This window comes from Gossypium arboreum, chromosome 3 (genome assembly GCF_025698485.1).
Source record: "Gossypium arboreum isolate Shixiya-1 chromosome 3, ASM2569848v2, whole genome shotgun sequence".
NCBI classification, from domain to species: Eukaryota; Viridiplantae; Streptophyta; class Magnoliopsida; order Malvales; family Malvaceae; genus Gossypium; species Gossypium arboreum.
In genome coordinates this window covers 109,651,015-109,723,103 of record NC_069072.1, presented here as the reverse complement: position 1 = coordinate 109,723,103, position 72,089 = coordinate 109,651,015, and positions in this window count along the sequence as shown.

Sequence of the window (72,089 nt, the reverse complement as noted above, 5' to 3'; positions counted from 1 at the left end):
CCTCGTGTCCGACACCGGCGATGGTCTCGGGTTCGGGGTGTTACAGAAAGTGTTGCAATTTACTTTACTGAATGAATTAATGTCAGCAATTGAAATTCTTGAGTTTGCAAAATTTGCAGTGTAAAAACTATTGTCGATAATGTCAGGCAAAAAGAAACAATAATAAGAACACAGATTTTACATGGAAACCCTGTTGAGAAAAAACCACAAGTAGAGGAGAAGAAAATTCACTAATGTCGAATTCAAATGATACAAGATGAGTTTAGACTACATCTATTTATAGGTTGAAAAAACTTTATTCTGATCAATGTCAAATAGATGAAGTATAGTAAGGTTGAAAAACCTTATTCTAATCAATTTAAAATAAAAGGAACATAGTTTTATATGGATTTTACTTTTATTTTATCTTACCACTGTATTTTATTTAAATAAGGATTCAAGTCACTCAACTCTAACAATCTCCACCTTGACACGAATTATCAACGAACAAGTTCTTCACCATGAACTCTCAATGAACAAGTCTCCACCTCTTCCATGAAACCCCTTAAGAGGTGTTCTTCAACAATGAACACCAACCAAGTCCAAGCAATGCTCAAACTTGGTTATAGGAAGTGATTTAGTCATCATATTTGCAAGATTATTATGAGTACTAACTTTGCTCACAAGAATATCCCCACGAGCAATAATATCACGCATAAAATGACACCGAACATCAATGTGCTTTGTTCTCTCATGAAATATTGATCTTTCGTAAGAATATGACACTCTAACTATCACAAAACACAGTACTGATCTAAAGGTCTTTACTTAGTTCACCGAAGAGTCCCTTTAACCAAATAGTTTCTTTACAAGCCTTAGTAATCGCCATGTACTCAACTTCAGTAATAGAGAAAGCAACTGTAGTTTGCAAAGTGGCTTTCCAACTGATTTTGCAACCCCCAATTGTAAAGACATACCCCTGTGAGAAATCTTCTTTTATCAAGGTCTCCAGCAAAATCAGAATCAACATACCTAATGAATAGATCTCTAATTCTTCAAAACTGTAAGTGTAAACTGAAAAATATATAGGGTTTTTTCTATGTAATTTATCACCTTTTTACTTAAATTCATTGTTAAAACTAAGTAATTGTTTAATAAATTAATTAAATATTTGAAAATATGAAATTAGGACATAGAAATTATTAAAATGTGATTTTATGCTTTATTATATAGTTTTCATGCATGAAATGGCTTATTTTATATTTATTTGTACATATTATATTTTTAAGACATAAAATGGGCCATTCATGATTACATTAAATAATAAAATACAAAATTATATTTAATAAATCATTTTAAATATTTCATTTATAATTTGAGTTGTAATTAATTATTTAAATTGAATAAATTTTATTCTTTGGTCCTTTAACTTATTGAATTATTTTGGTCAAGTCTGATAGCTTTGTTGGATTACAAAAACTGTCCAAATTGAACACCAAGTCAACCCAAATTCGGCTACACATGGCTATCCATTTAAACCATTTTTTGGTTTAATTACACAAGGTCCTTGCATTGTTGAAGAAATTAGAGATTTGCCCGAAGATTTACATTTGACTGAGTCTCAGTCCTGAGTTATTATGGCATTTAAACTGCTTAAAAATCAAGCAAAAATTAGCTCAAATTCACTAATTGTGGCCGGCCACTCATGGAAGAAGTTTGAAGAGACTAAATCCATCTATTTTTAGCAAACTACCCACCTCTCTTCACTTATAATTAAGGCCCCTTCATTCCCTTATTCAGCATCCCTTATTCATCATCATTCTCTCTTCTCTCTCAAATCTCTTAGCATTTTCCATTTCTAACACCTAACATCATCTCTTCATAGAGATTTTAGCAATCAAATCCTCTTAAAGAGCCCTTGGTTGGCCACCTTGGATAGCCATCAGCAAAGAAGCAAAGTAAAGAATTGAAAGAGCCTTGTCAGTTAGAGTCTTGGGTGACAACCACTTTGATTTGGGTTTAATTTTTCTTTTCTTTAATTTAATTTGAAAATATTTGCTATGTGTTCTTTGTTCTTGTCTACAACAATGTTAGCTTAATTTTATTTAAGCTAGGATGATTGCTTTGATTAAATAATATTTATTTGATTCATGCTTATAATGTTTGTGCCTCAATCGATCATGTTTTCAATTAAAATCAAGTATGTATTTCATTCATACGTGATTGAAATGCACCTGAATTAGCTGAGTGATCCTAACTAGATGATGGCTAATGGGTGTATAATTGAAATGTGCATGCTCAATTTAGATCCTAACCTGATTAAATTGCAGGTTGCATAACAACTCTAACCAAGCTCTGTTATCTGCATAGTTTTTAGATTTGTGTGATTAAACAGTTTCAAACCTATCAAGTCGTTGTTACCTCACACGAATGCCAAGAAACCCTTAGTAAATAAGGATCAGCAAAATGCGTATTTACTAAGTAAAGAATTTCGAAAGGACCTAATGTGGTTTCCATACTCATGAAAGATCGAGTTGCCATGAAATATTTTTCCTAATGTTATTAAGCATGTTGATAATAAATTGAGTTTAATTAAAGTAATTGTCCTGATTTATTTATGTTATAATTGTTGCAAATTGTGTTTAATTTTGCTAAAATCTATTTCATTCATATAGTTTCCATACCTAGGGTAATTTACATTAGGGATCATTGCATTTAGTTTAATATATTTTAATCATCACTTCTCAACCATGTTATGTTTTTATTTACCAAGTTGTTAGTCTAATTTTACAATTAAGTGATTTAACACATACAATCCCTGTGGAGATGATAACTCGATACTTACTTATTACTTGATAACGACTGTGTACACTTGCACAAACCTACACATTACAATAAGCAAGCATCAGTAGTACCTTGTAAGTATCTGAAATCCACTAAATTGCTTTCCAGTGTTCTTTACCAGGATTTGTCATGTATATACTAACTGCATTAATTGCATATGATAAATTTGGATGTGAGAAAACCATAAAATACATGAGAAATCCCACTGCATTAGAATATGGGACACATGACATGTATTCAATCTCATCATTTGATTGTGGAGACAAAGCCGATAAAAGTCTAAAGTGGGCTGCTAATACAATACTAATAGGCTTGGCATTTTGTATATTAAACCTGTAAAGAACTTTCTCAATGTACCCTTTCTGACTTAGGTGCAATTTAACATGTTTTTCTATCTCTGAGAATCTCATCCTAAGTATCTTCTTTGTTGCTCTCAAATTTTTCATCACAAATTCTTTACTAAGTTGGGGTTGACTTTTCTTATCTATCATTTATCATTGGTTGCTATCAACATGTCATCAACATAGAGGAGTAGAGACACAAAAGAGCCATCACTATTTTTTTAATAAACACAACTATCAAAGATGTTTCTTTTGAAATCATGAGTAGTCATAAAAGAATCAAACTCTTGTACAACTGCCTTGGTGACTATTTCAAACCATAAGAGGGACTTTTTCAATAAGCAAAGATAGTCTTCATTTTTTGAGACTGTAAAACCATCTGGTTGTTGCATGTAGATATCTTCCTTAAGTTCTTGATGCAAGAACGCTATTTTTACATCTAACTACTCAAGATCCAAACCATACATGGCCAGAATACCAAGCTAGGCTCAAATCAAACTATGCTTCACAATTGGAGATAACGCATCTGTGAAGTCTACACTTGGAATCTAACTATAACCTTTTGCAACCAGCCTTGCTTTATATTTGGGTTATTCAACTCCTGGAGTTCCTTTTTTCTTTTTGAACACCCAATTACAATGAACAACCTTTTTACCTTTAGGTAGCTTCACTAGACCCCATGTTCTGTTCTTATAGAGCAATTCCATCTCTTCTTGCATGACAGTCGTCTAATTTCCTAAATCTTCACAGCTAACTACCTCGAAATTAGTAGACGACTCTTGATTTGTGTCTATATCTTTAGCCACATTTAAAGCATAAGCATCTAGATTAGCCCCGGCATACCTATTTGGAGGCTTATTCCTCTTCTAGGTCTGATCTTAGCCATAGAATATTGTGGTGAAGAAGCAACTCTACTCTGATTTTCTGTATGAACTTGAGGAGTAGACTCTATTGTAGATCTTAGATCAATCTGAAGCTCCACCTACTTTTTATTGTCTTTATTGGAAGAGTCTTTAAGAGATAAGTTAGGTAGCATAGCGGTTTTATAAAAAATAACATCTCTGCTAATCACAACTTTTCTATTTTTAGGATACTATAACTTATACCCTTTAACACCAACCTTATAATCAAGAAAAACAAATTTAATGTATCTAGGTTACAATTTCCAATTATTAACATGAGCATATGCAGGATACCCAAAAATCTTTAAATCAGAATAATCAGCAGGATTATTAGAACATACCTCTTGTGGAGTCATTTTCTCAATGGCTATGGACGGAGATCGGTTAATAAAAAAAATGTAGTGGAGGCCGCTTTAGCCCAAAACGACTTCGGTAAACAAGCATTCAAGAACAAACTTTGAACCTTTTCCATGATTGTTCTAGTCATCCGTTCTGCAATGTTGTTTTGCTGTAGAGTATAATGAACTGTCAAGTGTCTCACGAGTCCTTTTGATTTTCACTATTCATTAAATTCATCATAACAAAATTCCAAGTCATTATAGGTACGGATGTGTTTTATCTATTTTCCTGTCTGCTTCTCGATCATATTTTTTCAAGCCTTAAACACGGTAAACACATCACTTTTTTACTTTAAGAAGAATGCCCAAATTTCTCTAGAAAAATTGTCAATGATTGTCAACATATAATTAGCTCCACCCCTCAAAACCACTCTAGATGGTCCCCAAATATTAGAATGAATATAATCCAACGTTCCCTTCGTGTTATGGATTCCTCTGGTGAACTGGATTCTCTTATGCTTCCCAAAAATGCAATGCTCATAGAACTTTAGTTTACAAATGCCTTGTCTAGTAACATCATCATCTGATAAGGAAGAGGAATCGACAACTGCATCACCAGTAACAGTTGAACCTTGCAACACTTATAACTTGATATTCTTTCTCTACCCTTTACCCTTTCATCACAACAAGGGAACCCTTGCTAATCTTCAGAACCCCACTTTCAGCTGTGTACTTATGCCCTTTTAAATCAAGAGTACTCAACAAAATCAAATTCCTCTACACTTCTGGTACATGTCATACACCAGTAAGTGTTCTAATGACTCTATTGAACATATTAATTTTGATCGTGCCAACACTTGTGATTTTACATGAAGAATTATTTCCCATCAAAATAACACCTTTAGACACAATTTCATATCTTGTAAACCAACATATGAAAGGTGCAACCAGGATCAAGGATCCACTCCTTGTTCACTTTAGAGTTGACGGCAGAAATAACTAGGAGTTCATTATCGCTGTAGTATTCTACAACTTTAGCTTCACTATATTATTCTTGTTGTTTTCCCTTTTGATTTGCAACCTCCCTTTTGATCTTTTTCTACAACTTATAACAGTCAGATTTAATGTTCCCTTTCTTCTTACAGAAGTTACAGGTTTTACCTCTGTTTGAATATCTCGATGTACCCTTAGATTTACTATGAGGATTTCATTCCTATGTCCTCCCACGATTATCATCAGTATTTCGTTCTTGTCTCCCGTGAACAATGAGACCCTCTCCCTAAGAGTTAGATCCAACCATAAGATGTTTCATCTTGTCATATAAGGTTAAGGAAGCATAGACTTCATCAATTGTGAAAGATTCACGATGTAACACCCTAACCCGTATCCGTCACCGGAATGGAGTTGTAAGGCATTACTGAACAAAAACACAGTTCCGAACATAATCATAATAACTCAAATTACAATCATATAAATATAAAGCATATATCTAATTAATATTAATCACACTCTAAAAAAATAAATCATATTACATGTGCAAATCGTATGTACGACATTCCACTAATAATTGAATACCAAATTAAAAGAAATCACAGACTTAACATCTTAATTCTTTTACATGTGCAATCTTAGATCAATTAGAACAATTCTCACAGCGATTTGATCATTAATTTAAATATCATAAACAATTCCATCGAATGACTATATATATAAATATGTTTATAATTCACAAACCAACAAACATGCTATACAAATTAAACTAAATCAAATTTGGACCATTGCTAACCATCATTGCTTAATAGATATATTACAAATAAATAAACCCGAATCATCTACATGCAAATCGTTACCCATTCAAGTCATAAATGACAATTTATAGTACTTTCAAAACATATATTAATTATCATGTCGAAAATGCACAAACACAACCAAACTAAGTAATTTATAAATGGACATCAAATTGATCTTCCAAATAATATTTAAAATACAAATGCATATTTATATTAGACAGAGATATCATTCATACCTAGGTATACAAGCGTAAAGGCCAAATCACCATTCAGCATATTCATTACTTAAATTCAACATTTCCTTAAATCTATTTTCCAACCTAAATAAACTATTACCACATTTTTAAGTCTTAATCGAATTATAGTGACATGTACCACTTGAATATACACATATTTATATAGCAAAATTCGCATACACTAACTAGAGCATTATTCGAACCAATTTATTTAGCTAAGCACACCACACACATATAAATACAATGTATATGATGTTCAAGTTGTGCTAATCACTAAACTGATACACTTTATAACTATCATCACATCAAGCCGAATCCAATTCATATAACTCATTGACTAAATACAACAACGTATTGCACATACACATTTAATCATACATATCATAGCCGAACTAGCCACACAATCAACCAAAACATTAACCATTTCCAAAACATATAATACTTGTCCGAAACACCATTTGTTCATAACTCAAAACATTATAAACCAAAACGATTTCAAATACAATCAAACATAATCGAATTATTAATACCAAGCTCATTAAACATTATAACTAAGCACACATAAAACCAAGACTAAGCATAATTACCAAGCCATTTTCGCATGGCTTTAAATACATAATCAAATTCAACATTTTAAAAGTATATTCCAACCTATACATGCCATAGTTCAAGTTCAACTATTTGAATACCGACTTAGTGGATAGTGTGATGAACTTTGCTGACGATCCCCAAGCTCATAACTTGATCCAAAATCTATAAAACAAACACACACATATACACATAATAAGCTTTTATAGCTTAGTAAGTCATAAACAAATAATCAATCCAATAATATATTCAACTCAATTAAACTTAATCAAGTTATAAAATCATTTTCACATTTAATTACAAACTTAACATCTCATAAATAATGTATAAACTCTCATACATAAATGTTACCTTGGCCGAATACTTATCTAGTTAAAATGGTAAAATATCATTCAAGTTCCAAAGCCATGAAGTCATTATATATTCAAATATACCTACACTCACATACACAAGCTTATAAATCAATAGACAACATCTTATTCATGCATATATGATTTGGCCAAATATACATGATCACATATACCCTTATTCAAAACTCATTCCAATAATATTCCTCTTATTTATTCACAAGGCCGAATACTTTACCTTAATCACATACATTCTTCCTTTACTTCATACATGGTGTATAACCAATATCAAACAAGCTTTCTTACCTCATTTCAATTATATAATAAGATAATTCGTACTTGTTCATTCAACTTGTTTTTACGTTTGATCACAACTTATCGTTGCCTGATGAACCGTTCGGAATTGGATAGGACACTCGGATAATCACACACATTGTTCAATGCCAATGTCCCAGACGTGGTCTTACATGTAATCACATATCGATGCCACTGTCCCAGACAGGGTCTTACTCGCACACATATATCAGAATCACATATCGATGCCAAGGTCTTACTTGCACACATAAGTCAAAATCCTATGTCATGACATATGTATCCTCACTATTCCTATGGTTCATACGGGGCTTTCAGACATTGTAACTCGGTCAAAACGAATTCGAAATTGTGGTAGCCAATCCTTTTCATATTCAGCCATAGTATATATAAATTTATACATTTCATAACAACATATATATCTAGCATTTAATTATAATTAAACAAGTCTATTTGCTTATAAACTTACCTCGGACGATACAAAACGAAATAGGGCAACTAGTCGACAATTTTCGCTTTCCCCTGATCTACATCTGATTTCTTTAGTTCTTGATATAAACATATTGAAATTAAGCTCATTCAAACATATTTTCATTAAATTTAGTCCAAAAATAGTAAATGGGAAAATTACCATTTTAACCCTGACATTTACACTTTTTACAATTTAGTCCCTATTGCATAAAACACAAAATATACAAAATTTCAACATACCCATGTTGGGTCAAATTTTACCCACTCTCATTCAAATCCATATATTTAATTTATTTTCACATTTTATTCCCTCAATTTATTATTTTTGCAATTTAGTCCTAATTACTCAAAATCATCAAAAACTCCAATAGAACATGTTAATCTAAAACATATCTTTCAGATTTCATCATCAAACAACAAAAATCACAAGCTCTCAACAATGGCACAACTCAAAATATTCATCAAAATGAAAAATTCAAGCATGGGTTTTCTAGTACTCGAAGCAACAATCTCAAAAACGTAGTAATTATCAAAAACCAAACTAAAACGAACCTTGATTGAGCTTGAATAAGTGTCGAACCCTAGCTTTGTTTCTTTCTTTTCTTTATTTTATTTTTGGCAAGAAGAACATATGAAAATAAAATGAATTTGATAACTTATGTTTTAACTAATATATGTTTATTACTAAATTACTTTTATAACCTTAATGAAATAATAATAAAATCATATAATATATGTCTATTACCGTCCAAACAATATGCTAATGGAATATTTACAAATACATACTCCAATTTAGAAAGCCATTAGCAATTAAGTCCCTTTTTAGAAATAACCACCTAATTTCCCTTTTGCGCGATTAAGTCCTTTTATTTAATCGGATACCTAAATGACAAAATTAAATCACAAAAATTTTACACATATAAATTCACACAAAATAAACACATAATATAATTTTAAAATATTTTTTTGACTCAAATTCGTGGTCCTGAAACCACCGTTCCAATTAGGTCCTAAATCGGGTTGTTACACGCGACTATACAAAATTGTATCTCTAAAGTTTGAATAAGACGGGGGCAACAAACAAAGTAGATTTAATCCTAAATTTTCTTTATCATACTAAACCTCCATGGCGTCTAGGTCTGAGAGAATTTCTTTAAACATAGTTAAGTGTTAGTGCACAGACGTACTTTCCTCCAAACGATGAGCATAAAGAAAATTTCCCTTCAATTTTTCATTTATTTCACATAGTTAAATGCTTGCCCTTGTTAAAGCCTTTCGATCTTTACGCTTCTTCCCTTCCTCTGTCAATGTCGAAAGTATCTTATCTTTCCCTAGTAGGGCATCCTCTATATCCATTTACGCAATAATTGTCTGCATCTTTATTTGCCACAATGTGAATCTAGTGTTGCAATCCAATAGCAAAATATCATACTTCAATGTCACCATTACCGTGATCGAGACAAGCAACCTAAAAAGCTCTTGATACCAGTTTGTAGAAACTAACGTCGATAATGGAAATATGGAATGATTACAAAACAAAAGGAAATAAAAATAATAACACACAAATTTTACGTGGAAACCCTTTCGGGAAAAGAACCACGGGTAGAGGAGAAGAAAATTCACTACTATCGTATTCGAATGATATAAGAGGAGTTTAGACTACATCTACTTATAGGTTGAAAGAACCTTATTCTAATCAGTGTCAAATAGATGAAGTATAGTAAGGTTGAAAAACCTTATTCTAATCAATGTAAAATAAAAGAATTATATTTCTATATGGATTTTACTTTTATTTTATTTTACCTCTATATTTCATTTTAATAATGATTCAAGTCACTCAACTCTAACATGCAGATTGCTATCCGAATGTTTCAATTGCTTATGGAATTTTTTTAGCAGTCCTTTTCACTACGGAATCAACTGCAAAAAGTTTTTCAAAGCTAAAGTTAATCAAAACCTACTTGAGGTCATCAATGTCATAAGAACAGTTCAATGGTCTAGCAATTTTATCAATCAAAAAGGATTTTCTTGGAAAGCATTGATGTTGATGTATCATTAATGATTTTTCATCTTGGAATGCTTGTAGAACCCATTTTTTATGTGTTTTTGTAGTTGATGACATAGGAGTAGTATTGAATGAAAATATATTTTTAAAATTCTGTTAGAATATTTCTTATTCGCTTAATGTCATAAAACATATTATTTTAAAGAGATTACTAGTATATATTATTATTTTATTGTATTATATTTTATAATTATTTTAAAAGGGGCTCAATTTATTATTTCGCCTAAGGTCCAACAAATGTCAAGAATGGGCCTAACTTTAGGCACGGTACTGCAATATCCACAATAGTCTTGAGATTGGGAGTCTTAGGGAGTCTCGATATCACGATACCCATTACTTAGAATCTATAGTTGGCTTCAATTTTCTTCACTTCAACAATATTAGGGATATCACGACCTTCAGGCCTCGATATTGTAATACCCCCTTATAAGTGATGTTTTCTTCCAATTTGGGACATTATGAACTCCTTAAACCTCAATCTCATTGTTAGGTTCCCAATGGCACGACTAGTCAATTCGGGTCTAAAAATGGCATAAAACTAACAAAAAGAATTTATTAGCAACAAAATTAAAAATCAACAAAAAGTAAAGAAAAGACACCTAATTTGCTTGAGAATAAGATTTTTAAGTGTAATGAAGAGTTTAATCTGATGTGTTAAATTACGACAGACCATTGATGTTCGAGAAGCTCACACTATCCCAATACCGGTTCGATAGTCTTTTATTCACTTTATTTAGTTATGTGGCATGTACATAGAAGTTAATGGTTGTGTTTACTTTTGAATGATAATATTGGTTTAAAATATGCTAAATGTTTGATTTTGGACAATTATAAGATTCTATATAAGTTTGTGTATGCTTAGTAACACTTTAAGCTACATATACATCATATGATTATCAATTTAGAAGTTAAATTGCATGGTTAAAGTGATGGAAATGAATGATTGTACAAATGTGAATGTTTGGGAACTTACAAGTTGGAAAAGATATGATTATGTAGATAATTGGATGAATGAATGTTTAAATGATAGAGAAATGGTTGAATAGAAAATCTAGGCATGATTTGAACTATTTATATATAGGTTTAAGTGTGTGTATTGGAACCAATTGATTGTGTTTTGGTTTAGGCATGAAAAGGGACCAAAATGGAATGATTTTTTTTTGACATATTTGGTACTGGGGTATTAATACCATGGATGAAGTTATCAGTGCTTTATATTTTTAGTTAATGTTTTTTAAAATTATGAACCATAAATGGTATAGATACTGGACTAAAGTATCGATACTCTGTATCAGAGTATAGATATTATTGAACTTTGTTTTAAACTTTTACAAAACAAAATGTAAAAATGATACGGGAACTAGAGTTTGGTATTGATACCTATAGAAAAATATCAATACCTTGTGTCTAGTATTGATACCTTTTGATTTAAATTGATTTTTTGAAACTTCAAGGTTAGAAATGGTATCAATATCTAATAAGGATATCGATACTTGGTTTGAAACTTTGAAAACTCTGCAATTTGGTCCTATTTCATGCTTAGGTCTACAAAAGAGCTTTCGTAAGCTTAAATTTAATTGTGTATCATAATGTGAATGTGATTATGACATGAATTTTCACACCCTAATCTAGGGGTTAAAATTTTTTAGGATAAATTTTTGTGTTGAAAATTTATTTATTTTTGTTTGGGCCTCTATCTGTAGTCTGGCCTACTTAGTGCTTTTGGAAACTCAAGGGTTGATGAAAAGCTTGAAGTGGAGTAGTTGATTAAGAAACTGTTAATGCTTCAAGAGGTCGTGAGTTCAATTTCTATTGGTGCTACATATCTTATTAATACATTCTTTTTGCTCCTTTCCAACTTGTACACGCCCCGAAGTTAAGCAATTGGAAATAAGTTTATATGTAAATAAGTTATTGACCTAGTGGCTAAGTTTTAGTGAAATCATCTTTGTGACTCGAGATTGATTCCCTTCGCTTGTAAATTCCTTTTTTAAAGCCTGTGTCGTTCACCCCTAGCAAATCTTTAGATTTCAGTCTGACTCAAACACTAGAAAATCTAATTAACATGAATATTCAAAGACTTTATTTGAATTATCAAAAGTGTAACAGCCCTGTTTAGACCCTAGTCGGAACAATGGTTTCGGGACCACAAATCTAAGGTTGAAAAATTATTTTAAAATTATTTCTAGTGTTTATAATATGTGAATTGATATGTGTGAAAGTTTCGTGTGGAAATTTTATTGTTTGTGTGCTTAATTTGCAAAAAGGACCTAATTGCGTAAAATGTAAAAGTGGCTTCTATTTGTTAAAGTGCCAAATTGCCATGTCTTTATATATGTGGGGTCCTTATGATTGAATTATGCTAATGAATTAATGTATGGACAAAATTAGACATGAGTTGGTGGATTTTAAATGAAATGAAAAAGGTTAATTTAGTAATTAAAATATTATGTTATTAAAATTAAGACAAATCATTAAATTGCTTCATTATTTATTAATTCTTGCCGAAAATATAAAAGAAAAATAAAGGTTGAAGCTCAACTAGGTTTCGGCTATATTTAAGCTCAACTAGATCAGGAAAAGAGCAATTCAGATACAAATTGAGGGAAGTCGAAGATTATTTAGTAAACGATCCGAATCGCAAATTTTGAGTACAAGGCAAGTTCGTACGTGATAAATGATGTTATAGTTATGTTTTAATGCTTTGATAATGCATAAATTGTATAGATATTTGATTATGGTTTGAGCATGATGATAATCGATTATGTTCGACACTAAGTGCGCGATAGGAAATAGCTTTGGCTACAAATGGCACTAAGTGTGCGTATTGGAATAGCTTCAGCTATATGAGACACTAAGTTTGCAATACCGAGATAGCTTCGGTTTATTGAAATGGCGCTAAATGTGTGAGTTTGTTATGGTTTCTGCAAATCACTGATGCACTAAGTGTGCAAATTCTTAAAGCATGAAAAGACTTCCGAATGAACTAATGTATTTGAATGAGAGGTAAGAATGAAATGAAATTATACGGGAAAGTTCAGATATGTTTGGTACCTATAAGGTAGATGATATTATGTGTATGAAGCTTGATGAATTCGTATGAACATGTTATATGAGATAAAATAGAATTGATTGATGAACTGTGAACTATTAAGTGTTTATTAGTTAATGTTTCGTATATTATAAACTATTGTTTATTTATGGTACGAACTTGCTAAGCTTTAAAGCTTACTGTGTGAAATGTTCTCTATTTTATAGTGTTATAAACCTAGCTCGGATCTGGGGATCATTAGCGACACCAATTACACTATCAGACATCTCTTTTGGTACCATTTTGAGAGTGGTATATATGGTATATGGCGTGTATAGGCTAGTGCCATTTTGGTATCTTTTGTGTTGTGATTAGGCATGAGATTTGGCTTGTAAATATTGATATGTATGGCCTCTTAAGTTGGCCTAAATGGTGTTTGATAGGTAAGTCATATGATATATATAATGTTCATGTGATGGTTTGATTTTGGAATGTTGAATTGGCAAGTTTTGTGGTATGAAGTATGCGATAAAATGATGAGTTTATGTATTTGAAACTTATGTAAGTTATGATGACTTTGGTACATTGATTTGGTATGTTTTGGTTGTGAAATTGAGTCGTGATTTGGATGGTATTTGAATGGTATGATATATATACAAAATGCTTGAATTAGTTGCCTATGAATGTATGCAAATAATGCTAAAATGTTGTGGGTTTTGAGTGCTTGAGATAGATGGGAAATGTGGCTTAAACCAAGCATAATTTCATCCCACACGGTTGAGCACACGGGCGTGTGTCTCGACCGTGTGTCTGTTGTAATTTAGCTATTCAAGTCAGTATCGAGCACGGCCTAGACACATGGGCGTGTCTGGTGGTCATGTGAGGCACACAGCCTTGGTACATGGTCGTGTGTGGCCATTTCGAAGGGTACACGGGGTAGACACACGGGCGAGTGGTCGGCCGTGTGACCTAAGTCAGTTTCGACCATGGCCAAGGCACACGGGCATGTCTTGTGGCCGTGTTGTTAAGTTAGTATGCATGCCCTGTTTTGCCACAGTTTAGGCATACGAGCGTGTCAAAAGCTGTGTAAGACATACGGCCTATTCACACTGGCATGTGACCTGTGAAACTTTGAAAATTTTGTTAAGTTTCTGAGAAAATTTGTATGTGCTCCGTTTAGTCCCAACCCCTTTCTTAAGCATGTTTAAGGTCTCGTTGACTTATGTAGGGACTTTGTAATGTGTGTGACTTTGATGCTATGATGATTAAGAAATGAATGTGAGATGGGTAGATTTGTCTGGTAATACCTTTAATCCTAGTCCGGCGATGGATACGGATTAGGGGTGTTCATTTTATAGGTATCAGAGCTACAGTTTAGTCAATTTTAGGACTAACATAGCGTGTGAGAGTCTAGCTATACTTTCCATATATATGAATTGTGATAGTGTGATGATTCCTGACATTTAAAATGTGTTTTTCATATAGATAATGGATCCCGAACGAGTGATAGCTGATGATGTTGAGAGCAATGCGCCCGTTCTCTCTTAAGGGGCAGCACCGGGTGAATCTAGGCCGATATCTAGTAGTCAAGGAGGAGAGGCTAAGAAAGCCTTTTTCCAAATGATGACTAAGTGGTTCACAAAATTTGTACAAACGAATCCGGCTGCTCAACAACCTCCACCCCTACCTGTTCCTCAAAAAGTCCCGTTGTGCCACAAGTAATTGATCCAATTCGATTGAGTAAGCCACCTGTTGATAAGATTCATAAACACGGGGCTGAAGAGTTTTGGGCTACGGTTGATGATGATATCGAGAGGGCTGAGTTCTGGCTTGAGAATTGTGACAACCCTAAATTGACCCTAGTCAGAAAGTGGTTTCGGGACCACGAAATCGAGTCTTATAAGTAATTAAAAGTTATATTCTGTGTTTATGATGTGAGTAAATGCATGTGTGAAAGTTTCATGCATTAATTTGATCATTTTTATGTGAATTTATTAAAATGGACTTATATGAAACATTGTTGGAAAGTGATAGGTTAATCTTACAATGGTCTATTAGTACATGCATTGAAAAGAGTGGTTTTGCATGTCAATTTACCCATAAAAAACATAGTGGCCGGCCAAGAAATGATAATGCTTCACTAATTCAAATTTAAAATAATTTTATATTAACAAATGATTTAATAATTGTAATAAAATGAATTAAATAAAAGAGAAGAAAGAGGATGGTGTTTATCTTCTTCTCCTACCTCTCTCAAAGCCGAAACAAAGATGAAAAATAAGGGAAAATTTACCTAGAGCAATTCGACATTCATCTTTAGCTATTAGGAGGTAAGCTTTGAATTTGTTGATTTGGTTTTATAATATGCTAAGTTAAATTGTGGATGCACTCTTGGTAATGTCAAGAAAGTTGAGATTTCTTATGGTGATTTGGGCAACATGCCGAATGATTAAGTGTTAGAATTAGGGGTTATTTTCATATTGTATGGAACAATAGGGGAATGACTAGAATGGGGTAAAGATTTTTGGATGAGTAGTTTAGAGGCACCTTGTACATTCGGTCAAAAAAAAATTGAGTTTATTTAGAATGTTAATTTCTTCCTCTATGATTATTTTCCTTGCATGTTAAATGGTTCTTGATAGGGGCGAATGAGTTATGAAAGTTTTTATAAATGTATGAAGTTCAAGGTGCAAAATTTTAGTCTTGATGTTATGAATAATTCGGTTGACATATGGAGAATGGGAGTTGTCATTTAGGTTAAGATCAAAGGAATGATAAATAGGCTCTAAAAGGTTAAATGGGTGAAATTTAAGGTATAAGAACCTATAGGTAATTACATAGGTAATGTTAAAAAAATTAATGTGGTATATTCGGCCATGTAGAGTATATCCTAGAGATATTATATTTAATTCCCTATAATCGGCTAAATGGGTGATAATGGTTTATAATGTTGAATTGAATTATGATTATGTACATTAGAATTAGATATAACAGAAACTATGTGAATTTGGATGTAATATTACATTCGACCTAGAGGCATTAGATGAACATTTGTGGAAATTTCAAAGTCTTGAATAATGGTGATTGTAAGATGATGTAAGAATCATTGAATTATATGTATAAGTATTTAGCAAAGTGATTAACTACCGAATTTTATTATCCTAGATCAAGAACCCAAAGGAGGGGAGTCAAGCAAAGGCAAAAACAAAGAATATTGAGTAGACGGTTGGAAATCATTTCGAACTATATAAGGTAAGTCCATAAGCTTTCATGAGATTGATTATACATATATATATATATGCATTTATAATTGTGGCCGTATGTGCCAATTGAGTTAATTAAATTGCCTTACTATAAGGAATCGATACTAGCACTACGTGTGAGTAGTTGAAAGGCACTATGTGTGCTGATTTGAATGTTAAATTCGTGATTGAATTTTCGGGGCACTAAGTGTGCGGTGTATCTTGGAACTATGTGTGCGAAAATCCTTGTGCACTATGTGTGCGAATTCAGTTGATGGTTTAAGTAGCATATGGAAAGCATATAGTGTTTGTGCTATTAATCAAAATATCAAAATGAGGCCTGAAACGAATATGCATGAGTGTATATAATTTGACATTGTTTTATACATTGAGAGAAGGTTTTAAAGCATTTGGTTGGTTGATAGTTGATTTGATAGTAAGCCTTGGCCTGTGGTTGGATCAGTAAAATATGTGAATGTAACATAATTCGGCATGACTGAAATTGATTGATTTTATATTATTTTTCTCGTAATCTCATATCAACAGTATGTATATTATTGCTTATGACTTACTGGGTTGAATACTCATTTTTTTTTTGTTTGTTTGTTTTCTATTTAGATTTCCTTGACCCATTTTGCGTGTTTGGATCATCGTCAAAGTCATCACACCAGCTTACAACGTTTTGGTATCTTTTCTTAGTTATATAGGTGAACATTACGGCATGTATAGGCTATTATGTTTTGTTTGAACCTCAATATGTAAACTTATAGCCATGCGAATATGGCTTAAATGCTAAGTTTGAATTTAGCCTTATGGGTGCTTAGTTATAAAGTTCAGTATATTTGGCCTTGATAATTCGATTTTGATGGAGTAATAGTCTAAGTCTATTTGATTATTATGCCGTATGCCATGGCTGATCATATTTGGTGTTATGTATGTCAAATTACTAGCTAATCCATGGAAACCATGAAATAGGTAAATTTTACCATAAAATAGATTCAGACAGCGATAGTGGTGTGAATTTGAAAAATCACTAAAGATAGTAGAAATGGAATTAAATAATGAATAAATTATGGAATCGAAGCTTGATGAGTCTATTTTCATATGGAAGAAGTAAAACAGATATATGAGCTATATTGTATGAGATATTTAAAATTTTGTGAAACAGGGCGAACGATTTCTGGATCCCTGTTCGACTTTGAAATTCACCATAAATTTTACAAAGATAATTAGAAGTCATTCTTTATATGTACAGATTCTTTATTGAGTCTAGTTTTATTTGAGACAAACGACATAGTCATTGAATCTCTGTACGGGAGATATCTAATTTGTAATACAGAGGTCGAGTAGTCGAACCTCAAAGCAGAGGAGACTTTAACTAATAAACTGTACTAATTGGACCGACCAAAAATTCTGGAAAATTTTAGTAGATAGATAGATGAGTCTAGTTTCAGGAAAAAATTACAGAATTGGATTTCGAGTTTCAGAACTCGAGATATGATTTTTAAAGTAACTGGGATGCAGTTAGCCAGCTTGTCTAGAAAATTTTAAAATGAATTGCATGAGCTGTTTAAGTAATAAATTAAACCCGTTTACACCTTGTGTTCGACTCCGGCAACAGTCTCGGGTACGGGGTGTTACATTTTAGTGGTATCAGAGCTATGGTTTAGTCGGTTCTAGGACTACCATAGCGCGTATGAGTCTAGCTATACATGTCTTAATGTTAGTATTTGATAGTGTGATGACTTCTGACGGTTGAAATTATTGTTTTGATTAGTAAATGGAACCCAATCTAGAGAGAACCTTAGCGGATGACGTTGAAAGTGTAGCGGCTGCTCCTACGCAAGGGACACCGCCTGTTGAACCTCAATCATCCACGAATAATCAAGATGATGGGGCAAAACAAGCCTTCTTTACCATGATGAATGAGTGGGTCGCACAATATGTCCGAACTAACCTGGCTGCTCAACAATTTTCGAATTTAAATAATTCGCCTCAGGTGCCTATAATACCATCAGATGCTGATCTTGTAAGGTCGAGTAAACCTCCTGTGGATTTGATTAGGAAGCGCGGGGCTGAGGAATTCCGAGCCATAACTACTGATGATGCTGAAAGGGCCGAGTTTTGGCTTGATAACACCATTCGGGTTTTTGATGAGCTGTCTTGCATACTTGATGAGTGTTTAAAGTGTGCCATATCTTTGTTATGAGACTCAGCCTACTATTGGTGGAGAACCTTGATTGCTATAGTCCCGAAGGAACTAGTTACTTGGGATTTCTTCTAGACTGAATTTCGAAAAAAGTATATTAGTCAGCGGTTCGTCGATCAAAAGCGTAAAAAATTTTTGGAACTTAAGCAAGGCCGTATGACAGTATCTGAATATGAACGTGAGTTTGTAAGACTCAGTCGATATGCTCGGGAGTGTGTAGCTGATGAAATTGCTATGTGTAAAAGATTTGAAGAAGGATTGAATGAAGATTTAAAGCTACTAATGGGTATTTTAGAGATAAAGGAATTTGTAACACTAGTTGAACGAGCTTGCAAGGTAGAAGAACTTGGAAAGGAGAAAAGGAAGGCTGAAGTTGAAGCCAGAGACTTTCGTAAAATATTGGCGGGCAAAACCTCATTCTCGGCTGTAAAGAAGTTCAGGGAAGATACTAATAAATCGAAGATGACTGCAGGGATTTCTATTAGAGAGCGACCCTCAGCGGACTCTCGAGCTACTTCGGTTGCTAGTGTGGGTAACAATCGCCAAGAAAAACCTGAATGTCCACAATGTGGAAGACGACACGTAGGTGAATGTTGGGGTAAGTCTACTAACAGGGCCTATTACAAATGCGGTTCGAAGGATCACTTCATTAGAGATTGCACAGAACTCGATGAGAAAAATAAGATGCAAGGTGCAAGACCTAGTGGAACAATGACTAGAGGTAGACCACCGAGAATTTCAAGAGGTAGAGGTGGTAGTCAGAGAGGGACTTCTGATATGGCTATTCGATCTGAGACTCGTGCTCCTGCTAGAGCTTATGCCATCCGCGCACGAGAGGAGGCATCCTCCCCTGATGTTATCACTGGTACTTTCACTCTCTTTAATACTGATGTGATTGCATTGATTGACCCTGGTTCTACTCATTCATATGTATGTGAGACTTTAGCATCCAGTAAGACTCTACCAGTTGAGTCTACTGAGGTCGTAATTCGAGTGTCAAATCCCTTGGGTCGATACATACTTGTTGACAAAATGTGTAAGAAATGTCCTCTGATAATCCGAGATTCCTGTTTTCTTGCTGATTTGATGCTCTTACCGTTTGATGTTATTCTCGGTATGGAATGGTTGATCGTGCATGATGCAGTGGTGAATTGCAAAAGAAAGACCATTGATTTGAGGTGTGCAAATAATGAGATAGTCCGAATTGAGTCTACTGACTTGAACGGAGTGCCAGAAATAATATCCTCGATGATCGCTCAGAGATATTGTAACACCCCAAACCCGGCCTAGACGTTATGACTGGATCCGGTGTGCCACATCGATGCGTTCAAATCGTTCCGTTTTACTTAGTTTGGAAAACTTAGTTGGGGTTGTAAAAGATACTTTTTAAAGTAGGTTAAGGTGAATAGAAGCTGTGCACCAGGTACGAAACCAAGACGAAGAGGAGGTGAGTCTGTCAGACTGCTTAAGTACCAAGCTCCATTCGGATCCAATCCTAGACATGCACACCACCATTGCCACACCTTAACGACTCGTATAATTTTGAGAAAACCATTTGGTTAAGTCCATCTTAATAAAGTGATTAAGTTTGAAAACTTTTGCTTGGCGGAAATCTTACTTGTAATCGTGTTATTTTGAAATCACTTAATGTTTTTGGAAATGCGTCCTAAAGCTAACCCATTTTCCTTAGTTATCATAGTTTTTTTTCATCACAATAAAATAAAATAATAAAAGTAAAACAAAACCATAAAAATAGTTAAGCGGCTTTATTACACTTAAAACCCAAAACCATAAATGAAATTAAAAGGGTGTCCAGTTCACCAGAAAGAAACCAGGTTCGTAGAAACATGTGGCCAGTCCGAATCCCTCACAGCTCCAAGCCCACTATGGTTGAGGATTACCTGCGAGGATGAAAATAAGGGGTGAGTTTTGGGAAACTCAGTGTGTAATTCAACCCAACCTTAGCCTAAATCAGTTCTAACCACAGAGACAGAATAAGTTGGCCTCAGCCCAGAACAGATATCAGAATAAAGCCCGTAGGCCCGAGCAGCACTGAAATGGATATATCATGCTTATGCAGAAACCCAACCATATCCAACCACATACACCCCCATACCATCCTTTCACCATGTGGGCGACTACTCGACCCACCCAACCGCTACATGCCACGAAAAATGCAGCATGGTCGCCAGATACGTGAAAATGTGACAGAGTCACGAGATCTGATATTTTGTGGCGGTGCCACCGTATCAGATATATACGGCGGGGCCACCAGAATAGATAATTTGTGGCATAGCCACCAGGACACTTCCTCCATAATATAACCCATGTCCCTATGCAACAAATATTCATTCATGGCATACATCATACAGATTTAATTCATCATGCTTTTCAGACAAAATTAACCCTAGGGGTATAAAGGTCATTTTGCATACATAGGGGTATAATGGTAATTTTGCATACATAGGGATATTCTAGTAGATCTAACTATTTTTAAGGTTTTCATGCATATCGTAGCCATTACGTTTAGCCAGAAACACTTACCGAACGTTCTTACCGAATTGGGCCCGTTGGCCATTAACCTAGTTTTGGCCCATTAAGCCCAAAATATCAAAACGCACGAAATCGCGCGTACCATAGTTTTATCACTTCCGATTACCAGTAATAATTACCCATACATCTTACGAGCATTCGCACACTCGCAAGTGCCCAAAATACCGATTTTTCGACATTTCGGCATTTTGGCTTTTGCCGATCTAGCCTATGAAAGGGTGTCAGTTACACACCTGTTTTGGGATTTCCTCGACGAGATCCACACGAACTGCCTACAATTGAATCACTTAATATTACTCCAAATATCGAAATAAGATTGAGTATATAGTCCCCTACCACATTCGGCCAAACATGCCTAAAACCCTTATTGCTCTTACCTTACTGCCGAAAGATGGTTAACTCCAAAGATCCGATCGTTCCACCTGTCCAAGCCCTTGATCAACCACCTCTAAATCACGCTATTACCAAAACAAAATAGTTATTACGACCCCTCAGGGTTACAAGTCCAAATCGACAACCTCCTTAACTTTTAGGGATTTCGACTTTTCCTAAAATATGTAAGAAGACTAAGTTTTGGAGAAGACTTACCACCGATTCCTTAGTGAATGATTCCAATGAGTTTCCCACTCGATCCTGATGTAGATCTAAGCCCTCATATGATAAAAAAAGTCGAGCTTTCAGTGACTCCAGTATTCGGCCAAGTCCCTTTTAATGTGGGGCTTTCGGCTTTTTGCAACTTGTGTTTAGAAAGGTAAAACGAGAGGGATTTGCTATGGTCTTGTCGTCAAAACTTGAGGTTTTAAAGGGCTGGTGAATCGGCCACAAATGATGAAGAGAAGAGATGTGGTTTTGGTTATAAGAAATCGGCACAAAAATAATCAAGCTTTCGGGATTTCGGCTTTTTATGGCCAAAGGCTATGAAGGTTTTGAAACGGTTGAAGGGAAAAATGGAGATGAACAAGATGGTAGGAAGGTTCGGCAATGGAGGAAAGGAGATGAAGAAAAAAGGTTGATGAGGAGAGGAGAAAAGAAAAGATGAGGAGAAAAGTCAGGAAACGGCACCAACTACCCTAAGTGCCGAATTTATACTAGCTCCTTAACCTAGCCGAATTTTGCCCCTTAAAGAATCCCTTGGCACCACCTCTTGCTGTTTAAGAGTCCAACATTCAGCCAACACATCTCTCCTAATCAGCTCCTAATTTCTCTCCTTATCCCTCCTTGCTCCATCTCTGAGCAACTCAAACTCTTGTTAACAGCTTTCACTTCATTTCCATTACCTACCTTTTCTGTTCATAAAATTAATCCCTTGTTTCGCTATCAATGTGACTTGAACCAGGTCCTCCCTAGCTTCCACACGCCACTTATAGCCTTCCTGTGGCGTCACATGCCACTTCACCACTTGCTTCCTTGTGATCTATTTTACACAATTAATTCCTCAAAGCCCAATTTACTGAACCCTTTCTCTTATGGAATTAAAATTAATTAAAACTATCGGGTTATCCTAAGCTTGGGCCTTCTAGAGGCCCACTATCACAATTAAACCTACACTTAACAAGTAGAACACAAAATTTTTAATTTTACAAAAAAAATTTTTCAGAATTCCCAAAAATTTGGGGCGTTACAACTCTACCCTCCTTAAAGAAATTTCGTCCTCGAAATTTACCTGATCCGAACAGATGAGGGTATTGTTATTGCATTGCCTCCTCTGGCTCGCAAGTAGCTTCTTCTCTGCCATGGTTACGCCAAAGCACTTTCACTAATGGTACAGATTTCCTCCTCAGAACCTTAACGTCTCGATCCAATATTTGTACAGGCTCCTCCTCAAAGGTCAAATCAGCTCGCACCTCAATTTCTGCAACCGACACGACATGAGTAAGGTCAGAACGATAGCGCCTTAACGTGGAGACGTGAAAAACATCGTGAATCCTGTCTAACTCTGAAGGCAATTCCAACTGATAAGCCACTGGGCCTACTCGCTTCAAAATCAAATAAGGCCCAATGAACCGCGGACTCAACTTGCCCTTCTTACCAAACCTTAGTATCTTCTTCCAAGGTGAAACCTTCAAGAAGACCATATCGCCCACTGAGTATTCAATCTCCTTACGCTTCAGATCTGCATACGACTTTTTCCTATTAGACGCTTCCTTTAACCGATCTCTAATTAACTTGACCTTATCCTCGGTATCTGCCACCAACTCAGGTCCAAGAACTTGTCGCTCCCCGCCACCCAACAACTAGGTGTTCGACACCTTCGCCCATACAGTGCTTCATAAGGTGCCATTCGAATACTCGACTGATAACTATTGTTGTATGCAAACTCTGCCAAAGGCAAGTAATCCTCCCAACTACCTCAGAAATCCATAACACATCCCCTCAGCATGTCTTCCAAAATCTGAATAACTCTTTCCGACTGACCATCAGTTTGGGGATGGAAAGCCGTACAAAAGTTCAATCGTGTTCCCAACACCTCATGTAGCTTTTGCCAAAACCGAGATGTGAATCTAGGATCCCGATTAGAGATAATCGAAATGGAACTCCATGCAGTCGCACAATCTCCGCCACATACAACTTGGCTAACTTCTGAAGAGAAAAGTCTGTGCGAACAGGTATAAAATAAGCCGACTTGGTCAACCTATCCAAAATCACCCATATCGAGTCTTTCTTCGATGGTGACAAGGGTAGTCCACTCACAAAGTCCATGGTTACCCTCTCCCATTTCCAAAGTGGTTTTTTTACTGGCTGCAATAATCCAGAAGGTAACTAATGCTCAGCTTTCACTTGCTGGCATGTCAGACATTTCCCCACAAATTCGATTACCTCTCGCTAAGTCCGAGCCACCAATACAGCTTCTCGCAAGTCATGGTACAACTTATTCCCTCCAGGATGCATGGCACAAAGTCCCCCATGAGCTTCCTTCAAAATTGACTATCTCAAGTTAGAGTCCTTCGGAACACAAATTCTTCCTCGAAAACACAGAACCCCACCATCATTTATCCCAAACTTAGAAGTTCCCCCTTCCTTAACTTGTTGAAAATGAGGGACCAAAGACTCATCCTTCAACTGCTTCTCTTTAATCTGATCCACCCAGGTTGGCCTTACTTGCAATTCAGCCAACAGACTTCCATCGTCAAACAAACTTAGACGAGCAAACATTGCTCTCAGATCAGATACAGCTCTACGACTTAGAGCATCGGCCACCACATTAGCCTTGCCTGGGTGATATTCGATTGAACAATCATAATCCTTAAGCAACTCGATCCATCTCCTTTGCCTAAGGTTCAGTTCCTTCTGAGTCAGCAAATACTTGAGACTCTTATGATCTGTGTATATAATACACCTTTCCCCATACAAGTAGTGTCTCCAAATTTTAAGCGCAAAGATCACTGCTGCTAACTCCAAATCATGAGTAGGATAGTTCCCTTCGTGAGGCTTAAGTTGTCGAGACGCATAAGCAACTAACTTACCCTCTTGCATCAACACACCACCCAAACCTACGTGTGATGCATCAGTGTACACAGTAAAATCTTTCCTAGACTCTGGTTGAATTAACACAGGTGCTTCAGTCAGAACTTTCTTCAACCTCTCAAAAGCTTCTTACTGCTTCTCCGTCCATACAAACGGTACTCCTTTCCTTATGAGTTTTGTGAGAGGTGCTGCCATCACCGAAAAACCTTCCACAAACCTTCTGTAGTAACCTGCCAATCCTAGGAAACTTCAAATTTCTGAAACCGACCTAGGTGGCTTCCATTCCAAAATTGCTTCAATCTTTCGAGGATCCACTCTAATCCCCTCTGCAGAGACCACATGCCCCAAAAAGGTTACCTCCCTCAACCAGAACTCACATTTGATGAACTTCACATAAAGTTCCTTCTCCCTTAACACTTGCAACACAGTGCGGAGATGCTCATCATGTTTTGCTTCGGTCTCAGAATATACCAGAATATTGTCAATAAAGACGACCATGAACCGATCTAGAAATGGTTGGAACACACGATTCATCAGATCCATAAACGCTGCAGGAGCGTTTGTTAGTCCAAATGGCATAACCAGAAACTCATAATGACCATAACGAGTCCTGAATGCTGTCTTATTAATATCTGCCTCCTTGACCCTTAACTGATGATATCCAGATCGAAGATCGATCTTGGAAAATATAGTAGCTCCTTTAAGCTGATCGAACAGATCATCAATCCTCGACAGAGGGTACTTATTCTTAATCGTCAGTTTGTTCAACTGGCGATAGTCAATGCACATGCGCATCGTCCCATCCTTCTTCTTCACGAATAGCACCGGTGCTCCCCATGGAGACACAGTTGGCCTAATAAAGCCCCTATCCAACAATTCCTGAATTTGCGCCTTTAACTCCACTAACTCCTTCGGTGCCATCCTATATGGTGCAACGGACACTTTAGTCTTCCCGAGCAATGTGTCGATTCCAAATTCGACTTCTCGGTTTGGAGGCAATCCCGGAAGCTCCTCCGGAAAGACATCTTGGAACTCTTTTACAGTCCTAACCTTATCCACTGTCAGCCCCTCTACATCTATTTGACTTACAAATGCCCAATAGGCCTCACAACCTTTCCGAATCCACTTTTCAGCCCTCAATGCCGATATCACGTTAGACAAATAGTCCCTTCGTTCACCTATCACCATAACCTCATCCCCTTCTGTGGTCCTTAGCACCATTCGCTTAGCAGCACAGTCCAGAGTCGCCTTATGCTTAACAAGCCAGTCCATTCCCAGAATGAGATCAAACTCTCCAAACGGCAACTCTATTAGATCGCCAGGAAAGATCACCTTGAGTTTCTAAAGGTACATCCTTATACAGCTTGTCTACCCTAACCAAGTGACCCAAGGGACTTAGCACAGATACCCCACTCACTATCTTCTCAGAATGCACTCCCAAAGACCCAGATATGGCACACGCAACATAAGAATGAGTAGATTCAATATCCACCAAGGCGATATCGGCATATTAGAAACTAAAACGTACCGTTATGACATCAAAAGCGTCGCCTCCTCTCGACGACGATTTGCATACACCAACGCCGGTTGTCGAGCCTCAAGATTTCGGCTCCCCCAGCGCCCTTGACCTCGACCATTTCCATTCCCATTTCCGCCCCTACCTTGTCCACGTCCTCTCGGTGGTTGTGGTCCACCTCTCATGGGTTGAACAACCCTCTGTACAGCAACCTGAGCCTGATCAGCTCTCTGTGGACAGTCCTCAACTCTGTGCTCCATAGATCCGCATCGGAAACAAGCACCCGAACGTTTCCTACACTCACCTAGGTGTACCTTACCACAGTCCCCATAGATTGGCGGTCTAACCACATTCATCGGAACGGCACGAACTGGCTCATCCACTCTCGCCCTTTTGACATTCTTGTTTGCTCCACCCAAAGGTCCAGAATCCCTCCGGATATGGTTCCGATCTTTTTCACGGTTCTACCTCTCAGTACGTTTTACCTCCTCAGCAATCTTAGCTTTTTCCACTAGAACCGCGAAGTCACGCTCCCTCTGCGGAGCAATCAGCACCTTAAGGTCATCTCTGAGTCCATCCTCAAAGCGAACGCTACGCTCATACTCCGTAGAAATTATTCCCACAGCATACCTACTCAGCCTCAGAAATTCAGCCTCGTACTCAGTAACAGTTTTGCCTCCTTGGACCAGATTCAGGAATTCTTTCCTACGGACGTCCACATAACTTGCCCCGACGTACTTTCCTTTAAAGGCTGTCTTAAACAGCTCCCAAGTAACCCTATCAGCTGGGGTTCCATCATCTCACAGCAACGATACGGCCCCCTTCAGCTTCTACTCCACAGAACAGTCCAAGTCATCCATAATTCGTTCCGCGGCCTCGAACCAATATTCTGCCACATTCGAGGCTACACCAGATACACCCCTAAAGATCTCCGCTCCGTTAGCCCGGAGTCGTTCAGAAATCGATCCTCAAATTCCGTTGCCCAAACTTACCCCGGCAACCCTTTCCAGAACTCGAAGCATTGCCTGCGACAGGGCGTCATCCCTGGTACCACGATCATGTGATTCCCCTTCTGTTGCCGAAGGTACCGGTGCTTCTGCCGTTGGCATATGTCCTGAAGACGAAGATCCCGCTCGAGCTCTTCCTCGGCCTCGTCCACGGCCTCTACCTCGAGGTACTCGCGTACTCATATCGTATTATCTGATTACAAATTTTATGCATGAATATCATTCCAATGTTTATTACAGATGTTTTATGATTCAGACAGTAATTCAGAATTGGTTTTCACAGAATCGATGTCGAGCTACAGTCTCAGTCTTTTAGCAAGCTTTTCTAGGATTTCAGTAGCATCCTATCTAGAGTATTCTAGTAAAGTTTCAGTACAGACAGATAATTCAGAATATATTCAGAAAAATTCAGAATACTTACAGGCTTGGGCCGGAGATTCAGAATGCCACCTTCAAGAGTCCAGATTTTTTTTTTAAAAACTGATTTTTTTTTGAAAATCTTCGTTTTTGTAAACCAATTCCACAGCCTAGTTGTTGCAACCTAGGCTCTGATACCATTAAATATAACACCCCAAACCCGGCCTAGACATTATGACTGGATCCGGTGCGCCACATCGATGCGTTCAAATCGTTCCGTTTTACTTAGTTTGGAAAACTTAGTTGGGGTTGTAAAAGATACTTTTTAAAGCAGGTTAAGGTGAATAGAAGCTATGCACCAGGTAGGAAACCAGGAAGAAGAGGAGGTGAGTCCGTCGGACTGCTTAAGTACCAAGCTCCCTTCGGATCCAATCCTAGACATGCACACCACCATTGCCACACCTTAACGACTCATATAATTTTGAGAAAACCATTTGGTTAAGTCCATCTTAATAAAGTGATTAAGTTTGAAAACTTTTGCTTGGCGAAAATCTTACTTGTAATCGTGTTATTTTGAAATCACTTAATGTTTTTGGAAACGCGTCCTAAAGCTAACCCATTTTCCTTAGTTATCATAGTTTTTTTTCATCACAATAAAATAAAATAATAAAAGTAAAACAAAACCATAAAAATAGTTAAGCGGCCTTATTACACTTAAAACCCAAAACCATAAATAAAATTAAAAGGGTGTCCAGTTTACCAGAAAGAAACCAGGTTCGTAGAAACATGTGGCCAGTCCGAATCCCTCACAGCTCCAAGCCCACTATGGTTGAGGATTACCCGCGAGGATGAAAATAAGGGGTGAGTTTTGGGAAACTCAGTGTGTAATTCAACCCAACCATAGCCTAAATCAGTTCTAACCACAGAGACAGAATAAGTTGGCCTCAGCCCAGAACAGATATCAGAATAAAGCCCGTAGGCCCAGAATAGACCAGAATGGATATATCATGCTTATGCAGAAACCCAACCATATCCAACCACATACACCCCCATACCATCCTTTCACCATGTGGGGAGACTACTCGACCCACCCAACCGCTACACGCCATAGAAATATGCAGCATGGCTGCCAGATACAAAAAATGTGACAGAGTCACCAGATACAGATATTTTGTGGCAGTACCACCAAAACAGATATACGTGGCAGGGCCACCAGAACAGATAATTTGTGGCATAGCCACGAGGACGCTTCCTCCATAATATAACCCATGTCCCTATGCAATAAATATTCATTCATGGCATACATCATACAGATTTAATTCATCATGCTTTTTAGACAAAATTAACCCTAGGGGTATAAAGGTCATTTTGCACAAATAGGGGTATAATGGTAATTTTGCATACATAGGGGTATTCTAGTAGATCTAACTATTTCTAAGGTTTTCATGCATATCGTAGCCATTACGTTTAGCTAGAAACACTTACCGAGCGTTCTTACCAAATTGGGCCCGTTGGCCCATTAACCCAGTTTTGGCCCATTAAGCCCAAAATATCAAAACGCACGAAATCGCGCGTACCACAGTTTTATCACTTCCGATTACCAGTAATAATTACCCATACGTCTTATGAGCATTCGCACACTCGCAAGTGCCCAAAATACCGATTTTTCGGCATTTCGGCTTTTCGGCTTTTGCCAATCTAGCCTATGAAAGGGTGTCAGTTACACACCTTTTTTGGGATTTCCTCGACGAGATCCACACGAACTACCTACAATTGAATCACTTAATATTACTCCAAATATCGAAATAAGATTGAGTATATAGTCCCCTACCACATTCGGCCAAACATGCCTAAAACCCTTATTGCTCTTACCTTACTGCCGAAAGATGGTTAACTCCAAAGATCCGATCGTTCCACCTGTCCAAGCCCTTGATCAACCGCCTCTAAATCACGCTATTACCAAAACAAAATAGTTATTACGACCCCTCAGGGTTACAAGTCCAAATCGACAACCTCCCTAACTTTTAGGGATTTCGGCTTTTCCTAAAATATGTAAGAAGACTAAGTTTTGGAGAAGACTTACGACCGATTCCTTAGTGAATGATTCCAATGAGTTTCCCACTCGATCCCGATGTAGATCTAAGCCCTCAGATGATAACAAAAGTCGAGCTTTCAGTGACTCCAGTATTCGGCCAAGTCCCTTTTAATGTGGGGTTTTCAGCTTTTTGCAACTTGTGTTTAGAAAGGTAAAACGAGAGGGTTTTGCTATGGTCTTGTCGTCAAAACTTGAGGTTTTAAAGGGCTGGTGAATCATCTACAAATGATGAAGAGAAGAGATGTGGTTTTGGTTATAAGAAATCGGCACAAAAATAATCAAGCTTTCAGGATTTCGGCTTTTTATGGCCAAAGGCTATGAAGGTTTTGAAACGGTTGAAGGGAAAAATAGAGATGAACAAGATGGTAGGAAGGTTCGGCAATGGAGGAAAGGAGATGAAGAAAAAAGGTTGATGAGGAGAGAAGAAAAGAAAAGATGAGGAGAAAAGTCAGGAAACGGCACCAACTACCCTAAGTGCCAAATATATACTAGCTCCTTAACCTAGCCGAAAATTGCCCCCTTAAAGAATCCCTTGGCCGGCCACCTCTTGCTGTTTAAGAGTCCAACATTCAGCCAACACATCTCTCCCTAATCAGCTCCTAATTTCTCTCCCTTATCCCCTCATTGCTCCATCTCTTGAGCAACTCAAACTTTTGTTAACAGTCTTTCACTTCATTTCCATTACCTACCTTTTCTGTTCATAAAAATTAATCCCTTGTTTCGCTATCAATGTGACTTGAACCTGGGTCCTCCTTAGCTTCCATACGCCACTTATAGCCTTCCCTGTGGCGTCACATGCCACTTCACCACTTGCTTCCTTGTGATCTATTTTACACAATTAATTCCTCAAAGTCCAATTTACCAGAACCCCTTTCTCTTATGGAATTAAAATTAATTAAAACTATCGGGTTATCCTAAGCTTGGGCCATCTAGAGGCCCACTATCACAATTAAACCTACACTTAACAAGTAGAACACAGAATTTTTAATTTTACAAAAATTTTTTTTTCAGAATTCCCAAAAATTTGGGGCGTTATAGATATATGGGAAAAGGGAGTAAAGCATATCTTGCATATGTACTTAGTCACAAAGAGTCAGAAAAGAAACTTGAAAAGGTACCAGTGGTTTGTGAGTATCGAGATGTTTTTCCTAAGGAGTTACCGGGATTACCACTCGTTCGAGAAGTAGAATTTGGCATCGAACTTGTACCTAGGACTACACCAATTTCGATAGCACCGTACCGCATGGCACCAACCGAATTAAAGGAATTGAAAGCTCAGTTGCAAGAGTTGACGGATAGAGGTTTCGCTCGACCGAGTTTTTCACCATGGGGTGCACCAGTATTGTTTGTGAAAAAGAAGGATGGAACCGTGAGGTTGTGCATCGACTATTGTCAGTTGAATAAAGTGACAATAAAGAATAAATATCCATTACCGTGTATTGATGATTTCTTTGATCAATTGAAGGGAGCCTTAGTGTTCTCAAAGATAGATTTGAGATCAGGTTATTATCAGCTGCGAGTTCGAGACTCAGATATACCTAAAACTGCTTTCAGGACGAGATACGATCACTACGAGTTTTTAGTGATGCCGTTTGGGCTCACTAATGCCCCTGCGGTATTTATGGATTTGATGAATCGAATCTTCAGGCAGTATTTGGACCGGTTTGTAGTTGTGTTCATAGATGACATCTTGATTTATTCACATGATGAAACTGCACACGCTGAGCACCTGAGAATAGTGTTACAGATTTTACGGGATAAGCAGTTGTATGCTAAGTTCAGTAAATGTGAGTTCTAGTTGAGAGAAGTTAGCTTTTTAGGGCATGTAGTATCTGCATCGGGAATTCGAGTTGAACCGAGCAAAATTTCAGCCATACTTGATTGGAAACCCCCGAGAAATGTTACTGAAGTTCGAAGCTTTTTGGGGCTTGCTGGTTACTATAGATGGTTTGTAAAGGGTTTCTCGATGATAGCCACACCAATAACGAGGCTACTTCAGAAAGATGTTAGGTTTGAATGGTCAGAAAAATGTCAGAAAAGTTTCGATCAGTTGAAAACTTATTTGACTGAAGCTCCAGTACTAGTGCAACCCGAATCAGGCAAAGAGTTTGTCATTTACAGTGATGCATCCTTACTTGGGTTGGGTTGTGTATTGATGCAAGAAGGTCGAGTTTTAGCTTATGCGTCTAGGCAATTGAAGTCACATGAAAAAAATTATCGAACCCATGATCTCGAATTAGTTGCCATCGTATTCGCTGTGAAAATATGGCGACATTACTTATTTGGTGAGAAGTGCCATGTATTTTCGAATCACAAAAGTCTCAAATATTTTATGACTCAAAGAGATTTGAATTTGCGACAAAGACGTTGGCTTGAGTTGTTAAAAGATTATGAACTTGTCATTGACTATCACCCGAGAAAGGCTAATGTGGTTGCGGATGCTTTAAGTCGTAAATCACTGTTTGCTTTACGAGCGATGAACGTACATTTGTCTGTTCTATTCGATAATGTGTTAGTAGCAGAATTAAAGGCCAAACCATTGTTGATTCATCAAATTCATGAAGCTCAGAAAGTCGATGATGAATTGGTTGCAAAACGGGCTGAATGTGTTTCGAATATGGAATCAGAGTTTCAAATTGATGATGACGATTGTTTGAGGTTCAGAAGTCATTTATGTGTTCCAAGAAATTCAGAACCTATTTCGATGATTTTGAACGAAGCTCATTGTGGCCGAATGTCAATTCACCCCGGGAGTACGAAAATGTACAACGATCTGAGACGTCAGTTTTGGTGGCATGGTATGAAACGAGAAATTTTCGATTTTGTTTCGAAGTGTTTAATATGTCAACAAGTGAAAGCGGAACATCAAGTGCCTACAGGTTTACTTCAGCAGATCATGATACCTGAATGGAAATGGGATCGAGTCACGATGGATTTTGTATCTGGGTTACCATTATCGGCAAGTAAGAAAGATGCGATTTGGGTTGTTGTTGATAGACTGACTAAATCGACTCATTTTATTCTCGTACGTACGGATTATTCACTGGATAAACTAGCTAAATTGTATGTTTCTCAGATTGTAAGATTACACGGGGTATCTATTTCTATTGTGTCGGATAGAGATCTGAGGTTCACCTCGCGATTTTGGAAGAAATTGCAAGAAGCTTTGGGTAACAAGTTGCATTTTAGCACCGCTTTTCATCCCCAGACTGATGGTCAATCTGAGCGGATAATTCAGATACTCGAGGATATGTTGAGATGTTGCATCCTTGAGTTTAGTGGTTCATGGGAGCGGTATTTACCATTGATTGAATTCGCTTACAACAATAGTTTTCAGTCAAGCATTAAGATGGCACCTTACGAGGCCTTATATGGTCGTAAATGCTGTACACCGCTGTTTTGGACCGAACTTAGCGAAAGTAAAATCTTCGGAGTCGATTTGATTAAAAATGCTGAGCAGAAAGTAAAAGTAATCAGTGAAAGTTTGAAGGCAGCTTCAGATTGTCAGAAGTCGTACGCGGATTTGAAAAGAAAAGACATTGAATGTCAGGTCGGAGACAAGGTGTTTCTTAAAGTCTCACATTGGAGAAAGGTACTCAGATTTGGCCGTAAAGGCAAATTGAGTCCGAGGTTTATCGGACCGTATGAGATTCTGAACGAATTGGACCAGTCGCATATAGATTGATTTTACCCCCTGAACTTGAAAAGATTCACAACGTTTTTCATGTCTCGATGCTTCGACGTAATAGATCCGATCCATCACACATAATTAATCCAGTAGAGGTTGAAATTAAATCCAATTTGAGTTATGAAGAAGAACCGATTCGTATCCTAGCTCGCGAGATGAAAGAGTTGCGAAACAAAAAGGTTCCGTTAGTGAAGGTATTATGGCTCAAACAGGGGATTGAAGAAGCTACTTGGGAAACTGAGAACTCTATGAAAGAACGATACCCAAACATTTTCATTGGTAAGATTTTCGAGGACGAAAAATTCCTTAAGTGGGGGAGAGTTGTGACAGCCCTAAATTGACCCTAGTCGGAAAGTGGTTTCAGGACCACGAAACCGAGTCTTATAAGTAATTAAAAGTTATATTCTGTGTTTATGATGTGAGTAAATGCATGTGTGAAAGTTTCATGCATTAATTTGATCATTTTTATGTGAATTTATTAAAATGGACTTATATGAAACATTGTTGGAAAGTGATAGGTTAATCTTACAATGGTCTATTAGTACATGCATTGAAAAGAGTGGTTTTGCATGTCAATTTACCCATAATAAACATAGTGGCCGGCCAAGAAATGATAATGCTTCACTAATTCAAATTTAAAATAATTTTATATTAACAAATGATTTAATAATTGTAATAAAATGAATTAAATAAAAGAGAAGAAAGAGGATGGTGTTCATCTTCTTCTCCTACCTCTCTCAAAGCCGAAACAAAGATGAAAAATAAGGGAAAATTTACCTAGAGCAATTCGGCATTCATCTTTAGCTATTAGGAGGTAAGCTTTGAATTTGTTGATTTGGTTTTATAATATGCTAAGTTAAATTGTGGATGCACTCTTGGTAATGTCAAGAAAGTTGAGATTTCTTATGGTGATTTGGGCAATATGCGAATGATTAAGTGTTAGAATTAGGGTTATTTTCATATTGTATGGAACAATAGGGAATGACTAGAATGGGGTAAAGATTTTTGGATGAGTAGTTTAGAGGCACCTTGTACATTCGGTCAAAAAAAAATTAAGTTTATATAGAATGTTAATTTCTTCCTCTATGATTATTTTCCTTGCATGTTAAATGGTTCTTGATAGGGGCGAATGAGTTATGAAAGTTTTTATAAATGTATGAAGTTCAAGGTGCAAAATTTTAGTCTTGATGTTATGAATAATTCGGTTGACATATGGAGAATGGGAGTTGTCATTTAGGTTAAGATCAAAGGAATGATAAATAGGCACTAAAAGGTTAAATGGGTGAAATTTAAGGTATAAGAACCTATAGGTAATTACATAGGTAATGTTAAAAAAATTAATGTGGTATAATCGGCCATGTAGAGTATATCCTAGAGATATTATATTTAATTCCCTATAATCGGCTAAATGGGTGATAATGGTTTATAATGTTGAATTGAATTATGATTATGTACATTAGAATTAGATATAACGAAACTATGTGAATTTGGATGTAATATTACATTCGACCTAGAGGCATTAGATGAACATTTGTGGAAATTTCAAAGTCTTGAATAATGGTGATTGTAAGATGATGTAAAAATCATTGAATTATATGTATAAGTATTTAGCAAAGTGATTAAACTACAGAATTTAATTATCCTAGATCAAGAACCCAAAGGAGGGGAGTCAAGCAAAGGCAAAAACAAAGAATATTGAGTAGACGGTTGGAAATCATTTGAACTATATAAGGTAAGTCCATAAGCTTTCATGAGATTGATTATACATATATATATATATATATGCATTTATAATTGTGGCGTATGTGCCAATTGAGTTAATTAAATTGCCTTACTATAAGGAATCGATACTAGCACTACGTGTGCATAGTTGAAAGGCACTATGTGTCTTGATTTGAATGTTAAATTGTGATTGAATTTTCGGGCACTAAGTGTGCGGTGTATCTTGGCACTATGTGTGCGAAAATCCTTGTGCACTATGTGTGCGAATTCGGTTGATGGTTTAAGTAGCATATGGAAAGCATATAGTGTTTGTGCTATTAATCGAAATATCAAAATGAGGCGTGAAACGAATATGCATGAGTGTATATAATTTGACATTGTTTTATACATTGAGAGAAGGTTTTAAAGCATTTGGTTGGTTGATAGTTGATTGATAGTAAGCCTTGGCCTGTGGTTGGGTCAGTAAAATATGTGAATGTAACATAATTCGGCATGACTGAAGTTGATTGATTTTATATTATTTTTCTCGTAATCTCATATCAACGGTATGTATATTATTGCTTATGACTTACTGGGTTGAATACTCATTTTTTTTGTTTGTTTGTGTTTGTTTGTTTTCTATTTAGATTTCCTTGACCCATTTTGCGTGTTTGGATCATCGTCAAAGTCATCACACCAGCTTGCAATGTTTTGGTATCTTTTCTTAGTTATATAGGTGAACATTACGGCATGTATAGGCTATTATGTTTTGTTTGAACCTCAATATGTAAACTTTTTGCCATGCGAATATGGCTTAAATGCTAAGTTTGAATTTAGCCTTATGGGTGCTTAGTTATAAGGTTCAGTAGATTTGGCCTTGATAATTCGGTTTTGATGGAGTAATAGTCTAAGTCTATTTGATTATTATGCCGTATGCCATGGCTGATCATATTTGGTGTTATGTATGTCAAATTACTAGCTAATCCATGGAAACCATGAAATAGGTAAATTTTACCATAAAATAGATTTAGATAGCAGTAGTGGTGTGAACTTGAAAAATCACTAAAGATAGTAGAAATGGAATTAAATAATGAATAAATTATGGAATCGAAGCTTGATGAGTCTATTTTCATATGGAAGAAGTAAAACAGATATATGAGCTATATTGTATGAGATATTTAAAATTTTGTGATACAGGGCCAGAACGATTTCTGGATCCCCTGTTTTTACTTTGGAAATTCACCATAAATTTTACAAAGATAATTAGAAGTCATTCTTTATATGTACAGATTCCTTATTGAGTCTAGTTTTATTTGAGACAAACGCCATAGTCATTGAATCTCTGTACAGGGAGATATCTGATTCGTAATACACAGAGGTCAGAGTAGTCGAACCCTGAAACAGAGGAGACTTTAACTAATAAACTGTACTAATTGGACCAACCAAAAATTATGGAAAAATTTTAGTAGATAGATAGATGAGTTTAGTTTTAGGAAAAATTTACGGAATTGGATTTCGAGTTTCAGAACTCGAGATATGATTTTTAAAGCAACTGGGATGCAGTTAGCCAGCTTGTCTAGAAAATTTTAAAATGAATTGCATGAGCTGTTTAAGTAATAAATTAAACCCGTTTACACCTTGTGTTCGACTCCGGCAACGGTCTCGGGTATAGGGTGTTACAAGAATACTATTCGAGTATTCGATGAGTTGTCTTGTACTCCAGACAAATGTATTAAATGCGTATTATCTTTACTTAGATATAACGCGTATCACTGGTGAAAAACGTTGACATCGGTGGTTCTTAGGGATCGAGTTACTTGGGAATTCTTACAAACTGAGTTTTGGAAGAAGTACATAAGCCAGAGGTTTCTCGATCAGAAAAATAAAGAGTTTCTGGAATTGAAACAAGGCCGGATGACCGTTACTGAATATGAAAAAGAATTTGTACGTTTAAGAAAATATGCTCGAGAATATGTGTCTACTGAAGAGATCATGTGTAAAAGATTTGCTGATGTATTAAATGAAGATATAAAGCTATTAGTTTGGATACTTGAGCTAAAAGAATTTGTAGTACTGGTTGAGAGGGCTTGTAAAGCTGTGGACCTCAACAAAGAAAAGAGAAAAGTTGATGTAGAGTCGAGAGATTCGAAGAAGAGATCAATGAATAAATCTTATCATTCCTCATCGAAGAAATCAAGAGATTACTTTAATCGATCAACAACTTCAACGGGATATCAGAATAGAGATCGCAGGAAATAATACACTAATCCTAAAGCTCAAGCCACATCGGTATCAAACGTTGGTAACATAAAATATGTTACGCCTGAGTGTCAATAATGTGGAAGAAAACATTTTGGAGATTGCTTGGGAAAAATTAATAACTGAGCTTGTTACAGTTGTGGTTCATGAGATCACTTTATAAAAGATTGCCCAGAGTTAGCTGAAAAAGATAATACTCAGAACATAAGGCCGAGTAACACTGCAGCTAGAGGTAGACCACTGAGAAACACAGGAAATGCGAGTGGTGGTAAAGGTGTAATACAAGACACTGCAGCTAGATCTGATTCTAAAGCACCTGTACGAGCGTATGCTATTCAAGCACGAGAAGAAGCGCCATCTCCAGATGTTATTACCAGTACTTTTACTCTCTATGATACTAAAGTTATTGCATTGACAGATCCAGGGTCTACTCATTCGTATATATGCATGAATTTAGTATCCAGTAAAACTTTGCCTGTAGAGTCTACTGAATTTTTAATTAGAGTATCAAACCCCTTAGGCAAGTGTGTTTTGGTTGATAAAGTGTGCAAGAATTGTCCATTGATGATTCAGGATAATTGCTTTCCTGCTGATTTGATGTTGTTACCATTTGATGAGTTTGACGAAATCCTGGGTATGGACTGGTTAACGTTGTATGATGCTATTGTAAATTGCAAACAAAAAATGATTGATTTGAGATGTTATAGTAATGAGATTATTCGAATTGAATTAGATGTTTTGAATGAATTGCCAACTCTGATTTCAATGATCTTAGCTCAAAAATATGTGAGACAAGGTTGTGAAGCTTATTTAGCTTATGTGCTCGACACGAAAGTGATTGGAAAGAACATTGAATTAGTGCCAGTTGTTTGTGAATATTTAGATCTGTTTACTGATTAGTTGCCAGGTTTACCTCCGATCTGAGAAGTTGAGTTTGGTATTGAATTAATACCAGGAACTACTCCAATATCGATAGCTCCGTATAGAATGGCACCGACTAAGTTAAAAGAATTAAAGTCTCAGTTGCAAGAGTTGACCGATAGATGATTCGCAAGATCGAGTTTTTCAGCTTGGGGTGCTCTTGTTCTGTTTTGGAAAAAGAAAGATGGCACAATGAGAATGTGTATTGATTATCGTCAGTTCAATAAAGTGACTATCAAGAACAAATATCCTCTACCTCGAATTGATGAGTTTTTGATCAGTTGAAAGGGGCTACTGTGTTTTCAAAGATAGAATTGAGACCGAGTTACTATTAGTTGTGAGTAAAAGATTCAAACATTTCGAAAACTGCATTTAGAACGAGGACATACACTATGAGTTTCTAGTTATGCCTTTCGGATTAATGAATGCATTTGCTATTTTTATAGATTTGATGAACAGAATTTTCAGAGTGCATTTAGATCGATACGATATTTTGATTTATTCGCATGATGAAACCAAACATGCTGAACATCTGAGAATAGTGCTACAGACTTTGTGAGATAAGCAATTGTATGCGAAGTTTAGCAAATGTGAATTCTGGTTACAAGAAGTTGGTTTTCTGGGACATGTGGTGTTGGCATCTAGTATCTGAGTTGATCCAAGCAAGATTTTAGCTATTTTGGATTGGAAGTCTCCAAGAAATGTTTCTGAAGTCTGCAGTTTTCTGAGACTTGCTGGTTATTATAGACGATTCATAAAAGGCTTTTCTATGGTTGTAACTCTGTTAACGAAACTACTTCAGAAAGATGTAAAGTTTGAATGGTCTAAAAAGTTCCAAAAAAGCTTCGATCAGTTGAAAGCCCTATTAACAGAAGCTCCAGTGTTAGTACAACCAGAATCGGGTAAAGAATTTGTGGTCTATAGTGATGCTTCGTTGAACGGTCTAGGTTGTGTTTTGATGCAGGAAGGCAAAGTCATAGCTTATGCCTGGAGACAATTAAAGCCGCATGAAAAGAACTATCCAATGCACGACCTTGAGTTAGCTGCGATTGTGTTCGCGTTAAAGATTTGGCACCACTATCTGTTTGGTGAGAAATGTCACATTTATTCTGATCAAAAAAGCTTAAAATATTTGATGACTCAAAAAGACTTGAATCTACAACAGTGAAGATGGTTAGAGTTTTTAAAAGCCTATGAGCTTGAAAATGATTACCATTCGGGAAAGGCCAATGTTGTTGCTGATGCTCTAAGTCAAAAATCATTGTTTGCATTGCGTGCGATGAATACTCAGTTAACTTTGTTTGATGATGGTTCAATTTTAACTGAGTTGAAAGCGAGACCTTTATTTATTCAACAGATTATTGATGCTCAAAAGGTTGATAATGGAATAACAGCGAAACGAGCTCAGTGTGATTTGGATTCTAATTCTAAATTTTGAGTTGATAATGACGATTGCTTTAGATTTTGAGATCGGATTTGTGTTTCAAGAAATTCAGAGTTGATTTAGATGATTTTGAATGAATTTATCTATACATCCAGGTAGTACAAAAATGTATAACAATTTGAAACAACATTATTAGTGGCTTGGAATAAAAAGAGATATCTTCGATTTTGTTTTGAAATGTTTAAGCTGTCAGCAAGTTAAAGCTGAACATCAGGTGCCATTTGGTTTGTTACAATCGATTATGATTCTGGAGTGGAAATAGGACAGAATCACGATGGATTTTTTATCGAGATTACCTCTATCACCGAGTAAGAAAGATGCAATCTGTGTTGTGGTTGATAGATTGACTAAATTGGCTCATTTCATTCCAGTTCATACAAATTATTCACTTGATAAGCTTGCTGAGTTGTAGATTTCTCAGATTGTGAGATTGCATGGTGTACCTATTTCTATTATTTCGAATAGAGATCCAAGGTTCACATCACGCTTTTGGAAGAAACTGCAAGATGCGTTAGGTACAAAACTACTCTTTAGTACTGCTTTTCACCCACAGACGGATGGTCAATCCTAGCAGGTTATTCAGATACTCGATGATATGTTGAGATGTTATATTCTTGAGTTTGAAGGTATGCGGGAACAATACTTGCCACTGATTGAATTTGCATATAATAATAACTTTCAATCAAGTATCAAAATGGCTCCTTACGAGGCTTTGTACAATCATAAATGTCGAACACCTTTATATTGGACTGAGCTGAGTGAGAAAAAGATATACAGGGTTGATTTGATAAAAAAGATTGAGCAGAAAGTAAAAATGATTCGTGATAGTCTAAGAGCAGTGTTAGATCGTCAGAAATCTTATGCAGATCTGAAATGAAAAGATATTGAGTTTGAAATCGATGATAAAGTGTTTTTGAAAGTATCTCCGTGGAAGAAAGTACTAGGCAGAAAAGGAAAATTGAGTCTGAGGCTCATCGAGCCATATGAAATTATCGAGCGTATTTGACCGGTTGCATATAAATTGTTGTTGCCACCAGAGTTAGAAAAGATTCATAATGTGTTTCATGTATCAATGCTTCGACTATACAGATCCAATCTCTGCATGTGATTTCTCCGTCTGAGATTGAGATTCAATCTGATATGACCTACAAAGAAAAACCAATCTGTATTTTAGCTCGTGAGATCAAAGAGTTGAAAAATAAGAAAATTCCATTAGTGAAAGTATTATGGCATCGACACGACGTTAAAGAAGCCACATGGGAACTCGAGGATGTTATGAGAAAACAATATCCATCCTATTCACTAGTAAGATTTTCGGGGACGAAAATCCCTATGGGAGAGAGTTGTAATAGCATGGTTTAGACCCTAGTTGGAGCAGTGGTTTTGGGCCTACAAATTCGAGGTCAGAAAACTATTTTAATATTATTTCTAGTGTTTATAATATGTGAACTCATATGTGTGAAAGTTTCGTGTGGAAATTTTATTATCTGTGTACTTAATTTGAAAAAAGGACCTAATCACGTAAAATGTAAAAATGGCTTTCTATTTGTTAAAGTGCCAAATTGACATGTCTTTATATATGTGGGATCCTTATGATGCAATTATACTTTTAAATGAAATGAAAAAGGTTAATTTTGTAATTAAAATATTATGTTATTATAATTAAAACAAAACATCAAACTGGTTCATTATTTTTGTTTGTTCTTGCCGAAAATATAAAAGAAAAAAAAGGTTGAAGCTCAACTAGGATTCGGCTATATTTAAGCTCAATTAGATCAAGAAAAGATGAATTCGGATTTAAATCGAGGGAAGTCAAAGATTATCGATTAAATGATCCGAATCGCCAATTTTGAGTACAAGGGAAGCTCGTATGTGATAAACGATGTTATAGTTTTGTTTTAATGATTTGATAATGCATAAATTGTATAGATATTTGATTATAGTTTGAGCATGATGATAATCGATTATGTTCGACACTAAGTGTGCGATTCGAAATAGATTTGGCTACAAATGGAACTAAGTGTGCGTGTTGGAATAGCTTTGGCTATATGAGGCACTAGATGTGCGATACTGAGATAGCTTCGGTTTATTAAAATGGCACTAAGTGTGAGAGTTTGTTAAGGTTTCGGAAAATCACTGATGCACTAAGTGTGCGAATTCTTAAAGCATGGAAAGACTTTCGAATAAACTAATGTATTTGAACGAGAGGTGAGAATGAAATGAAATTATACGGGAAAGTTTAGGTATGCCCGGTACCTATGTGGTAGATGATACTATGTGTATGAAGCTTGATGAATCCGTATGAAAATGTTATATGAGATAGAATAGAATTAATGGATGAATTGTGAACTACTAAGTGTTTGTTAGTTGATGTTTTGTATATTATAAACTGTTGTTTATTTATGGTACGAACCTACTAAGCTTTAAAGCTTACTGTGTGAAATGTTCTCTGTTTTACAGTGTTATAAGGCTAGCTCGGATCTAGGGATCGTCAGCGACATCAATCACACAATCGGACATATAATTTGGTACCATTTTGAGAGTGGAATATATGGTATATGGCATGTATAGGCTAGTGTAACACCCCAAACCCAGCCCGGAAGTTTGGCTCGAATATGGCGTGTCACATTGAAGTGTTTTTTGAAAATCATGTTTCCATTAAAAACCCTTCTTAATAATTAAAAACTTATACCGTTTTTAAACCTTATTAGAAAACCTCAGCTGAATAACATTTTTAACAACCTTGTAAAAATCTTGGCAATTGCAGAAGCTTAATTTTAAAAACAATTACAGATATGTGATGTTTTGAACAACAGTAGTTGCTTTGGAAAACCATGTTCTAATACTAGCAATTATAAGAACAATAAATAAAATTCTAAATTTGAAATCCAGAAAATTAGAACGGCTTTACTACAACCCACATAAAAACATTTAAAAGTAATAATCAAAACTGTAACATAAACAGTGTGTGTGACTTCCTCTGAGCCCCTTGCAGCTCCGATCCGTCTAAGGCTGGAAATTACCGGAAAGGTTAATAAGCGGGGTGAGTTTACGAAAACTCAGTGAAATCCCTACTATATAAAAGGAACAATCAGGTCATAAAAGAATTAAAAGTTGGCTCCAACCCTACTTACGGCCAATATCAATTAGGCTTTAGCCCATTATAACAGACAAGACATCAGATGGGCCTTAGCCCATTATAGAATAAGAAACATTATCAGAACTAGAATCAAAATGAGAATCAAAATCGAATCGTAATCGGTGACGTAATCGAATCGTAATCGAATCGTAATCGAAATTAGGTAATGTAATCGAATCGATGTCGTAATGTAATCGTAATATGAATGCAAACCCAACCCAATCCATCCGTATACACCCCGCACCAACCTTACACCATGTGGGAGACAACTCGACCCACCCATCCGCTACACACCACGTAATTTGCGGCGAGGTCGCGGATATTGTGACGAAATCACCAGATCTGAGATATTGTGGCTAGGCCACCGTAATGATATAAATATATATGTGGTGAAGCCACCGATTGCAAATGAGATCGCGGATATTGTGACGAAGTCACCGAATCGATATATGTGGCGAGGCCACCAGATTGCAAATGAGGTCGCTGAACGCTCTGCATCAATATAACCCATATCCCATGCAATATGTCATGTATGCGTAATGTCATGCCCATATTTGAATCAAACAATCACAGTCAAGTCATTCATATCACCAACATATATTCACAATCAAATTCGTCAACCACACAGTCCAAGTCAGTCACTTGCCCACAAGGGCAAAACAGTCATTTTTCATATTATAAGGGTATTTTCGTAATTTTACCAAAAATAAGGGTTTTCCATGTTCATTACAATTGTCAATATTTTCAAGTGTTTAAACAATGATCTTTAACCCACCTATCAAATTCGAGCTTTTGGGCCCAAAAACCCCTAATGGGCCCTACGAATACTGATTTAGCCCACTAAGCTTGCTTAACCCAAATTTTACAACAATACTAACCGTGTTAACATGCAACTTTTCCAAATTCCATTTTCTATCAATTTTACCCAAATGGGCCCAAAAGCCCATTTGGCCCAATTCCTGCCCATTGAGGCCCAACTTACCATCGTGCACAAAATTGAGTTCTTACCCGTTCCATCGATCCAAATACCGATCTTATCGTATTTATCGCATCTATACCCACACGCAACATTACAAGTTCCCGAAATGCCGGTATTTTAGCATTTCGGCTTCTCAGCAGATATTAATCGAAGCTACTACGAGGGTTAGTACACACCTGTTATGGGTTGAAGTTGAAACGTTTCCATAATAAATCACCTACGATAACCACCACCTGTCACTCAAACTTAACTAATCCAATATCAATATATGTAAATCCTAAGCACATCAATCATACGGAACATAAGGGCATATTCGTCATTTTACCATACAAGGGTATTACGGTCACTTTGCCCTACAGGGGCTTTACGGTCTTTTTACCTATTAGGGGTATTTTAGTCATTTCATCCTACAAGGGTGTTTTGGTAAATCTACAAACCAAGGGTATTTCAATAAATTTGTAAACCAATGGTATTTCTATAATTTTTAGAAAGTCAAGGGTATTTCTGTAATTTAGTAAATTAGGGGTATTTTGGTAATTTTACAAATTGAGGGTATTTCGGTAATTTTACAAACTAGGGGTATTTTGGTAATTTTACAAACTAGGGGTATTTTGGTAATTCTATCCTCTGAGGTATTTCAAGAATTTCACAATCGAGGTAAAACGATAATTTTGTAAACCGAGGTAAAATGGTAATTTTGTAAATCGAGGGTAAAACGATAATTTTGTAAATCGAGGGTAAAATGGTAATTCTATAAATCAAGGGTAAAACGGTAATTTTGTAAATCGAGGATAAAATAGTAATTTTGTAAATCGAGGGTAAAATGGTAATTTTATAAATCGAAGGTAAAACAGTAATTCTATAAATCGAGAGTAAAACGGTAATTTTTTAAATCGAGGGTAAAACGATAATTTTTTAAATCGAGGGTAAAACAATAATTCTGTAAATCGAGGGTACTTTGGTAATTTTACAAGTCAAGGGTATTTTAGTAATTTTACAGGTCGAGGGTATTTCAATAATTTCACAAATCAGAGGTATTTTGGTAATTTTACAAACTAGGGGCATTTTGGTAATTTTACAAACCAGGGGTATTTTGGTAATTTTATAAACCAAGGGTATTTTGGTAATTTTACAAACTAGGGGTATTTTGGTAATTTTACAAACCAGGGGTATTTTGGTAATTTGGTAAGCTAAAGTATTCTAAACAGGGATAACAATACGAATGGGCCTAAAACCCTTTCTCAGCCCAAATGGGCCCACACGCTCGTGTGGCCCTTTTAGCCCAAATCTAGCCACAGATATGAATTCACCTAGCCTATTCCAATATTTACTACACAATCAAACAACTTATCCAATTGGGCCCACATGGCCCTTTCGGCCCATCGCGGCCCGAAGTAGCCATCCTACAGCTAGAGTAGTGAGAAATACACACCTGATAGGAGATTGGAGTTAATCCGCGCTCCGAGCACTCTTAGCCGATGCCCAACCCAAACGAGCACGCCATAAAGCGAAAGGGATCAGCCAAGAAAGGTACCTTTACTCTCCTCATGGTTCTCTCTATTTAAAGCCAACTTCGCATCCACTCTTATGTTAGCTTCCCGATGTGGGATCCCTCCATCATCAGAGTTTAAATTCAACACCAACTCTTGCCGCCCCCTGTTAGCAAAATAAATGTTCTTTTATTGCCATGAGTTTCCAACCCTGGACCTCATTGCCAACTCTATGATGCCACATTCCTGCCTCTTATGTGGCGCTACTTTGCCACTAGACCACAAGGCTTTTTGTGGCACAATTTCTCCAACAATATTCTTAAGGCCTACCTACTACACCCAAGGTTTGATTTACCTTAAATCAAAATTTTTGCTAGAGTCCAGGTTTGAACCCAGGACTTCTCCAACACTTCTCAGCACACTTAACCACTAAAACAAGCCTTCAGTAACGAAATTTACATGCACAACAAAATATTATAAGTTGCCTTCAACCGCTTCCATGCTTAAGGCCCAAAACTTCTAGGCCCAAATTCAGGGTGTTACAGCTAGTGTCATTTTGGTATCTTTTGTGTTGTGATTAGCCATGATATTTGGCTTGTAAATATTGATATGTATGGCCTCTTAAGTTGGCCTAAATGGTGTTTGATAGGTAAGTCATATGATGTATCTAATGTTCATGTGATGGTTTGATTTTGGAATGTTGAATTGGCAAGTTTTGTGGTATGAAGTATGTGATAAAATATGAGTTTATGTATTTGAAACTTATGTAAGTTGTGATGACCTTGGTACATTGATTTGGTATGTTTTGGTTGTGAAATTGAGTAGTGATTTGGATGGTATTTGAATGGTATGATATATATACAAAATTCTTGAATTAGTTGCCTATGAATGTATGCAAATAATGCTAAAATGTTGTGGGTTTTGAGTGCTTGAGATTGGTGGGAAATGTGGCTTAAACCAAGCACAATTTCATCCCACACGGTTGAGCACACGGACTTGTGTCTCGACCGTGTGTCTATTGTAATTTAGCTATTCAAGTCAGTCTCGAGCATGGACTAGACACACAGGTTTTTCTGATGGTCGTTTGAGGCACACAGCCTTGGTACCTGGGCATGTGTGGCCATTTCGAAGGGTACACTGGCTAGACACAAGGGCATGTGGTCGGCTGTGTGACCCAAGTTAGTTTTGACCATGGCCAAGGCACACATGCGTATCTTGTGGCCATGTGGTTAAGTTAGTATGCATGCCCTATTTTGCCACGATTTAGACACACGGCCTGTTCACACGGGCGTGTGACCTTTGAAACTTTGAAAATTTTGTTAAGTTTTTGAGAAAATTTGTATGTGCTCGGTTTAGTCCCAACCCATTTCTAAAGCATGTTTAAGGTCTCGTTGGCCTATGTAGGGACTTTGTAGTGTGTGTGATGTTGATGCTATGATGATTGAGAAATGAATGTGAGATAATTAGATTTTTCCGATAACGCCTTTAACCCTAGTCCAGCGACGGATACGGGTTAGGGGTGTTACAAAAAGGCTATCAGTTTTTTTTAAAAAGATTAAACTAATTTTTATGTTGTGTTCTTTTCCATCTTTTTCCTTTTCTTTTCCCCTAATTTTATCCTATCCCCTTCTATTTTCTCTCAATTTTCCTTCCTTTTTTCCCCTTTTCTTCCCTTATTTTCTCTTCACCCTTCTGTCACCCCTTTGTGTTCTCTTCTTCTTCTTCTTTTATTCTTTCTGAATTACTGATTACTTTGGCCAAATTCATCTGTACTACTCAGATTTTTCATTGGTTCTTCGAATCTATCGTTCCAATAGAGTAAGTAGCTTTTCTTTCGATCTGATCTTATCTCGTTTCCTTCTTCCTTTATATTATGCTTTGGCTGAATGTTACTAGTGCCATAGCTGAACATTCTATACTAACTTTTGAGTGTTATTTTGATTCAAGGACCAAATTTGAGCATTATGAATCAATAGTGGCATCGGAACTTGTTCATGTCTTCATTATATATCGAAATAGAATTCGATCTAAAGCTGTTTAGATCTAAGTTGTAGAAGTTATGGTTACATTAGTGCATTAGATTCGTGTAAATCAGGTGTGGATGTAACCTTTGGGTGTTTAATTAACAATAATTAATAATGTTATATGCATGATAAACCAAAATACATGTTGATTTGTGTGTGGCTGAATGGTCATGAGTGGATTCAGAATTGTCGATTAAGGTAAGTACTAAAAAGGGGTAGTGGTCGAATGCTTAAAGGCTTTAATTGAGATGAAATGATTGTGTGGGTACCGAATGTAATTACTTTTAATGTTTTTTGTGATTTGTGTGACATGATACTATTAATGAATGCGTGATTAAGCATGCCATTGAGATTGTTAAACCAGAAGCATGATAAGCATGCTGCTAAAATTATTAAACTAAAAGCATGATAAGCATGCCGTTGATATTGTTACTGTTACCAAATAGCATGATATGCTACATGATTGATATGCCATATTGCATTGTATGAGTTTGGGTATTGATTGGGTGACAGAAGAGTTCTATGGAGTATTGGTGGTTTGTCCACAACATTAGTTAGTCAATATATTGCACCTGAGAGTATTGTGGAGTACTGGCGACTTATCACATCCTATTGGAAGCTTGTCTACATTTTACTAGCAGTTTTATATGCATACTATTATTGGTGGTTTAACATACCGAGCTTAGGCTCTTATTGTTTTGGTGCTCGGATGACGAGTTTTGAGGAACTCGTGGTGTTTAACGAATGGATGGGTAGGACTATTGCACTATATCACTGAGCATGTCATATACATATGTTGATATGCCATGGTAAATTGTATGAATTGTATGTTATTTGTATGCTTTATTGACTAATTGTATGCTTATTTTTGCTTAGACTTATACTAAGCTTTTTAAGTTCACCCCTTAGTTTACTCCTAACAAATAACCCGTACGATTAGGATCATCAAACTTGGCATACAAAAGTCTCGTCTCAAATTTTCTCATAATAATGTATTTTTAATTTTAATTTATTTATTTTGGTTTTATTTTGGAATTATAATATGGACTGTGGTATGGGTGATTTTTATTTGGGATTTTGTATGCATGAAATATTTGCATGAAAACTGAACAAACTTAATAACAGATCTAACACAACTTAAAGTATGGATTTTATACAAAATGGAATGCAACAATTTTTCCGCTACCTAATAGTAAAACGAGGTTTTTAAAAGGTTGTAGATAGAGTCAACTAAGGTTATATTCAAACGACTCGATCTTCTCATAAATTGAACCTAAATTATAGATAACCTAACAAACTAGTGTTTTTAACAAATCATATGCAACCACACTAATTTTTTTGAAAATTGAACAAAAGAACGATTTTTCAACCGGACGTTCTTACTTGATCATTTCAGTGTCTAATGTAACCTTTGGGATTCGGTTATAATGTTTAGGCCAGGTTTGGGAGGTTACATGATTGAATGTTTGATTGATTGATTGATTGTGAATTTGACGGTAATAGCTCCAGCGATGAATGTGACATCTCGTTTCTCAAACCTGACGATCGGGTTAGGTAAAGGGATGTTACAAGATCTCATTTTCTATAGTAAGTTTTAAATATAATTTTCTTTCCATTAATAATAATAAATAAATAAAATTTTATGCATATTTCATATTAAAATTTTATCCATATATCATATACCACCAATTTTCTATTTAAACAAATTCAATATTTATTACTTCATTAAATAAGAATCAAAATTGTAAATATTGTTTCATGTCTGATCAGCTGTAAACATTACAACAAAAATGTGCAAGCGTACACTATCGATGTAAGTATAATAGACAGATGTGTAACACCCCATACCCGAGACCGTTGCCGGAGTCGGACACGAGGGGTTAACGGGCTTAATCCACTTACTTGCACAGTTCATTTTAAAAATTTCCAGACAGCCGGCTAACTGTGTCACTGTCACCTTAAAAATTATATCTTGAGTTCCACAACTCGAAAATCAGTTTCGTGATTTTTCCTGAAACTAGACTCATATATGCATCTACAAATTTTTTCTAGAATTTTGGTCAGGCCAATTAGTACAGTTTATTAGTTAAAGTCCCCATGTTACAGGGATCGACTACACTGACCTTTGCGCATTACGACTTGGATATCTCCCTGTACAGGGCTTCAATACTGATGACGTTTGTTTCTACAGAAACTAGACGCGAAAATGAATCTGTACATATATGGCATGGCTTCTAATTATCTCTGGTCAATTTATAATGAATTTCCAAAGTCGGAACAGGGACTCCAGAAACTGTTCTGGCCCTGTCTCACGAAAACTTAAATATCTCTTAACATACTGTTCATATGATCGTTTCGTTATTTTCCTATGAAAATAGACTCATCAAGGTTCGTTTACATAATTTATTCACTATTTAATTCCATTCCTACTATTTTTAGTTATTTTTCACATCCACATCACTGCAGCTGTCAGCATCTGTCTTTAAGGTAGGCTTTACCTATTTCATAGTTTCCATGATTCAACTAGCCCTTTAACATAAATAGCACAAAATATGATCATGATTAACCATCCCAATGGCTAATCATTTCCAAACATTTCCATACCTCTTAATGAACAACATACAATGATTATAATACCATGCCCAAAGTATACTTAAGCCATTTTCGCATGGCTATCCAAATTTACACAAAACCGAAAGGTACATGACCTACAACAAAAGGGTAGTCCTATACATGCCATTTCAAAGTTCAACCAAAAATATACCAAAAGGAGCTTTGATAGTGTGGGCGACTTCGACTTCAAAAATCCTAAGTCCGATAGCTGAAGAACCAAAATCTATAAAACAGAGAATCAAAGAAACGGAGTAAGCATTTAATGCTTAGTAAGTTTGAGTCATAAATTTAGACACAACCAAAGTATAGTATTTATGTAGCTAAACAAATAATTTCATATGCACAAATTCTCAATATCATACTTACTTCACATTACCAACCCTTATATTCATACACAAAGATCAACTTAGCCAAAGGCCGGTAGCTCATTTATCAACTGAGCGAATACTTATTTGTAAGGGCTCAACTAATTCAAAGCACATACGAAACATACCTCATTGTTGGGATTTCACAAGCTTATTAACTGAAATTTTTACAGCAAGTTAATTCATTCCCGAATCACGTACCTTCGGAGTTTAACCGGATATAGCTACTCGTTCAAATGCCTTCGGGACATAGCCCGGTTATAGTAACTCGCACAAATGCCTTTGGGACTTAACCCGGATTTAGTAACTCGCACAAATGCCTTCGGGCTTAGCCCGGAATTAGTAACTCGCACGAATGCCTTCGGATCTTAGTCCGGATATAGTCACTTAGCACAAAGCCTTCGGGACTTAGCCCAGACATCATTCGAATAACCAAGCACAATTATCAATAAATCATGACACATTCGTATTTCATTTTCATTAGCAAAACTCAAACACAAGACACTTATCACACTTGCAATTTCGGCTCAATAGCCACACACAAAGAGCATGATTTTGATTTTGCTTAAAACATGATCTAATCAAATCATAATCCAAATTCCATTACTCGAAAACTTACCTCGGATGTTGTCGAACGGCTTCAACGGCTATTCGATCACTTTTTCCTTTCCCTTATCCAACTGTGGTCCCCTAAGCTCTTGAGCTAATTCAAACAAATTTAACTTATTAAAGTCTCATTTTGCTAGCTTATGGCCGAATATGACAAGGAGTTTGATAGGTCATATGGCCACCTTTTAGCTCAAATACACAATGATCATACACATTTTTAATCACATCAAGCAATTTAATACAATTCATTCGAACATCAAAAGAGAAGCTCAAGGTACTTAGCCCATATATACATTAGACATTAGAGTCACATATGTACGAAATCACGAATCAAATTCAACATACTAGCTAATATTTCCCCTTAGCCGAATTTTCTAAGTCAAGCTAAAGCTATCAATAGGCTACCAATGGCCGAACATACCCATAAACTCATGTACTCATTCATGTGGCCGAACATACACATCTATGCTAAGGCCGATTGCAACACTTAATACATTCTACAAGTATGGTCACTTGTATTGACTAAACACCATTTGTTTCTAGTTCAAAACTTGGCTAATACACATATATACACTATTAAAGCATCCTCTCCCTTTACACTAATTCAACACATGCATTACCCATAATATACAAAATTATATTCGGCCTTAGCACACAACTTGCTAGCCGATTCTTCTCCATTTAGCAACTAATGCACATACGAGCTCATTTGTTAGACTCTACTTCATCTAAAAACAACCTTATTTCTCTTATATTTCCTACCATGGCCGAATGCATCACAACACCTTACCATTTCGATTTTGGTCATGGTTGAACAAGGAATTTAATGTCTCACTCAAGGATGCTAAAAAGGAGATTCAAGAGTTATCAATCCACCATCACTTTTTAGCATGCAAATAACATCAACACAAATCCACCTTAGCCGAATATCATCTCCATGACATAGTAAAGATTTGAACCATGGGCTAGTTAGAACTCAAGCTAACAAAAAAAAACATGCATGAATCTCATGGCACAACATCAAACTTACCTTCACCTAGCTACAAGCATGGCCGAATCTCTTCAACATTTCCTCTCTTCTTTCTTTTGAATTTTCGGTCAAGAAAACCAAAGAACACAACTTGTTTTCTCTCTTCCTTAGAACATTCGCCAAGAGCTATGAAGAAAGATGGACACTTTTTTTCTTGTTTTCTTTCTTACACTCACGGCAATGGGGAGGGGAGAAACAATCTCTCCATTCTTTTTTCCATTTTTTATTACTAACTTTAGTTTATTGTTTCCTCCCATGATGCACCAACACAACATGCCTATGACATGTTTTGCCCATCATCCTTTGTCCACCCTAATGTCATGGCCGCCACTACTAGATGGGGGAAATTTGACATGCAAGTCCTCCCTTTTGATTACATGCACTATTTGATCCTTGTAGATTAGCCTATCATATTTCAAAAGTGTCACACAAGTCCTATGTACTACATTCACATGTAATTAACTAAATCGAAGCTTAAAAATTTTCGCACATTCATATTCACATATTTTAGACCATAAATATCACATTCAAATAATTTGGTGACTCGGTTTAGCGGTCCCGAAACCGCTTTCCGACTAGGGTCACTATAGGGCTGTCATAAGATGTGAGTCTATAGGATATCGATCCCACATGATTGGTTGTCTTTTGTCAATTAAAGTTGGTGTAATAACTAGATAGAAACGAGATAAATTGTAAATATAGTTGTTGAAGCAATAACTAAAAAATAATAAGATAAAGTATGCTATGAATAAACTGGATCTTGTAACAACCCATTTTTCAATGAAACTGGAACAGTGGTTTCGAGACCACAAATTTGACCCAAAAATAAAATTTATTTTTATTTTATCGATTAAGTGTTTAATTACAAGGACAAAATCGTATAAAATACGAATGTTAAATTCTAGTAGCTATAAGGATTAAATAGCTAAGGAATTCAAATCTAAAGGTCCTTATATCATCTTATTTTGTCATCTTCAACCCCAAAATTATATGAAAACCCTAGGAGATAGAGAAGAAACTTTCAAGGCTTAATTGGGTAAGTTTCCTTGTCCTGTTTTTAGTAATTTCGATATTTTTGAAACCGGGATAGCTTAAACTATCTATTTAGGGGATTAAATTGAAAAGCTATCAAATTGTAGAAAATGGGTCATAGATGTATTAGAACTTTATGGTAGAAAATGAAAGGTTGTTGATAGATAAACAACTTTTACAAAGTGATTTTTGATGAAAACATGATTTAGGGACTAAAATGTAAACTTGTGAAATTGAAGAAAAATTATGAATTTTTATGAATACATGTGTTGTAAATTTTGTAATAGGATTTTGGTTCAACTTCGAATAAGGAGTAAATTGCACAAGTTCCATTTTTCGAGCCTAGGGACTAAATTGAAATTTATGGAAAAATAGGGGCAAAATGGTAATTTTGCCTAGGATGTAAATTGAGTTCAAATAAATATTAAATAAGTGAAATTGATGATTAAAGCTTTTTATATAGATTCAGACAACACAAATTTGAGGCTAGACCGAGGAAAAGAAAATGTTCGGATTAGTAGATTTTATACGCGAACAAGTGTCGAGGTAAGTTCATGTAACTTAATTGGGCATGAAAATATGTTTAATTGAATGTTGTGTTGTATGGGATATGAATTATATGGATGTAGATTACTTGAATGCTATAATGTGAAATTTAATATATGCTTGATATGGAGACAAAGGGTTAAGTCCCGATTAAATATTGAATTCCGATAAATACATGCGCTTTCCCGAAACGAATAAGGTCCTGCATTTGTTGCGAATGGGATTTAGCTCAGACGAGTAATCCTATTGACCTTGTTATAAAAAGGATTTAGCCCGGACGAGTAATCCGTATATAATACCTCTCTAGGATACATTATGATTAGGGTTTAGCCTGGACTGGTAATCCTTATTGAACTCTTTTGAGCATACATTATATAAACGATTTAGCCTGGGCTAGTAATCATGTTATACGATATGTGGCTCGAGAGTGTATTCCTTGACTAAGTGCCCTAATGGGTACCCTCGAATAAGAATTGACGGATTATGGAACCGTACACCTCGAGTGTACTACTTGAGTATCCATTGGAATTTCAATGATTCAATGGAAATAAAACTCTTGACATGGTATGAGAATTAGGAGATGAAATGATTATGACTTGAAAAGAAATATTGCATGATGAGCTCATCTATGTTTACTTGATTGTTATGAGGATTTTTGGTGACTAACATGTTTGATTGAATGGATGTGTTTAGGCAATATTGCTAATGGATGGTAAACATGATATTGTGTGCTTAGATTTAATAAACGCGATTGGTAAGGTTAGTTTCCGTTATACGAACTTACTAAGCATGTAATGCTTACTCTGTTTTATTTTCCCCTATTTTATAGTGCTCTGAAGCTCTCGAAGGTTGGAGATTATTAGAGCATTGTCACACTATCATCTAGCTTATTTTGGGTATACTTAGTAAAATCATTTTGGTATAATGACATGTATAGGACAACTTGGCCATTAGTGGCATAAAAATAATGATTTGTAACCTAGCCATTGGAATGGCTGGTAATGGCTTATTTTGGTATGATTAAGTAGGTTATTATGATATGTTCATATGTGATATATTAAGTTTGTGTGATCAAATGATGTTAATGCCTAAGTTAATCCAAGGTAATTTATAAACACATATGCATGTAATGGTATGCCATGATGAATAATGGAATTGTTTAATTTGAATGCTTGGAATGGTTGGTATTGGATGTGTGTTTCAAGTGCAGGCCTTGGGTGAACTTTTGGGTGAGCAATGAAGCTAGAAATGGCTTCATTTTTTCCATAGAGGCAGACAAACGGGCGTGTGTCTAGACCGTGTGTCTGGTAACATGGTATGCGGTTAGGTCGTGTGTCCCTTGCACCTTAATTTTGAGGAACAAAATGCTCAGAATTGAGCACACGGGTAGAGACATGGGCATGTATTTTATCCGTGTGTGCTACATCGCCTAGAATGAAACCTGCACCTAATTTCAAATTGAATTAATTAACCACACGGCCTAGCACACGTGCGTGTGGCATGGCCATGTGCACAAGTCAGAGAGTTACACGGGGTCGAACGTGGCCTGTAGCACGAGCATGTCCTAGGGTCACATGGGTGTGTCCCTTGGACCACACGGGCGTGTGAGCCTTGCACCTTAGAAAATTTTTAAAATTCTGCGAAAATTTTTTAGAGCTCCCGATTAAGTCCCAACTTGATTCTAATGCTCGTATTGGGCCTCAAGGGTCCAATCAAGGGATGTTTTGAATGATCTCGGTTAATGAATTGTAATTTACATAAATTGTTTGTAAAATGTTCTGAAAGTTCTAGTAATACTCTTTAACCCTGTTCTAACAACGGATACCGGTTAGAGGTGTTATATTTAGTAGTATCAGAGCTAAGGTTTAGCATATTCTCGAATTTGATGTAGCAAACACAAGTTTAGCTATGCATGCCATTATATAAATTATGATAGTGTGATGAGTCCTGATCATTTTAAATGTGTTCTTCATATAGTAATGTCATCCAACTAAGCTAGAGTTGAATTTAAGGAAGCTGAGAGCAATGCTTCAGCTTCAGTTCAAAGAGTTGCATCTGGTTCAGGTAGTGAAAGGCCATATCTGAGGGCCGAAGTTAGGAGGCAAAACAATCCTTCTTTCAAATGATGAATAAATGGTTTACCCAATACTGAAGAATAAACCCCGCTGTACAACGACCTCCCCCACCTGCTCCTCAACCGGTTCCTAAGGTACCACAGGGTGCTGAACCTATTAGAATTGGTAAGTCTCTGATAAATAAAATCCGCAAACATAGGGTGGATGAATTTAGAGATACTGTAGATGATGATCTGGAAAGGGCTAAGCTTTGGCGAGAAAATACTATTCGGGTTCTTGATGAATTATCCTGTACACCTGCCGAATGTCTGAAATGTGTAGTATCTCTACTGAAGGATACAACTTATCATTGGTGGAATACCATAACTTGGTTGTACCAAGAGAGAACGTTACATGGGAGTTCTTCCAGGCTAAATTCAGAAAGAAATATGTTAGTCAGAGATTCATGGATCAGAAAAAGAAGGAATGTTTAGAACTCAAATAGGGAAACATGATTGTATCCGAATATGAAAAAGAATGGGTTCTAACTGAGGATGAGATGTGTAAACGCTTTGAAGAGGGTCTAAATGAAGATATCAAGTTATTGATCAAAATTCCCGAAATAAGGGAATTTGCAGTGTTAGCCGATCGAGCATACAAAGCTGAGGAATTAAGCAAAGAGAAGAAACCAGCTAAAAGAGAGGCTCGAGTTTTTGGAAAAAGAACTATGAGTAAGTCACAATCATTTGATTCTAAGAAATTAAAGAGGTATTATGATCATGTTACCACCTCTACGGGATATTCTGGAAGAGAGAAGGGCTCTCAACATTCTAACTCAAGGTCTTCATCTCCATCTGTGACCAATATGGGTAGTGTCCATAATCCTAAAACAAAATGCAAACATTGTAACAAATTTCATCATGGGGAATGTCGGTCTAGAAGTGGACCTTATTTTGGATGTGTTTCACTTGACCATTTTCTCAGAGATTGTCCCGACTGAGTTGAAAAGAAATAGAACCAGCTCCAAGGCCTAGTAATCCTGTTTCGAGAGGCGACCACCCCGTCACCCTTGCAATGTTAGTGGTAATTGAGGTACTACTAGGAATACAACAGTTAGATCTGAGGCACGAGCACCTGCAAGAACATATGCTGTTCATGCTAAAGAAGATGCCTTTGCACCAGACGTCATTACTAGTACATTTTCTCTACTTGATACTAATATTACTGCTTTGATTGATCCTGGTTCAACACATCCATACACATGCACAAACTTAGTGACTGCTAAAAATTTACTTGTTGAATTAACTGAATTTGTGGTTAAAGTTTCAAACCCCCTGGGCCAGTGTGTTATGGTGGATAAATTTTGTAAGAATTGTCCATTGATAGTAAAAGGTTATTGCTTTTCAACTGACTTGATGTTATTGCCATTTGATGAATTTGATGTGATTTTGGGAATGGATTGGTTAACCCAATATGATGTAGTGGTGAATTGTAAACATAAATATATTATATTGAAATGTTAGAGTCGTAAATTACTTCATATTGGATCTGATAAACTGGATGGATTACCTAATAAGATTTTAACAATATTAGCATAGAAATATGTCAGAAAGGGTTATTATGCTTATCTAGTATATGTGTTGGATACTAAAGTATTTGAGTCAAAGATTCAGTCAGTGCCGATTGTATGTGAATTTCCTGATGTATTCCCAGAAGAATTACATAGTTTACCATCGGATAGAGAAGTGGAATTCTCTATAGATCTTGTCTCGGGTACAACTCCTATATCTATAGCACCATCTAGAATGGCTCCTATTGAATTGAAAGAGTTGAAAAAATAGTTGGAGGAGTTGATTGACAGAGGTTTTGGCCAACCTAGTTTCTCCACTTGGGGTGCGCCGGTTCTATTTGTAAAGAAGAAGGATAGATCATTGAGGTTGTGCATTGATTGCAGATAGCTCAATAAGGTTACAATAAAGATCAAGTATCCATTGTCTCGTATTGATGACTTGTTTGACCAGTTAAAATGTGCCAGTGTATTTTCAAAGATTGATCTCCCTTTTGGTTACTATCAATTACCGGTAAAAGATTCAGATGTGCCAAAGACAACTTTTAGAACCAGGTATGGACACTATGAGTTTCTTGTGATGCCATTCTATTTGAAAAATGCACCTGCAGTGTTTATGGATCTGATGAATAGAATTTTCAGCCCGTATTTAGACAGGTTTGTGGTGGTATTTATAGATGATATTTTGGTTTACTCTTGATATGAGAATGAACATGCAGAACATTTGAGAATAGTGTTGCAAACATTGCGAGAGAAACAATTGTATGCCAAATTTAGTAAATGTGAATTTTGGCTACGGGAAGTTAGTTTTCTTGGGCATATGGTATTTGCTGACGGTGTTAGGGTAGACCCGAATAAAATTTCAGCCATTGTTAACTGGAAGCCACTGAAGAATATGTCTGAAGTCTAAAGTTTTTTGGGGCTAGTTGGTTATTATTAGAGGTTTGTAAAAAATTTTTCAATGATAGCTTCTTCGATGACTCATCTACTATAGAAAGATATAAAGTTTGAGTGGACTGATAAATGTTAGTAGAGTTTTGACAGATTAAAAGCTTTATTAATAGAAGCACCAGTATTAATTCGGCTAGAACTGGGTAAGGAATTTATAATTTACAGTGATACGTCATTGCATGGTTTAGGTTATGTTTTGATGCAAGACGGTAAATTAGTAGCTTATGCTTCACGACAGCTAAAGCCACATGAAAAGAACTACCCAACACAAGATCTTGAATTGGCAGCCATAGTGTTTACATTGAGAATCTAGCAGCATTACTTATTTGGTGAAAAATGTCACATATTCACTGATTATAAAATTCTGAAATATTTGATGTCACATAAAGATTTGAATTTGAGATAGCGCAGATGGCTTGAGTTATTGAAAGATTGTGATCTTTTTATTGACTATCATCCGCGAAAAGCCAACGTAGTGGCAGATGCTTTGAGCAGAAAATCCCTAAATACTTTGCGAGCAATGAACACCCGATTGTCATTGTCTAATGATGGTTGAATCATAGCTGAGTTAAAAGCTAGGCCAATGTTTTTGCAACAGATATCTGAAGCTCAAAAAAATGATAGTAAGTTGCAAGCAAAATGAGTATAAAGTGAATTGACTCCTGATTCAAAATTTCAGATCGAGACTGATGGTTGTTTGTTATTCAGAGTTAGAGTATGTGTACCGAAAAGTTCAGAACTAGTACAGAACATTTTGAATGAAGTTCATAATGGTAACATGTCTATGATGTATAATGATTTGAAAAAGATGTACTGGTGGCTAGGAATGAAATGGGATATTTTTGAGTTTGTATCTAAGTGTTTGATATGTCAGCAAGTAAAAGCTGAACATCAATTGCCCTCTGGACTATTACAGCTAGTTACGATACCAGAATAAAAATGGGAAGGAATTACTATGGACTTTGTATCAGGATTACCCCTATCTCTAAAAAAGAAAGATGCCATTTGGGTAATTGTTGACTGGTTGACAAAGTCTGCATACTTTATTCCAACACGTATGGATTTTTCCTTGGATAGATTGGTTGAATTATATGTTTATGAGATTGTCAGATAGCATGGCGTGCTTGTCACCATTATTTCAGATAGAGACCTTCGGTTCACATCTCGATTCTAGAGCAAATTGCAAGAAGCTCTAGGTACTCAGTTACACTTTAGTACTGCATTTCATCCCCAGACAGATGGTCAATCTGAACGGGTAATACAGATCTTGGAAGATATGCTTCGGTGTTGTATACTTGAGTCTAAAGGTAATTAGGAAAGGTATTTGCCTTTGGTTGAATTGGCTTATAATAATAGTTATCAGTCTAGTATTAAAATGGCACCGTATGAAGCTTTGTATGGACGCAAATGTAAAACTCCATTGTATTGGACAGAACTCAGTGAGAAAAAGTTACACGGAGTTGACTTAGTCTGAGAGACTAATGAAAAAGTGAAAGTAATTTGAGACAGTTTGAAAGTAGCCTATGATCGTCAAAAGTCTTATGCTGCTCTGAAACGAAAAGAAATAGCAAGTCAATGACAAAGTATTCTTGAAAGTATCGCCTTGGAAGAAAGTTCTCCAGTTTGGACAAAGGAAAACTGAGTCAACGGTTCATTGTACCATATGAGATTACAGAAAGAATTAGACCAGTTGCATATCGGTTAGCTTTACCACCAGAACTTGATCTGATTCATAATGTTTTTCATGTGTCTATGCTACGGTAGTATTGATCCGATCCTTCACATGTTATCTTCTCGACAGAGGTAGAGATTCAGCCTGATATGACATATAGTGAAGAACCAATCAAAATCTTAGCTCGGGAAACAAAAGAATTAAGAAATAAAAAGGTAGCTTTAATAAAAGTTCTTTAGCAACGACATGGTATTGAAGAAGCTACCTGGGAGCCAAAGGATACTATGAAGAAGCAATACCCGAACCTTTTTACTGGTAAGATTTTCGAGGATGAAAATCACTAAAGGGAGGAGAGTTGTAACAACCCATTTTTCAGTGGAACCGAAACAGTGGTTTCGGGACCACAAATATGACCTAAAAATAAAATTTATTTTTATTTTATTAGATGGTCCGTATTATGATAGACATGTCATGTGAAAATTTTGATACAAAAATTTTATCGATTAAGTGTTTAATTACAAGAAGGACTAAATCGCATAAAATGTGAAAGTTGAATTCTAGTAGCTATAAGGATTAAATAGCTATGGAATTGAAATCTAGAGGTCCTTATACGGTAACTAGACCATTAATGAAACGTATGTTGATTTTTGGTTACTCATCCATGGAAAAATTAGAAACGAGTAGGGACTAAATTGGAAATTAAATTAATTAATTAATTAAAAGATGTTAAAAAGAAAATATCATCGTATTTTGTCATCTTCAACCCAAAAATTATATGAAAACCCTAGGAGATAGAGAAGAAACTTTCAAGGCTTAATTGGGTAAGTTTCCTTGTCATGTTTTTAGTAATTTCGATATTTTTGAAACCGGGATAGCTTAAACTATCTATTTAGGGGATTAAATTGAAAAGTTATTAAATTATAGAAAATGGGTCATATATTTATATGCTGAAAATTAGAACTTATGGTAGAAAATGAAAGGTTGTTGATAGATAAACAACTTTTACAAAGTGATTTTTGATGAAAACATGATTTAGGGACTAAAATGTAAACTTGTGAAATTGAAGAAAAATTCTGAATTTTTATGAATACATGTGTTGTAAATTTTGTAATGGGATTTTGGTTAGGCTTGGAATAGGGAGTAAATTACACAAGTTTCATTTTCCGAGTGTAGGGACAAAATTGGAATTTGTGAAAAAGTTGAGGGCAAAATGGTAATTTTGCCTAGGACATAAATTGAGTCCAAATAAATATGAAATATGTGAAATTTATGATTAAAGCTATTTATTGATCTGGACAACACAAATTCGAGGTTAGACCGAGGAAAAGAAAATGTTTTGAATTAGTAGATTTTATACCCAAACAATTGTCGAGGTAAGTTCATGTAAATTAATCGGGCATGTAAATATGTTTAATTGAATGTTGTGTTGTATGGAATGGGACTTATATTGATGTACATTACTTGAATGCTATAATGAGAAATTTAATATATGATTGATATGGTGAAAAAGGGTTAAGTCCCGATTGAATATTGAATTTCGATGAATACATGCGCTTTCCTAAAACGATTAAGTTCTTGCATTTGTTGCGGACGGGACTTTGCTTGGATGAGTAATCCTATTGACCTTGTTATAGAACGGATTTAGCCTGGACAGGTAATCCGAATATAATACCTCTCGAGTATACATTATGATTAGGGTTTTGCCTAGACTGGTAATCCTAATTGAACTCTTTTGAGCATAGGTTATATAAAGGATTTAGCCTGGACTGGTAATCCTGTTATACGGTATGAGGCTCAAGGGTGTATTCCTTGATTAAGTGCCCTAATAGGTACCCTCGAATAAGAATTGACGGATTATGGAGCTGTACACCTCCAGTGTACTACTTGAGTATTCATCAGAATTTCAATGATTCAACGGACATAAAACTCTTGACATGGTATGAGAATTATGAGATGAAATGTGTAACCCCCAAACCCGGCCCAGACGTTATGGCCAGATCTGACCTGTCACATGGACTTATGACTTAGCATGCATTCGTTGGTTTAAGTGATTGGGGTGGTCTTTGTAAAAACAACGATTGAATGAAAAGCCCGTTTATCAATCTTTAGGCTATCCATTTGTTGTGCTTGTTGAGTCTTGGAAACGTTTATTAATTTTGAAAACCTGCGCAGCCTAACACTAGCAGTTTCAACATAGTATAAATATAATCAGAAAATAAAACCATAGCGGAAAAAGAAATTTAAATAACGACCGTATACAACTTAAAACCCAAAATTAAATCGAATATAAAAATAATAAAATAAACTAACTTAGAAAAACCAACTTTGCGGATGATGTGGCCACTCAATCCCTCACGGCTCCAAGCCCACTATGGTTGGGGATTTCTGCAGAGATGAAAATAAAGGGTGAGTTCGGTAAACTCAGTGTGTAACATAACCCAACCATAGCCCAAAACAGATCAAACCACAGAGTCAGACTTATCTGGGCCTTGGCCTAGTACAGATATCAGAATGAAACCCATAGGCCCATAGCAGATATAGAACAAATATATCATGAATGTAGAAATCCCAACCCAGATCCATCCATAACACCCCCGTACCTACCTTACACCATGTGGGGAGACTACTCGAACCACCCAACCGCTACACACCACAGAAATTACAGGGAAGCTGCCAGATATTGTGACGAAGTCACCAGATACAGATATTGTGGCTAGGCCACCAGAACAAATATATATATGTGGCGAATCCACCACAGAAATTGCAGCGAGGCTGCCAGATATTGTGACAAAGTCACCGGAACAGATATATGTGGCGAGGCCACCAGATTGCAGCGAGGCTGCCAGAACGCTTCTTCCATCAATATAAACCCATTTCCCATGCAACAGAAATAATATGTCATGGCATACGTATACAGAAACATAACATCATGCTTTTCAGAAAAAAATAACCCTAGGGGTAAAATCGTAATTTTCCATGCATGAGGGTATTTCAGTAATTATTACCTATTGCTAAGGTTTCATGTTCATTCTAACGTTTACCAAGTAATCAGAAGTACTTACCTCGTCTTTTTACCAAAGTGGGCTCGTTAGCCCTTTGGCCCGTTTTCAGCCCATTAAGCCCAAAAATACCGTTGTGTACGAAAATGCACACTCTGCACTCTAATCATCCAAATGCACCATATTCATTAACAACTGTCTCATGAGCGCTCGCACGCTCACGAGTTCACAAAATACCAACGTTTCGGTATTTCAGCTTTTACCGATTCAGTCTAAGGGAGGGTGTCGTTTACACACCTGCTTGATGACGATTGATGACTATATCTTCTACGCGATAATCCTACAATCGATCACTAACACATTTAGACTTGCAAATTAATGATAACTAACATAAATCCATGTCAACTAACCCAATCATCACACAAGTTAGTCATTTACGCACGAGGGGCAAAATAGTCATTTAACACCCTAGGGGTAAAATGGTAATTTTACCCCACAAAGGTATCTCGGTAATTCTACCCTATAGGGGTATTTCGGTATTTCTACCCTATAAGGGTATTTCGGTAATTCTATCCTATAGGGGTATTTCGATAATTCTACCCTACAGGGGTATTTCAATAATTCTATCCTACAAGGGTATTTCGGTAATTCTATCTTACAGGGGTATTTCAGTAATTCTACAACTTATCCACTTGGGCCTACGGATTCATTGGGACCACATGGCCCATTTTAGCCCATCGCGGCCCGAAATAGCCGTCCTACTGCTAGAGTAATGAGAAATACACACCTGTTAGGAGACTGCACTTTAATCTGCGCTCCAAACACTCTTAGCTGACACCCAACCCAAACGAACACGTCACAGAGCGAAAGGGATCAGCCAAGAAGGGTATGCCTACTCTCCTCATGGTTTGCTCTATTTAAAGGCAGCTCTCCATTTACTCTTATGTTAGCTTCCCGATATGGAATCCCTCTATCACCAGAGTTTAAAACCAACACCAACTCTTGTCGTCCCAACATAACAAAATAATCAACCTTTGCGTGCCAAGGGATTCAAACCAAAGTCCTCTCACATGCCAACTCACGCCACCACCACTAGGCTATCAACTCATTTGTGTCATAAATCCAACACATTAAACTTTAAAGCGCACCTACTTGCTACCAGATTTATTGAAAAGAAAAACCAAAATATATTGCAAGAGCCAAGACTTGAATCTTGGACCCCTTGCTTCCTCTATGGCGTCACTTCCTTGTCCCCTAAGTGGCGCCACCTTGCCACTACACCACACTCCTTTTTGTGTCTTCTTTTACCCCTTTGCTCTTAAAAGCCCAAACGCCAATTGCATCACCTGTTCATAAAATTAAAATTCCGAAGACTACCACGGATTTAACTTAAGTTTGGGCCTTCCAAAGGCCCACTAACCTACTAAAATATATATTTTAACCAACCAGAACACACACAAAGTTTAAAAATCACAGAAACACAGAAAACCCAAAAAATTGGGGCGTTACAAAATTATAATGACTTGAAAAAAAATATTGCATGATGAGCTCATCTATGTTTACTTGATTGTTATGAGGATTTTTAGTGACTAACATGTTTGATTGAATGGATGTGTTTAGGCAATCTTGCTAATGGATGGTAAACATGATATTGTGTGCTTAGATTTAATAAATGGGATTGGTAAGGTTAGTTTTTGTTATACGAACTTACTTAGCATGTAATGCTTACTCCGTTTTATTTTCCCTATTTTATAGTGCTCAAAAGCTCACGAAGGTTAGAGATCCTGTATGTCTAAGAAAGCTACAAATACCTTTCACATTTGTCGGTGGGGATAATTTCTCGATGATTTCCACCTTAGATTTATCTACTTGAATACCATGATTAGAGATGTGATGGCCCAACACAATGCCTTCAGTTGCCATAAAATGACATTTTTCCTAATTCAAGACAAGATGAGTTCCTCACATTGCTTTAGTACTTTATCAAAATTGTCAGCGCAATGATCAAAATCATTCGCATAAACTGAAAAGTCATCCATAAAAACCTGTAAAGAGTCTTCGATCATATCTGAGAATATTGCTATCATACACCTTTGAGATGTGGCTGTTGCATTGCAAATACCGAAAGGCATACGACAAAAAGCAAAAATACCAAAGGGGCAGGTAAAAGTTATTTTGTCCTAATCTTCTGGTGCAATAGCAAGTTGGTTGTACCTGGAATAGCCATCTAGGAAGCAATAATAAGCTTTTCCAGCAAGTTGATTTAACATTTGGGAAATGAAGGGAAGTGGAAAATGATCTTTTGTTGTGGCTATATTCAATTTATGATAGTCTATACAGACTCCCCACCCCGTGGGGATGCGTGTTGGTAGTAATTCATCCTAATCATTGCAAACCACTATGAGACCACTCTTTTTTGGGACGCATTGCACTGGACTCACCCACTTGCTATCAGAAATCAGGTAAATAATTCTTCCATCGAGCTACTTTATGATTTCTTTCTTGACCACTTCCTTCATTTTCTTGTTTAACCTTCTTTATGATTCAATTGACTTTTGGCTTTCATCTTCTAACTTGGTTTTGTGCATGCTAAAAGAAGGACTAATACCTTGAATATCCGTAATAGTCCAGGCAATAGCTCATTTGTGCTGCTTGAGTATATGAGTCAATTTCTTTTCTTGTGTTTCATCCAGTATTGCAGAGACAATAACTGGTAGAGTATTGTGATCACCCAAGAAGATGTATTTAAGATGAGAAGGTAGTGATTTCAATTCCAGAGTGGGAGCTTCTTCAATTGATGGTTTGAAAATTGGAGTGTTTCTGTTGGTTAGGTCTAAGGATTCAATTTTGCATCTGTGCTTCACTTCAACAATACTAGCTTCAACCGTGCTATCACAATTGTCTACGGATTTAGCCTCAGATGTCATTGCAATTTCATTAGCAAGGATTGTGCTTTGGTTGTTTAATTCTTCCTCAATCAAATCATCAAGCACATAGACAATATAGCACTTTGCTTTATCCTTATGATGAATAGACTCAAAAACACTGAAGGTAACTTGCTCATCATTTAGTCGCATGGTGAGTTCTCCTTTATAAACATCAATGAGAGTTTGGTCGATGGCTAAAAATGGTCGTCCCAAGATTATGGGAATCTCCTTGTCTGCCTTGCAGTCAAGTATGATAAAATTAGTCGAAAAAATGAATTTACCCACATGAACTAAATATCTTTGATTTGCCCTTTAGGTTGAGCTAAAGATTGATTTGCCAGTTGCAATGTCACTACAGTGGGTTTCATAAGACCAATCCCATCTTTCTAAAACTAGATAGTGGCATGAGGTTGATGCTAGCTCCCAAATCGCATAAAGATTTGCCTAAATATTGATTTCTAATTGAGCATGGAATGGTAAAGCTTCTAGGATCTTTCAATTTAGGGCAACTTGTTTGTCAAAGCAACACTACAGCCTTCTGTGAGTGCAATAGTTTCAACATCAGTGAGTTTTTTCTTATTGGAAAGGAGGTCTTTCATAAATTTCCCATAACTCAAAATTTGTACCAGAGCATCCACTAAAGGAATGTTGATCTGCAGTTGTTTTATTGTATCCAGAAACTACTGATATTGTTTATCATTTTCATTCCTCTTGAATCTTTTTGGAAAAGGTACATGTGGAAGTACATCTGGTTGCGGCGATACTTTTGGTTGCATCCATAATTTCGAGGGTCAAATATAAGGCATATGAGTGACAGTTGGTGGTACTTCTTTTTTTGGTACATCAGCAAGCTCTTCAAAATCAACATTCCCATCAAGGCTATGTCACTAATGTCTGGGGATGCTATAGAAGAATCGATAATCAGCTCACTAGTTCTGTAACACCCCTAACTTGAGCCCATCGAGAAAATAAGGTTACACAGTATTATCAGAGTTTAAAATTCAAATGGACAGAAAATTCAAACATTTCATATCATATAAAATTCATGTAAAAAATAAATAAAAAACATACATACTATTCCTTACCCAAGCCTTCGACGCCCAAAATATGCATTAGAAAAAAGTCGGGACTAAATCAGATACCCAGAGAATTTTTCAAAAAACACTAAAATTTTTTAAAGTTGTAGGGGTCACATGGTCATGTGGGCATTCTAAACAGGGACACACAACTATGTCTTAGCCCGTGTCCGTGCCTATATAACTCTTTGACTTGGTCACATGGCCAAGCCACATGCCCGTATGCTAGGCCGTGTACCCTTCGAAGTAGCCTCACACCCCCATGTGCCATGCCGTTTGCTAGGCTCTGTAATAGCCTGACTTGCAAACCTTTTTAAAGCTACAGGGAACACACAGCCATGTCACCTAGTCATGTGTCACACACAGCTGAGACACACTCCCGTGTCTCTGCCTATGTGGACAAAAATAGGCCATTTTACAAGCCATTTTTCTCTCCCAATTTGGCATCAACCTACACCCAAAAATGCACACATATACAAGCTATAATCAAGCATCCAAAACAAGCAAAATCAAGCCTTAAACATGTAGTATTTTCACATACAACCGATATGCCCTTACGCACCTCAAATAACAATATGTAAACATGTATATTCATGTATACAATTTAACCAAATAAGTCAACAATTTACCAGACCATTTTTCATCATTTCATGCCACATCACTTACCTACCATGTAACACCCCTAGCCCGTATACGTCGCTGGAATAGGGTTTCAGAGCATTACCAGAACATTGAGAACATTTTTCCATTAAACTTCGTAAATTATTATTCATTTACCAAGATCATTTATAACATCCCTTAATCGAGCCCTCGAGGCCCAATACGAGCATTAGAATCGAATCGGGACTTAACCGAGACCTCTAAGAATTTTTCATGAAATTACAAAATTTTCCCACCGTGCAGGGCTCGCACGCTCGCGTGACCCTAGGACACTGATACGTGATATTCATAACAGGTTTTAAAGATTTATAAATGAAACATTCTTGAGACTAACTTATTATCACGATTAAGGCAAGTGTACCTATAGAATAGTAGTATAGCTCAGCACGCTCGAACAGTAGTATAGAACAGTAGATTAACTTATTCTTGAGACTAACGTGATATACATGATATTCGCACGCTCAAACCCAAAGGAACTACGAGTACTAGTATTTACTTCCTTTTTATTATCTAGCTTAAAATTTAAGAGGTTTGGTTGTCTAAACTAATTACTAACTAAGAATGCATAGAAAGAAAAACTTGGGAAAATACTTTTGGGAAAATTAGATTGATTGAGACAATACCTAAGGACAAATCCACCTAGATTTCACTTGTTATTTGACTCTCAATCAGACGATTTATTCATTTGAATTGATTCATAGAAATCCCTAAGTTATATTATTATCTTTCTCGAGACTAATAACGTCTAACCCTATGTTGAATAATTGAAATCTCTTTCAAATTAACACCCTAGAATTGCATTAACTGGATTTATGGATTCCCTTATTAGGTTTCACCCTAATTCGACAAAATCTTGTCACCTTATCTCTAGGCGCGCAATCAACTACGCTTAATTATGACAAATTTACTATTAGACAGGGTCTATTCCTCCTCTGAATAAGAGCTTAACTTGAATCAATATCCTAGAATATCAAAACAAGAAGTAAAAACACATAATTAAGAACAAGTCAAATATTTATCATACAATTCAGATAATAATAACAAGATCTGTCTTAGGTTTCATCCCCTTAGGTATTTAGCAGTTTAGTTCATACTTATGAAAGAAAACATCTAAAAAGTATAAAGATAACAAAACATAAGAAAACCTAAAACTCCTGAAGGAACTTGAAGGGAGATATCCAATCTTGATGATGAATCCGGCTCTTGAGATGGATCAATCAGCTTTCCTTGAGTAATTCCTTGAGTAAGACCTTGAGTAATGCCTAAGAGCCCTCAAAATTGGCCTTTTTCAAATTGGACTAAACTTGGGTTCAGCAGGGACACGCCTGTATGGCACGCCCATGTGCAATTACGAAAGGCCGTGGTCAAGACTATTAAATGGGCACGGGTGTGTAATCCACCCGTGTAAGTCGTGCTTCGATCCTGCCAAATTGACACGCCCGTGTGGCATGCCCGTGTGAGGAAGTCCAGGCCGTGTTGTTTTCCCATATAGGTCCATTTTCTCCGTTTTCGGCTCGTTTCTCGCTCTTTTTACTCTTCTATGCTCTTCTAAGTATAAAACATGAAATTAAAGGATTAGGAGCATCGAATTCACCAAATCTAAGAAGAAACCATCCATAAATGCGTTAGGTATGGGGTAAAAATATGTATAAATTACGGTTTATCAAATACCCTCACACTTAAGCATTTGCTTGTCCTCAAGCAAAACCCTCAACTCACAATCAAAATAAATTCTTCTTAATTTATAATTCCTATTAATAATATCTCAAAATAATCCATAAGTAATCATACATTGAGAATTTGACTAAGAGAACATCAAAGTTCCAAAACATTCCAAGTTGAGTATTTTATCATGAAAGCATAGGTGTCTCCCCTCATCTTAGTAATTACCTTTGACTCAAAATATCATAGAGTTTCACATCCTTACTAAAGATTCACTCAAATCACTCGAGGTGTTTAAGGACAATACATGAAGCACTCAATAGTCAATAATGAAAAAGTCATTACCATAGGCTTGCATGAAAATCAAATCTCCATCACTATATATTGAAATGAACATCAATCAAATGGTCTTTAAAGGGTTGTAATGTGGCTTTGGTTAGGGGGTGTGGTCACAAGCTGAAAAAAAGGTTAGAATCAAGATTGATTTGAAAAATTGCCTAACTAGAAAAAGTAATTAAACATCAATTGAGTACAAGTGAGCTTCTTCTCAGAAGATGGAATTTAGATACTGCAGCTCAACACTACCGAATTACTACAATATGTAAGTATGAATGTCTTCTTTTTAAGAACAATCCAAATACATAGAAGAGCAAAGCATAGCTAAGCAGTTAGTTCAAATCAAATCTCGACAAAAATAGGGATCAAATTAGGGGGTTTCAATAATAATGGTTTATGGGTTAATATTGAGAGTAATGGCTTGTTAGCCTCAAAGGGTTTTACTAAGGGTTAATTATAAAGGTAGGCTTTTGTGGAGTGAGTGGGTTAAACCTAAGTGCCTTTATCATTTTGACATATCAAATCAAATGGTGTGGTCTTGACATGCATAGTCAAGCAAGTTCTAGAATAACAATTCAATACTGACGCACTTAAAGCAACAATAAAAGTGAGCATGAAAGAAATAATAGATGCTCTAAAGGCTCAAAATCTCACAAAAATTATGGTTTTTTGATGTTTAAACCTGTGAATTTTAACTCAAGATAATACCTAAACTTGGGAGAAACAACTTATAAAATTTTAAATTCAAAAGTCAACTTATCATGCTTGATTCTTTAATATCTTAAAGTTTAAACAATCAATGCATGAATGCCTAATTTTTAATTCAAGACATATTAAAAAAAATCATAAATTAATTAAAATTCATTCTAATCATGGCATGAGAAGATCACATGAGAAAAAGACACAATTCAGGTATTTCTAATGACAATAGGAAAGACCCCCCACACTTAAGATGTACATTGCCCTCAATGTACAAAGATAGATATATTGAAAAAGATAGATTGATAATCATAAGATAGGGATAGAAGTGAAACTCCTGAATGATGAAAGAACTCCTTGAATTGGGGTTATGGAGAATAATCGGCCAAAGCAATGATGAGGGTGAAGGAGGATACTCCGGTGGTGGTAGAGGTTGGGTGCCACAAATGCTGCGCCAAAAGAATATTATATCTCAAGTTGGCTATGGTCGTGGTCGAGCAGGGTATGGCAGTCATGGAGAACCTTTCTCAGTGGAGTTTCAAGTTCCTGAGTAATAGTGAGCTTTGGAGCTCTTTATAATTGTGATAGAATCAGGAACTTTAAGGAAGCATAATTATTCGTAATGAAATAGCTGAAATTGAAAATTGTAAAAACTCAAGATAAAATAGTATAAACAGGAAATAAAAAGTAATTTCAAAATATAAAGATAAAGCTAAGATAGATAAAAGGTGTTTATAGTGAAATTGTGGTACACGGCCGTGGGGCATGCCCGTGTTAAATTGACAGGTTTGCCCACAGTTTCAAAACACGGGCGTGCGATCAGTTTCACGCATGGCCATGTCGTACGGCCGTGGCAACTTATCACATCCTGTGTTGGGGAAGAAATTTTTACCCTGTTTTCACATGGCCGTATCGCACGGCCGTGTTTCATCCCGTGGTATGTGTACGGCCTACGGCATGCCCATGTTCCTGGCCGTGTGGTTCTAAAAATCCAGTGTTCAGTGACTCAGTTAGTTAATTAAATGTTAAAGACTAAAATTTAAAGAAGTTAGCATCGTTAGTGCTCGGGGTGCCTTCCAAGAAGCACTTATTTATAGTCTAAGCTTGACTTACCTCTTTGGTGGATGGTCATGGGGGTTCGAGGAGTTTATACTCCTCATTCCTGCTATGAATCCCATCAAAATAAGGTTTTAGGCTACCTATTGTTTACCTTAAAAGTGCCGAATTTGGGATGACTTACCTCGACTGTACCAAATTGGAAAATGCTAAGTACCGTAAGAGAAATTTCTTCATTCAGTTTGGCAGTGTTAATGTGAGGATCTGTAGCATCTAATGAAACTTTATCTCCAACCTTAAGTTGATTTGATGAGGCATTGAACTCATTCTGGCATTGTTTTGGTTTATCGCGTTTTCTCGGTTTAAATGTCAACCATTCATCTAACTCCTCGATTCACAACCTTCGTTCTTCATGGGTAGATTCTTTGTTGTGGATTGAACATGGCTCATGTGTGTCCTTCGAACTTATTTCCTACAAAATAAGTTTCACTGTATGATCAATCTTAGTAGAACAATTTGTACAATAACCTTCAATTTTCGATGTGTTGTTCGGGTTGCGAGCTTGAAGGGTGATTGTTTCGTCTCTTACACGAAGTGTGAGTTCACCTGTGCTAACGTCAATAATTGTTCTAGCAGTTATTAAAAAGGGCCTTCCCAAAATTAAAGGAACGTTACTATCCTCTTCTATGTCTAAAACAACAAAATCAACTGGGAATATAAATTTGTCAATTTTAACGAGTACATCTTCAATTATACCCCTAGGAAATCTAACAATTTTATCTGCTAATTGAATGCTCATCCTTGTTTGTTTGGGTTTCCCTAGACTCAGTTGCTTAAACAATTTGTAAGGCATAACATTGATACTAGCCCTTAAATTAGTCTACACATTATTAACATCTAAA